Source organism: Microtus pennsylvanicus, chromosome 7 (assembly GCF_037038515.1).
Source record: "Microtus pennsylvanicus isolate mMicPen1 chromosome 7, mMicPen1.hap1, whole genome shotgun sequence".
Lineage (NCBI taxonomy): Eukaryota > Metazoa > Chordata > Mammalia > Rodentia > Cricetidae > Microtus > Microtus pennsylvanicus.
This window is the reverse complement of record NC_134585.1, coordinates 98643442-98715530: the sequence shown is the minus strand read 5'-3', so window position 1 is coordinate 98715530 and position 72089 is coordinate 98643442. Positions and strand designations below refer to the sequence as shown.

The 72089-nt window shown below is 37.0% G+C and overlaps 1 long non-coding RNA gene across 1 annotated transcript; it reads left to right on the top strand.

Moving 5' to 3' along the window:
* The first annotated feature begins 49426 nt into the window (after positions 1–49426).
* LOC142854976 (uncharacterized) lies at positions 49427–70451 on the top strand. Its single transcript, XR_012911395.1, has 6 exons — positions 49427–49669; positions 55587–55698; positions 56057–56141; positions 56294–56428; positions 69179–69269; positions 69916–70451. It is a non-coding gene; the product is annotated as an uncharacterized LOC142854976 (long non-coding RNA).
* The last annotated feature ends 1638 nt before the right edge of the window (positions 70452–72089 follow it).

Sequence of the window (72089 nt, the reverse complement as noted above, 5' to 3'; positions counted from 1 at the left end):
CTCCTTTCCTGAAGCTGATAAATCTGTAAGCGTTGATGAAGTAGAAAGTAAAACTGCAGCCACGGCCTTGCATTTCCTCCCTGCTGCTGAGAGGCTATGGCAGTTCCAAACGGTTCCACGGGAAATAATAATGATGACTAATCATTTCCATCTAAGCTTTAAGTATCTAGGAAGCATTCTTTGGATATAATTTTTCACACTCATGAAAATATGTCACGTAAGGCTTTTGTGAGTTAGTAAGAATTGTAACAGGCCAAAGAAAGGGTTATTGAATTTGATTTCAGTCTTTCATTTGCTTCTCAACGTGCCAAGCATGGTACAAGGCACAGACCAAAAGAAATCTGAAAAGCGATTCTTACTTTAAGTCTGTGGCACGTGGAAACATACGTAAACACCGATAAAGGAAAAGCCCATTTGCAAATTGTGAAATTTCGGTAGGATAAATTGTATCTCAAAGGAGCAGGCAGAACTTGCTCAGGACAATGTGATGAAGGTGAAATGGCAGTGTCTCTTTGACACTCTCCAAGGTAAGAAAGGAATGATGCTTAAAGGGCAACTAGATGTAAAGAAGCGAGAAGGCATCAAAATATTTGCAGCTACATTCACGGCTTCCTCCTTCAGTTCTCCTCCTTCAAAGACTAAAATAATGGATACTCAGGAGGTAGCCGTGTACTCAAGGAAGTTGCTCTTACTTAAAATTTGCTGAAGAGATATCATTCATTTTATTTTCTTTCTTTACTTTCTAATTATTTTTTAATGTACATTGATTTTTTTTTTTGCTGCCGGGTATGTCTGTGTGCGGTGTTGAGTTCCCTAGACAAGTTGCATATAGTTGTGAGCTGTGTCATGTGGACACTGAGAATTGAATGCGGGTCTTCTGGAAGAGCAGTCAGTGCTCTTAACCACAGAGCCATCTCCCCAACCCCTCATTTTATTTTATTTTTTTTAAATAGGATAAATTGTAAAAGCAAAGGAGTTATTTTCAAGCAGCAGCTTTATGGAGTGAAGACAGATAAAGTTTCTAATACTCAGAATGCTCTTCAGAGGTGATTGTGTTGCTAAGAAACCACCATCTCTAGATAACAGCAATCTCTCCGTAGATTCTCTTTGTTGGTCATACTCTGTGAGGAAGATGAGGTGTTTTTTAGAACATCAAATGTATGATTATGATTTTGTTCTCAGAATACCAACTGTTTCTGATGTCTTCTTATTACAATGACTGCATTGAATTTCTCAAATATACAATCTTTGTTGAAGACAGAAAATATTGAAATTGTTAACCAAAAACATTTAAAAGTATTTTCATGTGAAGCCATCCTGTTAGAGGAACACATATCCTAACACTGAGATCCATGTGGTAAAGTCTCCTACCAGATTGTCTCAGTACACATGCATCCTAGAAGGGGCTTTATTTAACTCTGAAATATTTACATGGCCAAAATAAATCACAGCATATTCCCAATGTTATGCGTAGCTTTGTTGTTTTTGAATGTGAACTTGACATAAAATGCCATGGTAACAATGACACATGTCTCTACAGTTCCACAACAGTAATGGAAAATAGAAAGGAAAAAAATCAATTAAAGTGGCTTTGTATAGCTAATGCAAGGCTTTGTCTGTTTTTAAATGACTATTCTAAGTTTTCTTTGCTCCAAATGTTCTTAATAGATTGAAACATGGAGTAGAATTCAGCCCCAAATGAACTTAATTTATCTGTTCACATTACTAATCTAGGAATTTCATTTGCTATCAAATGATAATAGTACTTGCTTTAAACTTAAATAGTAGGCTCTATGAAAATGCTGCCCAGTGAGTAGAACCAGCCATGCTCCAGCCTCATTTTCACTTTAATAACTATTCAGATCATCATATATGTCTCCCTGCTTATATAGGTATTAGCTAAATATCACTTTAATCTAACCTATATATGTATAGGGTTTAATTGGGAATGAAAATATGGCTTCTGTGACAACTACAACAGAATCCACGTCTACATTTGAGATAGAAAAACTCCAGAACAAATATTTTGCAAAAGAAGTAGATAAGGACTTTCTTAGGTAGCTAATGAATAGGACCTGAGCTTGTCCTCCAAAACCCAAGTAAAAAGGTTGGATGAGGTGGCTCTTTTAATACCAGCTGTGGCAATGTGGGACCCTAGAATGTGTTGACCAGGTAATCCAACCCTAATCAGAGATTTCTAGTCTACGGGACCTCACCTTCAGAAACAGAACAAGTAACAAAAATTAAAAAAAAAATAGAATGTAGGTATCAGCTAAGAAGGAAGGCCAAAAAAGGTCATCAATCCCATCCACTGACTATCACATATACGCATGTACATCCATGAACATGCACAGGACACATGCACACAAACAAGTTGACAAAATAATAATTAGTGTTACAGTTAAATTCTGGCAACATTATAGAAGATACAGGAAGTAAAAAAATTAACCTGAATGATGAATGGGAAACATAAAGTCATTATGGGGAAATTTGCTACTTTTCACAGTACAAAGAAAGAGGAAATAATTCACAAATATTTTTTTCAAGCATTGCCCTAATGAGAGAAGCTGAAATCATTTTCTTGTTTCAGTTAGGACTTTCTTCTTATGGTTTTGATCAAATTTGATGTTCTTATATGACAGAAGACATTACTGGACAGGCGTCATGAATATTTAGTCAAAGTTAAAGTGGGAAAAGCAATTCAGTAAGTAATATGAAGATGTCATCAACATTGAATCTCACCTAGGACTCACTAGAGGTCTTTCTGTGGTGCTGACTTCCTCATGATGACTCCCTTACCGTACCTATCACACTGTGTTGTAATTATAAGCTCTCTTTCTCACTAAAAACTCCCCGAGTACACAGTGGTCCTCTCTGAATTACCCACCAACACATTTCTACTGATGGTATGTGCTCAGTAAATGTGAAGTGAAATGATAAGTAGGTGAATGAAAAGACAGAGAATATAAACAAGATGAATTTAAAGTCATATTAGATGAACTAGGAGTTGGGTAGAAAGAAGAAGAAAACAGAATTCTCCAAATGATCAATAAATTAAGGAACGAAACTTTTAGTGCTACATCATGTATCAAACTACTGACATCCTTTGGTAGAGAAGCAAAAAATGCCAATAAAACATTTTTCCGTATGCATTTTTTTAGTCACATAAGGGTATATGATCTTTATAGTCATAAAAAGATCTATAGCCTTTGCCTTTAGTAATTCATTTTCTTATGAATTGACCATTACAGCCATGTTATACTGCTTCATTATTCAGAGAAATTTAATTATGTATATTGATTTAAACAGTTGTCTTTCAAGAAACAAAGATAAGTTTGTATGTATGGATGCTGGTTCCACTAAAATGTCATCTTAGTCAATATAGAGGGGTAAAAATAGAAACAATTTTGAATAGCTAACACTTTAGGAGTAGCCATCTGCTCCTCGGGAAGATATAAGTGTGTGTTTTTTTATTTCCTTCCTCAAACTAATCCAAATGATTTCACTCCTAAAGTCTGCGATTATGATATTTCCCACCAAGTATAATTTCTGATATGTCGTAATTTATAACCAAGTAATTATAAACACCTTAAATGAACTTCTTTCAATGAGCCATCAACTGTTGTTGATAGATGCCACATGAAAGGCACCAGCAGCCATCTGGAGAAGTGTTGGGCAACCAGGCTACCATTTTCCAGACTGAGAAAGCAGTCCAAAAGAGAACGGGAAAAGGACCACAGCAGATGGCAGTCCAGCTGAGCCAGACAAGTGTGGATACACACCAGAGAGGGGCTACTTTCACCACTTGTTCAAAACCATGTGTGCACAGAGACATGCAGACATGAGGGACCCCTCTCTCGGAAGAGACAAACAGGAAGGGGCTGAGTGAGGATTCTAAGCCACTACGTTGGTTCAAACGAAATCACAGGCCAGTTTGACTGAATTCACTGTAATGTTAAGGTGTGTACATGGAAATAATAATAATTTACCTCCTCTGTAAGTATCTCCTACCAGCTGTTAGGGGAGAAAGTCTAGAAAATATGATGAAGCATAATGAGTCAATTTTCACACATTTTAGGTGAAAGAAAATAGAAGCATGAATCATCTAAATTTGAGGTATTATTTACCACATTTTTTCCTTTAAATCCAATACTATACTATTTGAAATTATGTTTGCTTTGTAACATTAGTCAAATAAAGCAACTTAACACAGAAATATTTAAAAGCTCCATATTTTCTGTTATTTAGGGTGTAATATTTAAGCTAGCATACGTAATTCCTGTTACAGAGTATAATTGTAATTTGATAGCGACCTGGGGGTTTATGTGTGTGTTTCTCTGTAAAATATAACTAATTATTTATTTGCTACTTCTCACCAGAAATCCTAAAGGCCTTAAATAAAGCAAGGAACTCTAGAAAGATGTGTTCGTTCATAGTTTTAGTCTCGAAAATACCAGCATTCCTGTCCTTAATTGTGCACTTCATGCAGACATTGGAAAGCCTAATCAGCCAGCAGGATTCTAAAGTGCAAGAGGGAAAAACGTACATAAGGAAAAGATAGACGATGTCTTGATCTTTCCTTATCTGTTATCTACTTTTCGCCCCCTGTATATTTTGCTGTGAAGTTGCTTGGCTTGCTTGCTCTAAATGATACATGTAGATAACTCCAGTGATAATTGAACCAATATAATGCTTTACCTTCTTGCTGACTGTTGCAGAATATTTAAACATGCACCTCTGCCCTTATCTCATCTACACCGGTGTAGACACACACTACAAGCAACAGATAGAAGGCTTCAGGAGGTGCTTTTTCAGAGACAGCAGCAGCAGAGCATGTAGAGATGGGGGCTCTAAGGCTGTGCAAACAATTGAAGCTGCACATTTAAATTTAGAGGGAAGAAAAAAGGCAGAAATACGTTTTCCTCACAATTTTACTATGACTGCTTTATAAAAGCAGCATTGCAAAATCTTAAAATTCTATCGGCTAACTTAATTCTAAACCAAGGATACTTGTATTTAACAATGTGTGCATCTTTCTCTACATTCCAGTATAGAATTTAGTCTAAATAGATTGTTAGTTTTCACAACCACCCCATAACTTAGGCGTTATTGTTTTCCTTTGCTTCTTGACTAAGAGGGAACAACAACAACAAAAACAAGAGACCATAACCATTGTGAACTCTGGATCTTTAAAAAAAAATGTAATTCGATGGGTGAGATTGATTAAAAGTTTATCAGCATGCTATACTTCATCTTTCAAACAGTTTGTTTAAAATGCTGTGCTGCTGGTAATTTAAACAATGAAAGCACAATTAAAAGATGTTGACTCTCATTTTGGTAATGGTAGCATTGATATTTAGTCTCTTCTGCATGAATTTGAATTTGGCATCACAGTTATATTCCTATAAGAGCAATAAGAGATTTGAGTAAACTTCAGTGAAGTTAACATTGTAATAGATATCTTGACACACATGAAAGAAGTAGTCGACTTACCCAAAAGAAACTGTGAAAGAATGGGCCCCTTTATGAAACCCACCTTATGTGAATCTCAACGACAGGGAGCCACTTGTGTGCCATAGCTAATTCTGTATGGAATCATCAGAAGCCTGGCATACTCTACCTCTCAACTTTTTGACTATCTCCCATTGTCAGCTGTCATTCATGGAAAAAAGTCAGGGCAGACTATTATACCTGATTCATTGCCTTGGATACACAATTTATCTGTGACCAGTATGAAAATGACATGAAATAATAGGTGTGTTTAGAGCTTCTGTGTGTGTGTGTGTGTGTATGAGTGTGTGTGCTTATGCCTTCTCTCCCCTCCTCCTGTCTCTCTCTCCCCTTGTTTCTTTTATTTATGTAGAAATATTCTTTAGGATTAGACAGAAGAGAATTTTCTAATGTGTTTGGTGTGTAACAAATAGTCCGATTTCCCTAACCTACAGGTGCAATAAACAATGCACCTGTTCTCTACAATGATTAACAAATAAATGACTTTATGATACTTGGCTTCCCTGTAAGGTGGTATATAAATGCTAAACATTTGCTATTTATACTAATTGTAAGGCATAGGAGCACTTACACATATGTCTAACATCTGCCAGTTTTATGTAAATATACTTTGAAAAGATATGAAATATATATTCACGTTTTAGAAGATTTCTCAAATAACCATAATTGCATATTTGCCAAGAGTAATTCAAGTTCAAAAATGATCTCAAATTTTTAATTTAAAACATGTTTTCAAACTTACCCTATATTGGCATTTACATTAAATGACCAATTACTTATTTTTTCAAAGAAAAAAAGAAAATAGCATTTATCTGTTTTTAATAACACAAAATATATGGTTTTTTAATAACACAAAATTTATATGGTTGTGCATACATCTGTATGTGTTCTTTTAAATTTTTATTTCCATATTGGTACTAAACATGATATACATTGTCCTAATGAGTGTTTTAGCACATAGAATAGCACTGTAAAGTATGGTATTCTACCATAACGTAAATCTCTAGAATCTATTAATCTTAGGTAAATTAACTATATAGGTGTGGGTTAGCAAGTCCTCATTTCTTTGGTCCCCTGGTCAGTAGTAGCTGCCAGTCTGGTCCCCGTGTTTTTGAGATTGACTATTATATAGATCCCACAGGAATACAATTGTTCCTGGGATCAATTCCCAACACCCCATAAACCTGCATAGGTGACTCAAACCTGTAATTCCAGTGCTTGGGAGGTGCAGGAAGATGTTCAAGGTCATCCTCAGCTACTTAGAAATGAAATCATGAAAAACTGACCCAGGCAGCCTTCTGTCCTCAAGGTAATCCATAATGCCATTCATGTAGTTTAGAGTTTTCTTTTGCAGGTTAAATTATATTCCGTTGAAAAATAATTATATTTCATTTGTTTATTCATCTGTGGATGACAGGCAGCGGCTTGCTGCCATATCTCCATATTGTGACTAATGAAGGAATGAACATGGATGTGCAGTAACATCTATTCATGATCTCTATTTGAGCTCTTTTAGATAAATATCTAGACTTGAGATGGCTGAATCATAACAGCTCTGCTGCTCAATTTCTTGAGTGTCCTTCATGTGGCTACAACCCTTTGCCATTCTTCCAAAATGTGCAAAGTTCCAGTTTCTCCTTTCCCATGTTTTGGTTGTTTTAAGAAAAGATATCTTAACTGAAGTGAGGTGATATTTCACTTTATTTGCATTTCTCTGATGCTTAATGGCACTGAACATTATTTTTTTCATATACCCATGCCATTTGCTTGTATTTGTCAAAAACAAAACAGAACAAACAACAAAAACACAGCTAGTCATGTCCAAAGCCACGTTGTTTTAAAAATGGATTGTTAATTTTTTTCTGTACAATTGTGGTAGTTCTTCCTATCAACCAGTCATCTATCTATATATCAATCAATCAATCTATCCATCCATCGATCTATCTATCTATCTATCTATCTATCTATCTATCTATCTATCTATCTATCTATCTATCTATTCATCTATCTGTCATTTTAATTAGTTTCATAGCAGAGATGTATTTTGCTAGTACTTTCTACTTATTTTATACATTTTTTTCTGATTATTGTCTCTAAAGACTTCACACACACACACACACACACACACACCTGTTTGAACTAATAAACTTTTAGTGTCTTGCATTTACAAATGCACTTCTGTCAGAGTATCTGGAAAAAAAATGAGGAAAGAAATGTTTATAGACAGAACACCAAAATACATACATAGGAGTACTCTTAGTTAAGATAAAGGAACAAGCCTCATGAAATGAAATAGCTTCTTTTATGAATTTGGATCTTTTAGATGGTATGAAATTCTCACTTTTCTTCATCAGGTTCAGCATCCTCCCCAGCACAAACTCAGCACTGTATATAATCACTAGCTTGTTTGTAGTAATCACGCTTCTTTTTGTTTTACTATAACTCAAATATTTTCCAGACCTGTGTTCACCAATTCCCCAACTTGTAGACATACATAAAAATTAGTAATGCAGCAACATTACACGGAGAAAATATGTACATCATGACAATTTCAAGTGTAAATTCACCAAATGTGTAATAATTACGAACGTTTTTTAAAAACATTTTTAAATGCATTTTTATTTATTACATCATTTAGAAATTATTACAAATATACAACGTTTTATGGGGATAATGTGCCCATCTTAGAAAAAAAATTAAGATGATAGCCACATATTTATTTTACTAAAAATTTCCGAAGAATGCCTTGAAAAGTAAGATTTTAATTTAGATGCTCTAACACCATTTTTGGCTTTAAGAATTAAGGTTTTTTTTTTTCATTGAGGCAGCACCTCATCAGGTATCCCAGGTTATCTTTGAGGCCCTAGCCCTTTAGGAATCCATCCCCTGATTTGAGATATGCATACTGTACCCAGCTAAGTGTATAATTTTGGCATGTTATATCAACTCTTTACCCAAAAGGGATAGCAAGTTCTGATTTATTTAAGACTGAAAATAAGCTGTAAGAAACTGATAGCTCAGTGTTCCAGGATATGGAGCATTGTGGGCTATGCTCTTTTTTCAATTTCAAGATTGATTGACAGGTTTCCTGCCATGAGTTATTTGTGCTTTCAAGTAGTCACGGAGGTAAATGTGCATCTCAGATGGGCTCGCTAGCTATCAGCACTTGCAGGTCTATTTTCCTAATGCCTACTGTAGGAACTGTGAGTCCAAACTTAGCTCAGGCCTTTGTGCGGGCTCTAATAAGTGAGAGGAAAGAATGATAATTCCTCTTACATATAAAGCCGCACAAGGAGGCAGAGAAATACATGACATTTGATCAGAAAACTGACAGAAATGAAAAATACACATTGGACTTTCTGGAAAACACACATTCCAGAAGGAAAACTACTAACTAGAAAGACCCTATTTTTATGATGCCCTTGGTAGGCTTAAGGATTTTACTCACAACACACATTGCTTTTCAGTGCTGCTTCTTAGAATCTGCCTTCTCTGGGGTCTCATATTCCTTCTTTTCCTCTTCAGCTCTTTTCCTCTATCCTTGAGATGAGCTATCATTCCCAGCATAAGTCTTCAAGCCCTTCCACTGGTCTAAACGCCCCATCTTCTTGGTCACACAAACCAACATTTGAATGCCCCAAACCAACCCAAATTACATATGTGCTTGAGTGGTTTAATTTATGCATGGTTTAATAATACATTTTATAATTTTTAAATATGGAAATATTAGTGGGTTACCCTAAGTCTTTTATGTTTCTTCTGGATATAGAGCACATCTCCTTGGATCTGTGAGTCAAACCATTGTGTAAGGGGCCCCAAATCAATCCCTATCACTGGGTCCTTGAGCACACCACTGTTTCTTAGATTTGGTGCAAGTTTATTCTTCAATGTAATTGTTCCTGCGTCATTTGCCAATGTGATGCTAGTCTTTAACTATGCCTATGTTTTGCCTATGCTGATGATTGTTGCAGCTCTGCTTTCAATTCCTTCTAAGACAATGCATGCCTTGTCACCCAGACACACTTAACGTCCCATTTCCTTCCCCAAAAGGTAATCAGAAATGTAATGAATGTTCACTCTGCCAAGAACTTTTATATTTATTGAGGTTACTCATAAGTGACAAAATACACAGCCTGAGCTTCCATAACTAGAAATCAGAGGGATGAAGGCTGACTTAGAAATAAACACAATAGGGGGCTGGAGAGATGGCTCAGTGGTTAAGAGCGTTGCATGCTCTTCCAAAGGACCCAATTTCGATTCCCAGCAACCACATGGTAGCTCACAACCATCTGTAATGAGGTCTGGTGTCCTCTTCTGGCCTTCAGGCATATATGCAAACAGAATATTGTATCCATAATAAATAAATGTTTTTCAAAAAAAGAAATAAAGACAATATAGAACATCCTAAGGAATGTATACAAAGAACAGCTTTGAGGACAGATACTCCACTGTGGTTGACACCTCCCCGGGGACAGGACCATTTCAGCTGATTCTGGAAGCAGAATAACTCAGACACAGGTCATTTAAGAGCCAAGAAAGAGCAAATGTGATGACATCATAGAGTGAACAAGAATGTGGATCATCAGATGATTGGATCTGTGATTCCATTCATAGGTCTTGTATTCTAGAGAGCAGAGTACTCTGCCACAAACCTGGTTTTAAATGATGCAATATTTCTATCTTTATTGTTCCCATGCTATGCATACATAGAAACACCATGAGTGTAGCACAATTAATAAAAACCCAGAGATAGATATTAGGATTCAACCTGCAGGTCAGAAAAACAAAACAGTCAGCTAGTGGTTCTTACCTCGACCTCAGTCTGAAATGGCAATCCTGCCTCCAAAAATCCTCATAATGAGACTGTCCTGAGAGCTATCTCCTCCTGTCTTATATCCCTCTCTAGTGCTGGGATTAAAAGCATGCACCACGATCTCCCAGTTTCTTCCCAAAATAGTGTGGTTACTGAAATTAAAGGTGTGTGTCATTACTGCCTTGTATGTAAGGCTGACCACTGTGGCTGTTATACTCTCTGATCTTCTGGCAAGCTTTATTTATTAAAATACAAATGAAATAGCACTAATATTTGTGATATATAAAAAAGGCTGTAACTAGTATAAGAAAAACTAGATACAATATGTACAATGACTATATACAATATATACAGGCAATAAATACATCAACAATGTCTAATCCATTTGAATTGGACAAATTCAAAGAAAATACTCCTTATCTATCCTGTCTCCGTGAGTCCAAAGTCTTCTACCTAATTTAATTACTATCATAACTTGCTTTCAGATCAGGCAAACAAGGAAAACTATAAGTATTTAGTCTTCAAATCCCTCAGAGACCCAAGAAGGAAATAATATTAACTGAGTAAGCAGGAAGTGTGAGCGAATGATTTCTGAAAAAAAATGACAGAAACACCTGACTACCTGGACAATCACCAAAAGTTCCTTTGCATCATTGGAGCATCTATCTTTGGCCTATAGGCCTAGCAAGCTGAAAGATTTTTCTGTGAAGCAGGATATTCTGAAGGGCTGTCCCTCTTTGTCTTGACAATGTTTAGCAGTCATTTTTTTGTGTCCTGTTTGTCCAATTAGGACAGCAAACTGTCAGCCTTCAAGGCAAGGGCATTTTCTTGCCCAGTGCCTTACTTTTGCTATGTGGACTTTCTTTGATGCCCATTATCTTCTCTGAAGTAGAATGATGCTGCCATGAGCAGACATGCTTCATTGTTATAAAAAGAGCCTATGTTATTAAAACATTTTAAATGCCATATTCTGTAGAACTCTGAAGTGTTTAAAGATGACATGTATATCTAAAATATATCTTGGTTTGACCTTGAAGACATACCTAATGCTATTGCAAGTTCAATTATAATAAGTGACTAATTACTAACCTGTATTTTCTTATTATCCTAAACAGTTGGTAATAATAACTTTTAGAATTTTGCATTGTTAAATGAGTTGTATAGTAGAAAATGTATGTACAATATATTCTAACAAAATTAATCTTAAATTTGTATCAACATATAAAATTTGCATATAACATACAAAAGTCAATCAAATACAAAACATTTAAAACTACTAGTTGCTTTTTAAAAGTAGATTCAATAATCTACCCTTTTATCTTATCACCATAAAGGGATTTTTTTGTTTCTGTTTTTCTCTAATGATCACGTAAAGATTAAAGTCAGATTTCTGAGAAACCTCAGTATCCATATTGGAAATATAAGGCAATCCATACTTAAAATTATACCAAAGGGTTAGGAGATGGCTCAAACATCTTGCTGCACAAGAATAAGGGCCCACAAGAACCCATTGTCCCCCCAACAACCACATAAAAATCTTTGTGTGTCATATGCAACTGTAATCCCAGTACTGGCAAACAGCAGGGATAGAGGATCCCTGGAGTTTTCTGGTCAACCAGTCTACTTCAGTTGGTGAGATATCTTATGTCAAAAAGAATTGGGAAGCAACGGAGAAAGATATCTGACTTCCCACTCTAGAACCAGCATGCGCATACACACATGAACTTGTACAGTATTCCCATATACAAAGTGCATCCAAACACTCCTGAACTCTTGAATTTTCAGGTTTGAGAAACTTCCCAAGTTCACTGAGAAATACAGTGCGATCCCGACCTGATGAAGCTGAGAAATTCATGCACTAGAGATAGCCACTTTACCTTCTGGATCTCTTTCCACAAAACAAACAAGCACAACAAAATTAGATTTGTTTTTTTTTTAAGGCCATTCTGAGAGATATTTGTCATTTAAAGATGTTTACAGACAAGCCATGACACCGGGCATTTTTTCTTGGTGGTCATCTAGACCCATTCCATCAAAGCAACTTTCTCCGGATAGCCAAAGACAAAACTGACTTCAAATAGTAGTTTCAAAAAGGCATTCACACTTCTCCAACATCAGAGCTTTGGGGGAAGTAAGTAGTGATATTTCAAATGGGAAACCTATCGATATGAGTCTAATAGGAAAGATAGCTCTCCTACTCCTGGCAACTTCCTAGATGTTTCTTCTGTAAGCCACATGGCAGCAGTATTAAACCTCTCAGCCTTGAGGAGTGTAGCGACCAAACGGAAAATCCTCAATCAGTTGTCCTTCTTTTTAAGCAACCCTTGTCCCTACTTCCATTAAGCTAAATATCCTAAAATTGACTTAATTGCAATACCTAAAGGCAAGCTTGCCGTCTGTGAAAATGCTTTGGAAAAGCCAAAGAAAAGATGGAGTGCTCTAATATTAGCAGGGCTACTGGAAGATGAGTGACACATCAAAGAAATTGGAGCTGCTTTTTCCATGATAATTTAAGGGACACGGAGTCCTCTGAAACCAAACCAATGCTCTCATAAGCACTCTGCTCTTAGACTCAACAAAGCACTTGGAACAGACACTTCATATTATTTATTAGCTAACATGAACAATTAAACTGTGTAATATAGCTAATTTTTTTTCTCAAGAGAAAACATCTCAACTCCCTGTAGAACTGTAAAAAAATGTACAATAACTAGAAAGACCGCTAGAATATTCATATATCATGAATATCATCACCAGGTAAAAAATACCAGCAAACAAGCATTAGAAAATGCTTATACATTGATGTTTGTTGTTTGTACTGTGCTTTTTACTTGCAAAGTGCTACAGAAATTTGATGAAAATCGATAAAGAATGAAGAAGAAGGAAATCAAACACCACCCTGATTCTGTCCTCCTTTTCTTCTTTTCTTCCTAATGGGTATTAAAAATTGAAAGTGGGTAGATTTTTACCTCAAAGATTTCTGTCCTTTGAACTTGATTTCACACATATCATAGGGCCCCTGTCTGTCTTCTTATCATGCAAGGAACTCAATTGCCTTGGCTGGTGGGCTAAAATTTAGGTCTTTCATTTTTTTTCCTCAGTTGAACTGATATACATCTGACAGAGCAGAGATGGGAACATTTTCATCATATTCTGGGAGCCGTGTCAGCCTTTGTGATGACCTAGCAGTGTCTGTTCCCCATGTCTGCTCTAGAAGAGATGCATTTTCCCCCTTTTGCATTGTCACAGAGGATGTGTCATCAAAATACCATTTGCCTCTAAACTTTTCAGATTTCCAGGCCCATCTGTAAGGTTCCAGCTGCCATTAGCAGATAGGAGGTACAGTAAATGCCTGCAGTAGGTCTTCTGGGAGCAGAGAGGAACCAGAAATACATGCACTGTGCAGAAGAACAGCTGGCTACATTTCTGGGCAATTGTTGCAATGGGTGAATGCAAGTCCAGTGTCATAAGATCTCCCAAATTACAAAGAGAAGCTTGAAACATAAGGACTCGTGTATATCTATAAATCCTGATGCTTAAATACTGGCTTAATTTTTTAAAAAATTACGCCAGCCAGTCAATATTGTATTGGAGGCCAAATACAGCTTGCCTATAGCCGGTTTGCTATCATCACATCTCTGTCCAATTTATCCATGTTTAATTGATGACTCATGTTCGAGCACCAATACAAGTGCATGTAACTTAGATCAGGCTGGAGAGATGGCCTGAAGGGTGAAATTGCTTGCTATGAAAGCAGGAGGACCAGAGTTCTAATCCCACCATTCATGTAAAAATCTGGGTGGATTTATAAATCCCAGCATCTCCAGGGAAAAAGACAGGAGGACACCAGGGCTTGGTGACCACAAGCCTACCTCCAGCTTTAGTGAGAAATCCGGGACACACACAAACACACACACACACACACACCTAGATCAGCACATATTCTTTAGCATTGACATTTTGACAGTTTTACTCTTTTATCATGCTTTACCCTTCCCACCTCTGTTGTGATCAGGCACATTCTTTTAAATCCCAACTTCATTTAAATATTCAGATTAAAGCCGACTGCTGAGGAAATCCTGCAAAGGACAGTCACTGAATGTAATGATAACTCAGTTCTGGCTCTTAGGATGTTTGCTTACCAAGATAAAAAGAAACCTCAGAGGCACTAGACATGCCATTACCATAATCTAATGTTTTCCAAATCTAAAGCCTCTCAGAGGTCATGCTGTGCTACAATTGAAGTTTGTCATTGGAAATTGGGTTCTGTTTATTACTAAGACGTTTGAGGATGGACAAGATGGCTTGGCGAGTAAAAACAGTGACATCAAGCCTGACAAGCTGAGTTTGACCCCTGAAACCCACGTGATGGGAGAAAAGTGAACGCTACGGCAAGTTGTCCTTCGAACTCCCATGTGTGCCATAACACATACATGACCATATACATATACACATGAACACAAAATAAATAAAATTGTAATAAGATAAAAAAAAATCACAAGTACTTTTTCCTTAGATTACATAGTTTAAATTTTTGATGTTTAAAGAGTATGCTTTTTCTTTTAGAGCAGTTGATTCCTCAATGTCTATCTACATAAATGTTTCACAGGAGCCATGAATACTCAACTTGGTGCTAACTTCTCTGTGACATTTTCCATTATTTTTTTTATCGTGTTCCCTAAGTTTCATACAGCAGCATGTGTGATACAAGATCAGTATTTATATGTGCGGAGGATGGGATGTGACTGAGGTGAAGAAGCAGCATGTGGTTGTAGAGTCACAAAGCCTCTGGGGAAAATTGAAAAGAACTAATAATAGACTATGGTTTTCTTTAAAAGCAAATATAGAGCATGGATAAATGACACATTGGAAATGGGAAATGAAAACGCAAGTGACGATACTTAAGACTGAGAATTCAACAGTGAACAAGGGATTTGGGGACGAAGTGAAAGAACCGTGTTATAAAGCTTAATGTGCGACACTCTGAATTTTAAGTTCCAAGAAGACAGAGAGCAATCCAGCAAGAACTTGGAAACACAGCTACAGATGGAGGTGTCGGAGAGAGAGGCTTAGGAATTGGCTCCATCAGTAAAGTACTTGTCAAACCGGCATGAGAGTAGATCCCATCTAATCTGTGTGTTCTCTCAGTACTGGGAAAGCGGAGATGAGCTGGGCCCTGAGACTTTCAGGCCACTTAGCAGAGTCAGCTCCAGGGCAATGAGAAGCTCTGCGTCACAGAACATGATGGTTGACTATTAAGGAACAATACTTAGGGGTTGTCTTTTGGCCTCCATATGCATACACATTTATGCATTCATGTGAAGATGTATCTGCATAAACACAAGTATACATACATGTGGGTATACATACACACACACACATACACACACACACACACACACACACACGAAGGGTAGGAGACAGTATGTGCTGTGAACAAAGTCTGCTGGATCAATGAGATTAACATGACAAAAGACCAGTACAGAGAAGAGAAACATAGATTATGTGGACAGGCTTTCTTCACATCAAAGATGTAGATGGTACCTAGAACATGAACCTTGTTTTATGCACTTTGACTCTTGTCATTTTCTCGCTGTGACTTGTATAATAGCAAGCACTTCTTATATGTTTCTAGGTTGGAGATGTAAGAATGTCACCCACTACAGAACGTAGGGTATAAGAATTGGAAGGGACCCTGGAAGAGCATCAACAAGGAATATTTTTAACAGACAGGAAGAGAAGAGAGCAAGGGGCCATAAATCAAATGGGAAGAGTGTATTTAGTACATGGAGAATGGTCCTACAGACCGAAATGCTCCAGCAAGTTCAGTGGAGAGAAGAGCTTAAAATCAGCCGTTGAGTTTGACAACAGGAGAAGGCTTGAAAGCGTGGCTCATGTTTGAAATTAATCACTGGAACTAATCACTGGGACTTCGGAATACATCCTTTGATGAGTTGTAAGTCAATCTGTGTAAGGCAGGTTTCCAAACCCACAATTTAGCAACATAACTGGTAATATAGATCTAGTCCCAGAGACTAACAGGCAATTAATTGTGCTGAGTTTCATTACAGGTTTCCTAATTGAAAGTGCTTCCTGCTGAGAGGGCAAGCTTGGTATACATTAAAGGATAAAAATGAAACCAGATATTTCAACCATGATTTTTTTAACAATTAAAAACTGCAGATGTAAACATACCTGGCAATGCATTGACCCACTTAAATATTTCAAACATTTCAGTTAACATCCTTGTGCTAAAAGAAATACAAAAATGCAAATATGGGAAAAGGCTAGCAATTCTTTAACAAAATTAAAATATCTATCATTGCTTCAAATGTCTAAATCTTTCTCTGACATGCAAAGAGCCATTAAAAAAAAACCTCAGTCTAGTGAGGATCAGCACATTGTTAATAGAAAGCACAAATGTCATAAGCATATTATGCATTCCTGTAACTCAAATATCTTTTATTATTTTTTATAATTGGGTGAAATTTTTGATGATTAAATATTCAGGTGTCTTCAATAATGTATGATCTATCACTGCAGTAATATCTCTCATCAGGACTGCTTTGTTAGACACCAAAATCTAAAAAGTAACTGAATTTCACTTGAATCTGTTTTATTGTTAAAAAGTTGAAGTAGCAAAGCCTGTAGTCTCTTCAGATAAATCAACACGCGTATTGTTTAAGCCTCAGATCCATAGCAACATTTTACGTTTTTATTTGAATAATGACTTATAAAGTACATCATAGATTCTTTCTTCAACCCACAAGAGAAGTTGACACCTCTGAATTACTGAGCAATCATTGATCAACAACTGGCATGGCCTCTTAAAGCCCATAATAGCTAACGGGAAATGTGGTACTGGGCTATAGAGTTAGGGATTTAAAAATGTCAAGCTACACTAATAATTCATGCATCCTGGGACCATAAAGCCAGAGGCATGTCAATAATAATGGTCAGCTCTTTGGAAAACAGGTAAAATTAACATCTTGTGTTTTAAGTTGGAGAGAATATCACAGAACTTTGGTAAATCATTTCCTCCAGCCAATGGGGCTGCTGATTTGTGTTTTATGTATTGCTGTTACTTATTATGCCTCCCAGACATATGCCTTCCACATACAAGGCTACACATGCTGTCGGCTGACAAAGGGCCTGACACGGCATAATAGCAAAATGTGTAGGCAATAAAAAGGAATGCGGAAAATAAATATCAATCCCTGAACAAGTCGAGTGTGCCAGGGGATACAGGCGATTTCACACACACAAAGCCCAGAAGAAGGGGGATAGGAGACTGAAGGGCATCTTACAGGAGGAGACACACGTTCATCACAATAAAACTTGCTTGGATATTTTTTCTTTTTAATTTTCTGAGGATAAGATGGCCTATTTTAGAAATCGCACTTAGAAGTGAGACTGCAATTCTGTGCTTGTAAAGCTATTAGCTCTCAAGAAATGAACCTATTCTCTCTCATATTGCCATCAGATTTGAAAGAAGTTTCAAGAAAACAGCGCTGTTAGAACTGCAAGGGACTTCGAAACACAAGACACAAGAAGGAAATTTTAGGGCAAGATGTGTTTACTCTGAACGTGTTTTATGAACTCCACTCTGACATCGAACTCATCAATAGGCTCCTGGCTCTTAAATGTAACGCTCAAATCAAATGCCCAGGGGCTTTGAATGGCATCTGTCCACCAATTACAAGGCATAGAGGTGAATTAGGAGGAGTTGATAAAATCCTTGATATGATTTGTGGCACTTTAACAAAGAGCATTTTGTATAAGGTGACAAAATCACAACAAAACATAAGGAGTGCCTTGTTACAAAGGGACTGGGCATACATTATTTAAGAGTTCTACTCTGGGCTGGCAAGTGCAGAATACATACTGGTTAACTGCTATTCAAAAGAAAATGACACGTTTTCAGAGAATTGGCCATAATGAGAAGAACAAATATCACATGTGAATGATAATTAAGAGGTAATATAACTTAAGCTTTTTAAAAATAGAATGAAATATAAAAACAGATGCTGATAGGAATAGAAAGAAATAAAAAACAGATCACTTCAAGCAATTCACAGCTATACTGCCCAACCACTAATAAAATGGATCAATGTTAAATCCATTTTAAGTTCTTTTAGAGAAAGAAAGAAAGAAAGAAAGAAAGAAAGGAAGGAAGGAAGGAAGGAAGGAAGAAAAAGAACAAAGGAACAAAAGAACGAAGGAATGAAGGAAGATCTATCAGTTGCATCAAATATGGTTTAGCTCAGTTCAAGTTACAGCCTGGTTTAGGAAAATTGGATTTTACTGCTCTTCTATTGATTTTTAGCAAATTTAAAACTGTCGCTATCTGCTGATTCTGCTTATCCGCAAATTCAAAATGTCCAAACAATTTACATAGCACTGAAAAATGACTGTTTTAATGCGTCTCTGAAGCAGCACCCTTTTGTGGCTTCTATAGCGAGCTTGCTACCGAAAGAACACTTTGAAGTCATTCTTCTTCCCAGCCTACAAAGGAGGCTCATATTTTTTTTTTAATCAGCAGTAACATATTGACTGAGAAATAAAACCATTTCTCATTTCCTTTCTGATTTTTAATGATCAGTATCTGAATTGTTCTCTGTGTGTAGTTTTTAATAAAACTAAGCAATGCTGAACAGTTCAGTACCCTAAGGGTTCTTTGCAAAGGAGCACAAGATCGTGACATCAGCTCATGAAAAGATATGGTTTTTAGTTCTTAGGGTAGTGGTGAAAATTCTACTTGGTAATATATATGTAAAATTCAATTTTTTAGCCCTAAAACCACACATATAAAACACACATAAAATTCCAGCCACCCAAATTTGTGAATTTCCATCCCATCAATTATGCTTTATTTTCTTATGATTTAGGAAATGATTTGTTCTGAAGGTGATCTTGAGAGTGTTTAAGTACATTGATAAACAATCAATGGGTGTAAGTCTATTGGTGTAAGCTTGGGGGGGAGTAAATTTATTTTTTACTTAAGTTCTATTGAATATGACTCTTCTCCTAACATAGACACCACTAAGCGAAGCTCTAAGTGACACTGGCTAAACACCACTAAAAATGTGGTAGTCCCATGCTGTGAAAGCCACCCCATGCTGGTGAAGACGCAAAGTATATTCTTCATACAAATCCACCATGATCTCAGCTCTTCACATTACCATTCTTGAAACCAGAAAACGATTTTACTATAATCCTGGAATCTGCTTTTAGAATTATCAATTAAGCAAATATTTTAAAGTCATGCAAAATAAATTTAAATTTTCTTTATTATAGATTTCTAAAGACTTATTTTCCTTTATTTTACATGTATAAATGTTTTCCCTCCATGTGTGTCTAGATCCTCAGGAACTAGAGTTATTGATGGTTGTGAGCAACCTGACTTGGCTGCTGGAGACTGAAATCAGAACAATAAGTACTCTTACCTGATGAACATTTCCTCAAGAATAAATACTTATTGTTTATTATTTTTAATATGAAATCTAGAGCATGAGGCAGAGAAGGTGATTGCCTTAGTTACCATTTTAAGAAACAAACTTGAAGAGGAAAGGTTTACTAGACCCTTCCTTGGTTTTCGTTATCTCTGTGTGAAAGATAAATGCAGTGTAAGATGTATAATTTGAGTGCATGAATGTGTATTTATGGGTGTATATGTGTGTATGTATGATGTTTGTGTATGCACGTGTGTGTGTGTACAAGTGTCATGTTGCAGGTACGGATGTCAGAAGATAATTTTGGGTTTCATCTCCGATTCCACCTTTTTGGACACAGCATTTCATAACTCTCCTTATATCATGTCTAACTGATCCCTAAGCTTCTGGGATCCTCCTCCCTTCCCATCTCTACCTGTGAGCACTAGGAATTCAGATGAATGCCACCACTTCCAGCCTTGTGACAGTAGCTTTAACCACTGAGCCATTATCCCCAGAAGCATTTCCTTTATTCATTTACTTAGCATTCTTCTGGACTGCCTGCAGTGTTTGGAACACTGTTCTTGAATGTATCTGGTACTGAACAAACTTCATACACATTAACTAAAAGCAATTTATTTCTAAAAGAAATTGTCATACCTATATCTATTTAACTTAGTGAAATAAAAGCCTTAGCTGTAATCATGAGCAAAACCATCACATAGATTTCATTTCCTTCCACATACCTTTGGTGTCTGGTTGAGCATGAGCAGCCATGCCTGCTTCCAAGTTATTCCTGTTCTAAGATTGTCCTTCCACTCTGTAATCACCGGCTTGATAGCAATAGAGTAGAGCATACTGTTAGTATGAAGGCCAAGAGCCTTTGGCAATCCTAAGGCTCGGCTTTGAAATATATCCTACAGGAAGCATTCACTCCTATAGGTTTCCAAACATTCATGCGCAAGTTCTCCAAAGACAGCACTGTTTGTAAAGAAGCATTTAAAGGACTTGTTGAAAATATCTTCACAGGAAAACTTAAGTTTATAACGTATTTGATGGACTATAAATGAGCTGTTTTACGTACGATTGGTAATTTTCTTAGGGTATTCACGTTTTAGAGATTTGTTCTTTTAGTTCCCAGCTTACACTTACAAAAAAAGACATGCTCAAAATTTTGCTGAACATGAAGTCATACACTTCAATCAATTGTTATAATTATCAAATATAACCGAATTTGTCATCATGGGATAAATGATGGAATGTTCTCTAGTAGGGTCAATCTGGTTGTGTTTCTGTCATATGAGACAGGAACACATGACCTAATATATGACCCTTCTTTTTCCTACTAGAGACTGATTTTATATCTGTACCTTTGATTATATAGATACTGAACAAGTGTAAAAATCTAAACAAATATAAATGAGTAAACTAAATTAACTTAGATCTCCAAGACATTTGTGCATTTTCAATGTAATTAAATTAAATACATGCAAGTACTTGTGTGTGTATACATACATATTAATGATTCCTCAAAATCTTGTAATTTGCTTAAAACCGGACTTGCTGAACATAGCGGACAATGAGGACTACTGAGAACTCAAGATCAATGGCAGTGGGTTTTTGATCCTACTGCACATACTGGCTTTGGGGGAGCCTAGGCAGTTTGGATGCTCACCTTACTAGACCTGGATGGAGGTGGGCGGTCCTTGGACTTCCCACAGGTCAGGGAACCCTGATTGCTCTTTGAGCTGATGAGGGATGGGGACTTAATCGGGGGAGGAGGAGGGAAATGGGAGGCGGTGGCGGGGAAGAGGCAGATATATTTAATAAATAAATAAATTAAATAAAAAAAAATAAAAATATAAAAAAATAATTTTAAATTGTTTCTTATTATTTCTTTAGAAATCACATCTGATAGCAACAATAGTGATTTAAATTATTTGTAATAATATTATTATCTTCTTTTGGTGATTTTATAATTTATTTCCTAATTTCAATCATGCTACTTACTTCATATTTTAATATCACCTGTCAATATGACCTCTCACCAATATTCCAGCATTGCCTTTTGGTAGATTTCTCCAATTAGGATTTGTTGCCTGAAACAAGACAAACACTTTAAGGCTCTTGATCATTTCGCTAAACTGGTCGTTCTGAGGGTTCATCAGTTGAACCGCACTCTGTATGTGAGAGGGTGGACCCTACAAAACCCTTGTTGGCTGGAGATTCTAAAGCCAACAAAATGTTGCTGAGTTAGAAGCCAACAAGCCACACCAGGTGTTCTTTACATACATAAGACCTATCAGGTGCAAGGAAATAAGCCAATATACACTAGAGGTCGAGCTTCCAACAGATGGCAGGAGGCTGCAGATGACCTGTTTGGGCCATAGTTTCTCACTAATAAATGTATACATAGACTTCCAGCGAGTTCAGTGATAAAGAATCCTGAGGATTTTACATAGAATATCATCAGATTTTCCTTCCAAAACAACTCAAGCGCCTTGGAGTATAAAACAAAATTACCCAAATCATAAACCAGAACAGAAAGTTTTATTCAGTATCCTTAAAATTTGGGATTCACATGAAAACATAACTCTAAGTTTATATTAGAAACAATATCCCTACTAGGTGAGTGAAGACAACATAAATCTTATTTTTCATATTGTAGAAACAATTTCAAATGTGACAGTGATGATTATCTTTGCAAAATGATATTCAAACCAAACACCAGTTTTCTGAGAAATTCCTGAATAATTTGGAAGGAGATCCACACAACTGTGATTGTATTTAAAAATATGCACCCTTATTTCATTTTGTCTAAATTTACGAACAGAAGCCAGTTTTGAACAGACAACATTATTAATAATCAGACTGGAAGTTAAACGTATTGTCAACTGTAATTAATGTATTTGCTTATAAAATTGGGCTATTAATATCTATGAATTAAAGAAGTGGTGGTACACTCCTGGAATGAGATTTCATGATGTTTACTATCTCACCTCTGTGAAAAAGTATCTAGACTAAATTCACCATATGCCAAAGTAAGTTAATTTAGACTGGTCGTTACGATAGGAATAGGGAAAACATGGGACCTGCTAGCTGCTTTGAATGGGTAGTAATGCCATTCGCTGATGATGACTAGGAAAAGATAGCAAAGTTATGTGGCATATTTAGAAAATACGACTGATTAGGATTTTGTAATCATTGATTACTGGAAGAATTGTAACTCATCATGTCATTTATACTAACCTAAATTTTCAAAAGTGCTTGATAGAAAACACATGGGGATATTCTGAACACAACTGTGAACATACGGTTTTATTCTGAGTGAGCTCCTCTTTATGTGTGTGTTACCTTGAAATCTATCCTCTGGGCAAACAGATAGTATTCACATTAACAGATTGACTATTTCAGCAAATTTATTAGTGTTCAGAATTCATTTCTGTATGAGTTTTGAAAATGTCTGAGAAGCGAAGAATTCTCAGACAACACATAACTAAACTGTACTTTGCCATGTATTTTTCCTATTTGGAAAACAATAGAACGACAGTGAGTATATGTATCTTGTGTTTAATAATTTTAGACATTTACTATGTTCATAAGAATTTGATGCTTACACTAAGAGCTTTATAAATAGTCAACACGCAATGACCAATGTAATAAGTTAATGTTATAATCACAATCAAGAAAAATCTTCAGTATGTGAGGTTATAAGTAAATAATTTATATCTTATGAGTTAAAAAAAATGGTTCAGCTATGTGCTTCCCATGTCCTCTAAGAATGATAAATTCCCACTGTGTATTCTTCTGAAACACAAGCCATAAGGTAGAGTCAAGGAATACACACACTAAAACAGAAAGTTTGTTCCAAACTTGCTGTGGCTGTCCAGGCAAAATTTCAATGGACTTCAGTGAGTTTCTGAGAATAGATTTGGTGGTGAACAATTACCCATAACTCATTTCAAGGAAAGAGTTTCCATTAAGTAATCTGAGACAAATGGTTACAGATTGGGTATTTTTCTGTAATCATGATCCCATTTCACACTAACGTGAAGGACACAAAAGCTCAAAAGGTTCTTAAGATCCCTGAACTCAGTCTCCAACAGACGAGAACAGCCTGTGTAATTGCAGGTTACACTGAGACTATCTAGAACAGCCCGTGTAAATGCAGGTTACACTGAGACTATCTCCAAAACGGAGGGGATTTATGTACGTATCAATGAGATAATGTCCTCCCAAAATATACAAAGATTATGAATGAAGCCAAAGGACAGAGGGTTCAGCTGCAGGCTGTGGGCTGCTATCTTTGCAAAGATGACATCCAACTTTTGAACTTTGTGACTTGACAAAGCTTTTGAAAGAAACACAATGGCCTAAACCTAACACGAAGAGAAAAACTTTTTTTTAATAAGGCAGAGTTTGCTGTTTTTAGTTGTCCAGAGATCTATATTAGTTCTAAAACTTAAGAGCACCAGAGCAATTAGACTAGCGTTCACTTTATAGTAGGGACCTGAATGGTGGCTGTAGAGGTGCTTCCCTTGAAAGTCTGTTTAAGCTTATTGGCCCTCTGCAAAGAAGTATACAAAGAGAAAATGGGGATACATCTTTGTCTAAGACACTGAGGCTGCATGTAACAGTGTCTATACAGGAAGAGATGTGAAATTTTGAGTGTGTGACAGGAGTCTGATGAATCAATCTGTCTCTTGTTGCCCTCACTGTCTTTGCATCTTTCTCCCTCTATTCCTTGCCCTCTAATCACTATCAAAGCTACAGTCTCAGTGTGGAACAAGTTACTGTAGCAAGTTTGTGCTCAAGACTCACTAAAATACCTAGATTAGAAGAAAACCCTAAAATTGATTTTAAAATAATAAACAAAACCATATTTAAGATAAAATAGCAAAGGTCATAGGAATGTCACTGATCTCTTTTCACTGAGCCAATAATAATTACCTTACTTTGATAAAAATTCTCAAAATTTCAGCTTTCTGAGCTAACCGTATACTCCTGTAATCCTACCACTTGGGACATAAAGGCAGGAGGAAAAACTATCCAAGGCTATCAGTAGCTTCGTAGTGAGTGTAAAACAAGTCTGGGCTATATGAATAAATAATAATGATGATGATGAACAATAAACAGCATATTTATTAATGATAACAATGCCAACAAAAAAAGAAAGGAATTCAGCCAGATGTCTTGAGCTCCAGTTTTCAGTGAAGACACTCAAGCCTTTGAGAACAGTGCCGCTCACCAGTTGCCTTTACTTATGCCCGAAGTACAAATACTTTTGTCGCATCATCAGAGATACTGGAAACAACCTATTTCATTAAAAGACTAAGAAATACAAGATGGAACTATCTTCTGCTAAAATTGGTTCTCAAGGAAATATCAAAAAAGAGAATATATTAACTTACAGTACTTTTAGAATTACCTTTTTATTCATTCGTCCTTCCTTCTTTTCTTTCTCTTTCTTTTCTTTTTTCTTTTTGTGTACAGAGAAGACATGTTAATTGTTTTAGAGTTTTCCATATGTCTTTTAATTGGCATATATTCATGTACAGAGTCCTATGCTTCCCAAGGACATTATTTTAGTCATCATTTTTGAAAACTTATTTTACAAATCAACTAGAGTTTCCCCTCCCTCCTCTCTTCCATTCAACTGTTTAGTAAAGTCTTTATCAATTTGATAATTTAGGAGAAAATGTTTATTTTGATAACATCCTTTTAACTCTTAAAGCACAATTGAACAACCCATAGACATTAAACAACTAATTAAAACATTTTCATTTTTTTTTATTTTCAATTATAGATCTGTGTAGAATTTTGGACGAAAAATAAATCAATTTATTATGGAAATGTCCAGAAGCATCTATATTTATTAATTTGCATTTAATGACAAATATATTTCTCCTGATCTTTGGGAATACACTCAGAAATTTTAATGGCTTCTTGGCCCATAATTTTTTTTAATTTTCGTTAAAGATTGGTTCTCCAAAATGTCTATTTTTAGAAACTATTTTACTGTAAATAGGAACCAAAAATGGCATAATTAATTCACAACATTGTTATTTCCTTTTGTACATGCAGACTATTATTTACATATAATACTCGTTTTAGTGCATTTTGCTGTTCTTGGTTTTAATTTAGGTAGACTTTGTGTTTAAATGACATTCCTGGGAAATCTGAGTAATTTTATTTTAAATAGTTATCATACTTTGTTCTGTAAAATGGTACCAGTAATAGAATTGAGGGAAAAAAAGAGTCCAAGAAATATAAATTTAACTACCAAACTGTATTAAAATACAGCAAAAAAATCTCATGGTCATCATTTCACAGGCTTACTAGACAATGTAAAATTCTTAACATGTACACTCAAACACTTGGAAATGCTTCCATGTAGCTAGAAGTACATTTTTTACGAAGTCATCTTTTATATCTCACATCTCTGTTTCTTGGTGTCCAGTAACAGAAAGATATATACACATAGTTGTAGCAGAAATATTAAGTCCCAGGTGCTGTAATCTTGTTTTTGGTATCACTTAACTTCATGACTAAGGAAATAGAAACTAATATAACTATTTTGCTCCTGGGACAACTGAGTCTTCGGTAGGTTAGTTAACGTGCCCATTGTTTAATTGCTGATAAGTGTTTTTCAAAGTCAGTTCACCAAATATTCAAAACAGTTTTTCACTTCACCACTGTGTTTCCATAACTTGAAATATAGATTAGGAATATTAAAATGAGCAGAATAAATTCCCAGTTAAGATGATACATATGTACATACATGCCTACATACATGTATACATACATGTACACATGTTGCATATCTACTTGTTACAATGGAATATTTCACCATTGAATACTCGTGGCTAAGTCTAACAAGAGATTCCTGCTTGGGCACATACAGAGTTTTCACGAGGTGAGAAGAAATTCTTAGAATCTGAACCCATATTTTACATCTTCAGAGGATGCGGAGCTTTTTCAGTTTCCCATCAGACTGAAATATCTGGACATTTACTTTCAGCCAGGATGATGATAGCCCTTTAGGGATAATCATTCTCATTTTGCACCAGCACCTCATAGCTATAAAAATAATTCTTCAACCACCGAAGAGACAAGCAGAGTGAACTGCAGCAAATCAGTAGAACAAAGGCAAAATGTGTGGGTGTTGCTTCAGCTGTGCCCCTAATACCTGGAGTTGTGCCTGCTCTGTAAGAGACATTCAATATATTATCTCATACGAACAAACTAACTTGTGAATTTGGGGAAGGCATAATTTTTTTTCGTATTGTTGAAATTTAACCCTTACTCTCTCTAGCTGGCAACACCCACATCCAATCCTTTACTCCCAGGCCGTTCTGATCTTCACTCATGTAAACCTCCTGTAATTTGCCTGCTTCTACACTTCTATAGATAGTGACCTCTGAATATCGTAGCCCCTCAACTCAGTGAAAGGAAACAAGGTCACACAATCCAGTCCCCTCTGTCAAATACAGCTGCCTGAAGCTAACTCCTATATTCAGAGACCTCCCCAAACCAACCTATATGTGGAAATACAAAAGAACAATTATTTAAGAAAATAAATATCTTCTAATCTTCCTTGAAATTGTGACTCTAAAAATCTGCATATAAAAATAATACGACTCACAAATTATTTTTGAGTAAATAGTTAAGTGAGAGCCGCTTTTCTAAAGCACCCACCCCTGCTCCCAGGTTACTCCACTAGACACTTCTATGAACTAACACTCTTACCGCACCTCTGCACAAGTGATTCTAGTGACCATCTTCACTTATTTACATCTGTAGCATTTACTTGATAATATTAAATTGACAGTTTTTTGAGTCACAGGGAATAGATACAAATGAATTTAAAAGTCTTGGAAGCGCTATATTAGGTGAAATAATATCCAGATATAGAGATTGACAGCAGTGTAGCAGGTGCTGAGGGGCTACAAGCAGGAGGGTGGCCTAAGCAGATCTGAGTGTTGCCAAGATCATGATGCCAGGCATAACAGGGTGGTGACCCACTACTTACGCCAGCTCACTAGTTAGAAGGCTGTTTTCAGAGCTCAAGCAAGAGAGAATGAGGAACCTTTCTATCACAACGGTAATGAGGGTAGAAAGAAAAAGTACACAGCATGTATTTCCTTTCATTCAGCTTCTGCAGATGATCATATTAGACTGATATATTCAAATTGCAAGATGTAGTTCCAGAATTGATAGAGCCCACAGGCATCAAACATTCTTAACTCATCTTGCTCAATCTTTAAAAAGTATTAATAAACATGGACATGTGTTTAGTCCTGAGCTGGTAATACAAACATATGCAGGGTGAATAACGTACTAATCTTGATCTCAGGTCTACTTTAGCAAGAGAATCAAAATGATGCGGTGATGATAAGAATATTGTGATATTTAACAGACAATCCATAATGTTGTAATTAAAAACTACCAGTACATTACCAAAACAAGCGCATTTAATGTTTCAGTAGTATTTACATCAGAATACAATGAATAAAGAATTCAGAAAGGGCATTTCTGGCATTGTCTTTTATAAGTTGTGGAGTGGTTTTGTATATGTATTTACTTACAGCCCATTGTCTATGAAATGGAAGGATGGGTTACACTGTGGGTCACTACAGAAAACTTCTAGCTCTTCTACCAGCAAAATTAGATCCATAGAAAACAAAGGACTACACAGAACATTATTTACAAAAAAACTTCAATGTTGCAAATCAAGTGTCTATGCAAATCGTCTTTCCATACTACCCTGTTGAAGCCTCCAACTTAATGAGATGTCTAGCAGGGAAGAATCTTGTTAGCAAGAATCTTTGAAAGTGGCAACACATCGGTGCGATATTATTGTCAAATTCGTCTTAAGGAACAACGTGAAAACAGAGGAAGGACAATGTGAATCAGGTTGGCAAGGCAAGGCTTAGAGCACTGTGTTTCCACAAACATATTCTGTAATTTGCAGTTACTTCTCAGTGAGGACTAAACTCCAGTTTCATGTTAATTTTTCTATAAATGTCAATCCCATGTGACCCTTCTTATGCCATTCATCTACCCTGTGAATCATCCTAACTCTAGATTATGTATACATAGGTGTACAAACACAATTATATGGGCTTAAAGTTATTTAAAAATTAGCTAATCCAGCAGAAAGCTTTAAAAAACCACATTTTCCTACTAGTAATCAGAATGAGCTCTGAATCCAAAGTGAAGTATTATATACCGTCTTCCTGGTTGCTTTATCCATAGGAGAATGATGTTTGAGTGGCTGTAGATGCAGCTATCAAGATCTGTCTTCCTTGAATTGGTTACATCGGCTTCCACATCCGTGCCGTCATCCTTCCTGTTAGAATCTGTGTTTTGAAGGAACAGCCTATGTTTACCCACCTGGGATCTTAAGAAATCCTTGGCACAATGAAGGTCTCAATAATTAAATGTATGATAAATACCTACATGGCTTACTGAATTGTTTGCTGTGTTACTATTTTGTGTCAAGTCAGAGTGTCTTTGTGATTTATGTTTGTTACTCAATTTTTCAAACATAAGACTCAGTTTGAGACTGTGTTTTAATGTTGGATGTTAAGTAAATGACAAAACTGAGATATAATATAGCTTTAGTTTTTTCCTTCTTAATAAATGAGCAAATAGATTCTTAATTAATAAGTTATTTTTAATGGATAATGCGTATTACATAATGTGATCTTTTCAAACAGATAGAAAAGATTTAGCAAATGTGGGTTTTAAATTTTGTACTAGTAAATAAAAAGTGACCTAGAGTCAAAATATGTGATGGCAAGGATAGAAGAAATCTATTGCTGTGGCTTCCAGAAGTGAGATGATTATGCATTAACCTTTTCCTAGGACTCCTCCATGTGTATCAATGCATTTTCTTCTGATGCTCTCCAAAGGACAATTACATGCATACATAATACCCTCAAAATAATAATAACAAGGATGCGCCAGTCCTCAGAGAGTACAGCTCAACAAGGACAAGTGCACTAAAGAAAGGAAAAGTCACATCAGATCCAAGGGGGAACAAGCACAAAAGAAACAGGTAATTCAATTAACTTAGATGTCAAAACTTAAACCGTGAGAAACATAATCGAGTTTTAATCTATACATAAGACAATGGCCCTGGATCATTTGCACAGTTTCAGCGCAATCTCTGTACCTTGCTCTGATATTGCTCCTCCTGCGATGTCTGCCTCCGATGAAGGGACCGCTGTGGCTCATCACCAACAGCTCTCCAAAGTTGCCTTGCTGTTGGGATGGGAATAAATCCATCCACCCTCTCTCCACTGGCCCTCTTGTGAGCAAGAGTGTACATTGGCAAGCTGAATTTACAGCTGCAGTCAGTTGGTGAGCCTAAAATAAAACAAACCCCAAATCCAGAGGGCAAAAGATCAATCAGATTGTAATTAGTGCACAGAGAAAACTGAATAATCAAATGAGACAGATTAGCAGCATGCGCTAACCAACTGAACTCGGCTCACATAGGAAGGCAAGTATTGAATGACAGTTTTCAGGGTTTTTTAATTTTAAAATTGTATTTACTTAGCTCTCCTCACTCTCAAGTGCCTATGGATTTGTGTGTGGAGATCAGAAAATAACATGTGGGAGTTGTTTCTCTCTACGATGTGGGTCCCTGGGAACTCATTCGGTACATCAGTCTTTGAAGCTATCACCTTTACTTGCTAAGACATCAAAGTGGCCCAGATTTCTTAGTGTTAAGATAATAAGCTGTCCGACTTTGACAAACTTCAGTAAGGATCCCCAGTACGTACTTAATGGACTATTTCCAGTATGTGTGTAAATAAAATGTGTGATGCCACTCCAAAATATGACTAGTAGAAAAATAAAATATTCGATATGTTTAATCTTTACTGGTAGAAAAACTACAACCCATCTAATATGCAAGGTATTTTGCCATAGCCGTGAGAAAATGAACCGATTTTCACATGAATTCAATGATTAAACCCAATGACTGGCAGCAAAGCGGGTTTGGTTTTCGCCTAAAATAAAAGAAATTCTGTATTAATATTCCTTACTTCTCTTACTGCTGTGAACAAATACCTGACAAAGACTAACTCAAGAAAGATTTCTTTTGATTTACAGTTCAAAAAATGATAGAGTATGTCATGGTGGGGAAGGCATGAAGGTCCCAAATGTCCTGTACAATCATGAAGCAAAGAATGAGCAGAAAGAGGGGCCTGGCTATGAAACCTCAAGTGCCCTCCCCCCCGACCCATTTCCTTGAACGAGGATCTTAAAAATGGCCTCTTAAAAATCCCACAACTTTCTCACACCACTATCTGAGAACATTTGTTCAAAACTGTGACCAAATGAAGACACTTTATATTGAAACCCAAACAAATAAGATTGCTTTAGAACATAGCACCTTTGTGGACCGTCACAAGCTGGGTCTTAATGACAGAGGCATGGTCCTCCGGGGTCTTTTAGCCAAACGTGAAAAGAACCTGACTTAGGATCTACCCCATACAAGTATTTACCAGTTCCTGATAGAGTATACTGGACCCAGTTTTATAAAATAGAATGATGACTATCAATGTGTTTGTTTTCTTAATGAATCAACAAATGAACTACCAGTATAAAGTATAAGCAAATTACATAGTAGAATTTTAGATGCTATAACAAGCATGAAACCACGAGTAGATCTGACGTCCTCCTGCACACCCCTGAATACCTGCAAGTGAATCCTCAGTTCTTCTAGGCACAAGTTTATAGAGGAAAGTTACATTTAATCATGTATAGATGAAAAAGAATTATTACTCACAAGCAACAGGAGCCACCTATAGTGCCCATGACAGAAGCTGAAAGGAGATGAGTTGCCTTGAATTTTAAGCAATTGTTGCATGCTGGTGTCTGGACAATAATATAAAGCTGGCAAAGTTTGTATTCAAGATGACCGTCAACCTGTGTGTGTTTTTTTTTAATTATTTTGACCTGATGACCCTGTTCCCAGGCATCCAGAACCTTTGAGATATGCTGACTATTATATATAAAAAAAAGAACAACTCTGATGTGTAAAAAGCTTAAGCTTTTCCTCCACTCAAGCCAGGTAACCAGTGTGGATAAGAGAAAATTTCCCTGCACTTAGACTCCTCGGTGTAAATTTAGAATAATAGTAACTCTCCTGTTAGAGGAGTCACACAGAATACATGAAAGCGTGCTCGGCAATATATAGCATTCAACAGATAATTGATGCTGCTCAAAATGGCCTTCAAATTGGGGACCCTCTAAAACCGACCCTGCCCTGAAGTATCTAACTCATACCGCTTGATTTCTTTAATCCAAGCCCTTGCAATTATTGAGAACTGAACAGAGTCTGATATTTATTAATATCTATATATTATGTTATTTTATTATATTATTTATATTATATCAATATTCAATATTTATTGACTTTCAGATTTATTGACATCCCTGATATACATAAAACCGCCTTATTGTTTTGGTTTTTTTTATTAATTTATTTATTTATTAAAGATTTCTGTCTCTTCCCTGCCACCGCCTCCCATTTCCCTCCCCTTCCCCCAATTAAGTCTCCCCTCAGCCCGAAAAGCAATCAGGGTTCCCTGTCCTGTGGGAAGTCCAAGGAACCCCCACCTCCATCCAGTTCTAGTAAGTTGAGCATCCAAACTGCCTAGGCTCCCACAAAGCCAGTGCGTGCAGTAGGATCAGAAACCCATTGCCATTGTTCTTGAGTTCTCAGTAGTCCTCATTGTCCGCTATGTTCAGAGAGTCCGGTTTTATCCCAGGTTTAAACTTTCTAAGAAGGGGGCTGCCTTTCTCTTAGCAGTCAGGTCTTTCAAACTTCTACTAGAGTAGTCAGTTTAGCTCTCCTAACGGTGTGTTAGGGCTTTTCTAACACACACCTTCAAACTGTTCTATGTTTTTCCCATAAACCAACTCTGTAGACCTAAGAACCAGATGCTCAGAATTTCCATAATCATCCCACATCTGCTGCCAACTTTCTATATTAGTTACTTTTCTCCTTGCTGGGACAAAAGCAGCTTAAAGAGGAAAGGGTTCATTTGGGATCACAGTTTGAAGGTTCTTGCAACATGGGAGAGAAGTCACAATGCATTAGCATTCAGGAAGCTGAAAAAGAGAGAGAGAGAGAGAGAGAGAGAGAGAGGAGAGAGAGAGAGAGGGAGGAAGAAAGAAAAAAAGAAGAAAGAAAGAAAAAAAGAAAGAGAAAAAGAAAAAGGCTAGTGTTCATCTTACTGCCTTATGTTCAGTCAGGGGTCAGAAGAGTTATCCCAGGAAGAAAGTATAGTTGTTTCAATCTTAAATTTTCAATACATAAAGGATGTTAATGCAATCTCTCTAAATGTGCTAGTGTGGAAATTTAATTAAAAGGAACCAAGACACAAAAATAGCTTTGTATCAAATACACAGAAAGTTGGACTTAAGTACTAGATGACTTATGTTTCCATAGTGATTGTTAAAATTATATTTATAAAAGAAACCAAGTGTAACCATTTTAACAATTCGAGAAAGGCATACGCTAAGAGGTAAAATTAAAATTAGGGAAAATGAGACCATTTATAATGGGCCATTATGAGTCTGAATGACGATGATTATTGGTTCTGCTTAATAAAACTGTCATCTAACACAAAATAGATATTAAGCTAAATTGCATTGCATTATCATTCTATCAGGCTACGAAATTCAATGCAAAGCTTTAAAATATAAATCCACAAGAAACAGACCAGCATCAACCTTCTCTGCCTCTAAACAGCTTTAATTAATGAAGGAAACTGTGAAGAATGAAAACGGCATGTTATAGGATGCGGCTTTTCATTAGCGCAAACGACCAAGTGTTTTTTATTTATGTTGTTAATAGCAATGTGGCTTTACAAGGATATTTACCAAGCCAGTACTGACCTTTCTCAACTTTCCACCTACTCTCTCGCTTTTACTCGATTATTGCAAGTCTCTGTGCTCCAGGTGATCTCCAACATACCTGCTGCGAATCAAGCCCCACGATGGAGAAATTTCTGGCTTAATTATCTCTCCAAATAGGTGGTTGGGAAATCAAAATCATCCATTATTTGATCTCATTTGAGAAATGGAGATGTGTAGGTAGTTCCCGAAATATACAAATTCAGAAACTCTGTGCTTAGACCTGTGGGTCTGTATTCTGTTGCTCATCTGAAGTGGTTTTTCTTTTGTTTTGATTTTTGTGCTATTCACTAGTTTCAGAAGAAGCTATATTTGAATTGCTGATAATTTGTTATGATGATTTACTAGTGATAATGTATGGTGTGTTTAGCCTTTGCTTTATTTATACTCAGCCCATTACAATAAACATTTATTGAGACTACAATATGTGAAGTCTGGAGTCTTGATAGTAGGGGCGTGAGAAGGAAATAATATTCTATTATGCATCTTGTATTCTGATGAAAGGAGTGTCTTTTTTTGGAGCTAGTATGTCAATAATGTAGCATTATTTCTGGAAAATAATAGAACCCTTCTTTTATTATTTCTTCCTTATTACTTTTTATTTATTAACTTTTTGAGACAGTATCTCATGTAGCCCATACTAAACTTGGACTTACTGTATACCTAAGGATAACGCCGAAGTTCTTATTCTCCTGCCTTCAGCACTTGAGAGCTGAGATTATAGACAACAAACATCATACTTGGTTTATGCAATATGCAGGATGAAATTCTCGGTCTCCTAAATGCTAAAAATTCAGTATATCAACTAAGCTACCTCCCCAGGTCCATTAAATGAAAATTTCTATCATCAAATAAGTTGATATAGTCATTGAAGTAAAATCATAATAGAAACCATAGAGAGTACATCGTACAAAAGTGTAGAGAAAACAAGTGAAATAGAAATTTGAAGTATATAAGATTCAGCAAAGAGGAAGATGAAATATCAGAAAAATATTAAAGGAAGTTTTGAACATATGGCAAAAAAATAAATCCAAAATCTCTGACACATCTCACAAGAATAGTGGTGAAAATAGTAGTGTTGAAAGGAGAGGAAAACGTTGAGATAATGATGGGACAAAATTTATTCAGGTGGAATTGAGTCCTCATATTTAGAAAGTTTCATAAAGAAAACAAATTATATTTAGCTGGTCATTTTGTTGTGAAAAGGCAGAATATGAAGGATGAAGAGAGGCTTCTGGAGTCAAACAGAGATAAAAGCCTATCCGAAAGGAAACAATTAAGCTGAAAGCAGAGCTCATCACCATTGGAAGAGCTCAGACCAGAGGGGAAAGTAAATTCAGACCACAGTTAAGTGAGGGCTGGGGAAAGAGAGAGGCGGAGCAGGATGCCAGATGTCCCCTTTTGTCTCTGTATGTGCGAATTCTCATATTTATACACAATGCCACATGTGATGCTTTCAAGAGAAAGAATCAGAAAGTTTAACTGTGTTTAATGATAAAATTCCCTGCCATCATTTCAAAGCAGACTCCTATTTCATTAAAAGAAAGAGAGAGAAGAAGAAGAAAATCATGCTTTCAAGGAGAAAGGAGATGATGCGCAAAACAATCAGGATATTATATTGTTAAATCTGTCCTAAATTTTATGTCAGAATAAAAATCACCCCAGGAATGTTACTCACTGCAATTAAATAAAAACAACTATAGCTGGAGGCTGGAGAGAGGGCTGTAAGGGAAAGAGAACTTACTTGCATAGTTAGCATGGGGACCTGAATTCAGATCCTAGGATGTTGTAAAGAGCTAGGAGCGGTCACAGGTACCTGTGTAAGAAATATCAAATACGAATCTTTTCCATCAGATACTATAAACCTTGTGTTTACAATAAAGAATTCAAATATTTTATCTCCCCCAGCTTGTAAACATTTTCAGGCAAATGTTTTCATCTCCCATCCCCCCACATACCTAGTAAAACTTTTATTTGCAAAAAGACCCCTGCTGCTTTCCAGAATATTATGGCCTAGATCTGTGACCATTTTCCCCTGGGAACAAAGAGCCCTCTCTCCTCTTTTGTTTCCTGTGAGCCAATTCTTTTCAGACTAGCCAACTGAGTAAGATTGAGAGGTTGGTAGGACTCCAGCCAATGGCAGAAAGACAGCCACAGTGAGCAAGAGTAAAAAAAAAAAAACAAATGCACTTCCTGTCTCTGTGTGGCTCAGTGTCCCTCAGCACATTTTCTTGATCAAGAGTTAAGTTTGAGTCATTATTTCTATCCCTCATTACCTTGGCACTGTGAGGAGTACAGGAAAGCTCTTCAGGGTGAGTTCACTGGTCACCAGGCTAGCTTCCAGATACAGTGAAAGACCCTGTCTCCCAGGAGTTTGAAAGACTTAGAGTTAAAGCAGAGTGTCAGACGTCTTCTTTGGCTTTTGCAACTCCAAGTACCGGTACCCATGCCTATGCCCATACACATACATATATCCGTGCACATATACCACACCTACAAACCGACACTCTCTCACAATAGAGAGCTAAAACTATAACTAAATTACAGATTATGTAATTTTTTAATAGATCATCAAAGTAGAATTTTATTTTACGGCTTAAACTAATTTGGAAAGCTATCAAGAGGCACTTGAATTAACATTAAAGATGTAATCAAAATCAGTTCATTTCTCCTCTATATCATCAATTTAATAGCAATTTAAATACTCTTGTTATCAAAACAGATCCTATCTCACCCTGAAAGACTTACTAGTTTTTCTTGTTTAGGATTGTTTTTGTGTTGTTTTCATCTCCCTCAGATTTCGGTATCTGCTTTTGAACACGTAATTACTAAATCATTTGTTTTTCAAAAAGAATTAAAGTCCTTATTGCACAACGTTCATTGTCAAAGATGGAGATTTTTCTGAGGAATGGATATTAGCATGTTTTCTAACAGTGTTGACAACAAGACGTAGCCATATGTGGCAGAACAAAAGCAACCTGTTTATTATGTATGTCAGATTTCTTTTGAGGTTGGATTGGTGAGCTACAGATCAATACTTCCCATTTATATTGCGGTATAGAGCTATACTTTAAAACTTCATATAGATTTTTCCGTTTTTGTTTTTCTGTGTAGTAATACTAGTCTTCCTCCAGAAGAAAAAAACCAAAACAACTTTTGAGCAGTCCAATATGGAGGTAAATGCATTGTTTATACCTCTCTGTAGATGTCTGGGTTACTTTGTAAGATTATTTTGAAACATCAACAAGTACATAAAAGCTTTCCTGTTTAATGAGGGATACATGTATATGAACTGAGAATCACCTCAATTAAAACATTTGAATCAGTCTCCTTTCATTGCCTGATAAAGGTTAATATTCAGGAGGATGCCTATATGTTTTTCTCAACGTCCAAATCAGGAGCAGAAGGAGAGAGAGCACGAGCAAGGAACTCAGGACCACAAGGGGTGCACCCACACACTGAGACAATGGGGATGTTCTATCGGGAACTCACCAAGGCCAGCTGGCCTGGGTCTGAAAAAGCCTGGGATAAAACAGGACTCGCTGAACATAGCAGACAATGAGGACTACTGAGAACCCAAGAACAATGGCAATGGGTTTCTGATCCTACTGCACGTACTGGCTTTGTGGGAGCCTAGACAGTTTGGATGCCCACCTTACTAGACCTGGATGGAGGTGGGGGTTCCTTGGATTTCCCACAGGGCAGGGAACCCTGATTGCTCTTTGGGCTGAGGAGGGAGGGAGACTTGATTGGGGGAGGGGGAGGGAAATGGGAGATGGTGGCTGGGAAGAGACAGAAATCTTTAATAAATAAATAAATTTTTAAAAAAAACCATTTGAATCAAAAAGTATTGCTTCTAGGGTTAGGGAGATGGCTGAGTACATAAAATGCTTCCTGTGGAAGTAAGAGGACCAGAAATTGAGTGTCCAGAGCCAATGTAAAAGCCAAGTGGATGGGACAGTCCACCTTAATTCCATCTCCCAAAGCCTGAGACAGGATCCCTAGAACAAGATAGCTGGGTGGCAGCATTTTCAGTGAGCTTTGTGTTCGACTAAGAGACCTTATCTTAATTAATAAGGAGGAAAATATATCAAAGAATTTCCCAGCTTCAACATAGAACCTCTACATGTACTTACAAATACATGTGCTTACAAATACATGTACTTACAAACACATGGGAACACACATAAATACATATCACACACACACAGCACACACATAAAAAATTGAAAAATTTTTGCCAGCACAAGTAATAACACTATGTTGTCATAACTACTGGGTAATTACACATTACAGGCTGTGTCTACATCCCCAAGAAAATGGTTTCGAGTGATCAAAGACAATAAAAAATAAATTCAAAACCAAGTCATTTTTCTATAGATAAAACTTTGAATTATACGAATGTATGTTTCCCTTATAAAATAAATCACTTGATTTGTTATAGGTATTTTTGATAATTACCAAAGAGATGACATTAATTTCCTCATTTCACCTAGACTTACATTATGACTACATTTTCCTTTCATTAAGAAAAGTATCCCTCCACCCTTCTTTTTTTTTCTCCAGGACCCATCTTGCCTATATTCTCAAGCAGTTCTTAAGTTATGTCAGGATGTCAAAATCACGAGCATTGATCATACAAGTTGTTCAAAAATCAAAATGAAAGAATCTTCCTTTAAGAGGGCTGCATAATAATATAGGTATTGGGATCACATCTAAATATTTTTGCAGTAATCTAGATATCCAATATCCTAATATAACTAAGATTGTCTATGCTAAAGTAAAACTCCTTAAGAAACAGAGAGTCATTTGGGAAATCCTGATGCTCTCCATATATATGGAGAGCAGATGACTAGAAGGAGAATTTGTTAAGAGATCTTTAGTGTTGCAATAGGGAAATAGCTCAGGAGTAACAAAAAACCATTTAATTGAACTTAAGTCCACTCAATAGGAGGGTATTTATGTTTGGGACTATAAACCTAGCCAACTACCTGTTGCTGGAGAGGTAGGTCATAGACTCTAGAGAAGAATCGATTACAGCTGCTTTCTTAAATCTCTAAAATCTTTCTAAATATCAATCCTCCTATTCATAATTAAGAGTATGTCTCTCCTTTTATCAAAGAAGCTTGTTTTGTAACAGATATAGAGCCATTATAAGAATCCACAGCTGATCAAAACACGGGAATACAACTAGCTGTGGGGTGCCTATCTTCAATTGCTCCAACTACAGAATACCAGATAAGGCATGTAAATATCATGTAAGAAAGGGCAGAAAGATTGTACCAGGATGTGGCTAGTAAGATTGCCCCTTCCATGTGTGACAGGGAACCTACACCCATGAAATCTAAACATGATCTCAAAAACAACATCGATTGGCATGCAACATAGATGCAGGAAATCTCCCAAGACCCCACCTTAGAACTGGATGAAGAGCTGCAGGCAATTCATGGTTGCTGGGAAACTAGGTGATGAGATTCAGTCTTCTCAAGGGAGGAAGCCCCTGACAAGTCATCTAATCCCAAACAGTCATCTCTAAACACATATATGTATGAGTGACACTAAATCAACTCAGCAAGGTGGGTTTCTCTCTCCTCTCCCTCCCTCCTTTCCTCCCCTCCTTCCTCCCTTTCCTTCCCTCCCTCCCTCCTCCCCCACTCTGTGTGTGTGTATGTGTGTGTGTGTGTGTGTGTGTGTGAGAGAGAGAGAGAGAGAGAGAGAGAGAGAGAGAGAGAGAGAGAGAGAGAGAGAGAGAGAGAGAGAGAGGGAGAGTATTCTTGTGTATAATAACTAAAAGAGGTCATGAAATTGAGGAGGATTTGGGGAGATGGAGACATGGGAGCATTTGGAGGAAGTGGGAGAAATGATGTGGATACAGTACAGATGTATGAAAATTTTAAACCAATTTTAATTAAAGACACGCTTGGTTTTGAGGATAATTGGTGTGCCTATTAGCATATCAAAACAGATCCTGGCAGCCAGATTCTCCCAGCATCCCTTAGTTTTTACCAGTCATTGGGTCCTCGTAGCTGGCATATCCTGGCCCCGACCCTGATCTCACCAGTCCAGATATTCACCTGGGTTTCCTACTCTCCAGCTCCTCTGGCACCTACATAACTCAGCCATTTTAGCTACACCAATCTCCTGGCCAGTCTCCAACTTGTCTGGGTTGGCTGCTCTTCTCTTGTTCTTCTCTTCCTCTTCCCTCCTCTTCTCCTCACATGGCCTGGCTCAGTGTGGGCATGTTTACTCTGGACTCTCCCAGATGTCCCTGTGTCTGCCTGTTTTCTCCTTTATATCTATTATAAACACCTCAAACTTTAAGAAGCAGTCATGTATTCCTTTTATTTCTTTTTTTTTTCATTCAAAAAAGAAAAATAATTGTGGAGAAATATTGGAAACACCTTAAAAAAGGCGCGATGATTAAGGAAAAGTTGACAGAGGGAACCCATAATGACACAAACAGTTCTTCTCGAGACTATTGGTTCATTTTTAATCAATCAATCAAGTAATTAATTAACTGCTAAATCTGGTGTGGGGCACATGCCTTAAATCTCAGCACTCTGAAGTCAGAGGCAGGCATATTTCTCTGAGTTTGAGGCCAGCCTGGGCTACAAAGCAAGTTTCAGGACAGACAGGGCTGTTAAACAGAGAAACTTTATCCTGAAAGAATATAAACAAATGAAATCCTTCAAAATAAGTGAATAAATAAACATTTTTTTTCTTAACTCACAAAAATCTGGGCAATTTAAATTTACAAAGATAACGTTTGGAATATATCTTAAAAAAGCAGTTATCTTCAGATTTGAAAGCAACACTGTGCACTGTGGTCATTTTTTTGTTACCTCTTAGATTTGTGCAGTTTGAGTTATTAGACAGAAATTAACAGTCTAGTATGTTCATATTTAAAAAATATTGGCTATGACAGTCAGCGGTAGATCACCAATATTTTTTGTTAGAAATTGATAGTATAACTACAGGATCCAGAAGACTAGTCCTAATGCAATAGTAAGAAATAGGCTACAATGCACTGGTAAGACAAACTCTAGAGGAACACATTTATTCTTAGCACCTGCTTAGATTCTACCACAGCCTAGGCATTTTATATTTGGTATAATATTTATTGCACTGAATAATCAAAGAATAAACACCATGGATTTACATTAAAATCAAGGAAGAGGATTTTCTAATCATATGAATGTTCAATTTCCAGTTCTTTTTTTCCTTTTCTTTTTTTAATTTTATGTGTATGGGTGTTTTGCCTGCATGCGTATCTGTGTACAATGTGCATGTCAGATGCCCAAAGAAGCCAGAAGGCTGCTCTGGATCACATGTAATTGGAGTTACAGACAGTCATAAATTGCATGTAGGTATTTGGGATCAAATCTGGGTCCTTTGGAAGAACAACCCGTGCTCTTAACAACCCTCATTTCTCTGGCCTGTAATTTTATTTTTAAAAGGTATGTACTTATTTACTCTGGTTATCTTAAGTATGGCCTTTATTGAAATTAGGATTTTTGAAAATACAGATCTATTAAGTCTGTTTTAATTATAAATTTAATTATAAATTATAAAATTGACAAACTCTCAATTCTTTAAAAACATGTTTTCTTACACAGTCAAACTAAGCAGTATGTCATTGTTTACAGCTAACTTTCAGTTTCATGTGAAATACTGAATTTGGTTAGTTAAAACCTTATAGTGTCCTCATTAAGATGGAAGTTCCTTCTAATAATTTTAAAGAAATGTTTCACCTATTTATCTAACTTTAAATTTAGTGTATTTTAAGCAGCTATCTTTCTTATATACAAAAAATGCTGAACTGAAAGCAAGATAGAATACGTTGACTCGGATCAGATGTACAGGGTGTTCACCACTCAACCCTAAGAAACATTCACAAAACAAATTTTACAGATAAAAGATAAACATATTTATTACAATTTTTCTCAGAAGGTAGTTTCATGGATTTTTCCAAAAAACAATTTTATAGTGAAAATTTGTCTCTTCATGAACAGAGGTGTTTTGAAAATACACATGCTTGATGCATTGGATTGTGCCTTTCCCATTCATGTATCAAAGCATGAATGTCCAATGTGATGATGTTTGGAGAAGAGTTTTTTTTTTTAATGAGATCATTACACCTAGCTGTGCTTATGAAGGCAGGGCCATCATGATGAGATTGGAGACCTTAAATAAGAAAGCCTACACATTCTTTTCAGTCATGTTCCTTTAAAGAAGTGCCCACATGTAGTGAGGAAAGAGACTTATTAGGAAAAGAAAAAAATCTCAGATTGACACCCAACATGCCTGAACCTTAATTTTGGGGCCTCATCCTGTAGAACTTACAGGAAATCAACTTGTGCTATTTAAACCACAGACGTTTGATACTTTTTATTCTGGACTGATAACAACATGAAAAGATATTGATAAGGGATGGGATGATTTTCTAACACATACCTTAAAACGAAGAAGATTTAAAATTTGATGATGCATAGGAGACTGAAAGAATTTTGACAAGTCCATCATAAATGTTATATGTGATTCTAGTGAGGCCTCGGGTGGAATGGACACATTTTTAGGAGGATAAGGAACATTATTGCTGAGTGGTAAAGAGTTTGGCAGATCTATGTTGTGGTGTTTTGTCACTGGGAGACCTTGGGTGGATGCAACTGGATAGTTCACTGTGGAAGTCTGTAAGCAATGTGTTAAAGAATCAATGTGGTTCCTTCCACCTGATTATTGGAAAGTGTGAGAGGATGCAGGTGAAATGAAGGAAGGTTGGTGAAGGAAAAAGGAACCACAATATGAAGATTCGGTAAATTCTCAAGTTATTTATATTACTGCAGAGAAGATGAAAATAGAGACGAAGAAGAGAGACAGAAAAATATAGGAAAATGGGGAGAGAGAGAGGGAGGAAGGGAGAGAAGAATGACTGAAGGAAAGAAAGAAGAAAAAGGAAGAAATGAAGGAAGGGGGAAGAAAGAAAAAGAAAGAAAGGAAGAAGAAAGAAAAGAAAGAAAAAAGGAAAGAAGTAAGAGAGAGAGGGAGGGTGGAAGGAAGGAAAGAAGAGAAGTAAATGGATATAATTTTGGTGAAAATAATGCTGTATGGTGAGGTATTTGGTAAAATTTTTGGCTTATGTGAAGAGACAACTGACTTTCTAAGCTGAAGGGAATAAAATAGGACAAAATGAGTGGATGCTGTCAGTCACCTTGGATTCGAGATGACAGAACTTCTCGGCTGTGGGCATCCATGACGTTTTAGGGAAAAGTGCTCTCAGCTTCTCTTGCGTTCAGAGATCTTAAGAGTCAAACTCAGTGTTACTGTCTGCATCACCTCCACTGGTTGTTGTTGGAACTAGACCTTCTTGCAGCCTGCAGTGTGACACAGATGTCAACCCCACAGAGGTCACAGGATAGGGTGGAGTATGTATTGCGGAGGGGTTTGCAGAGAGTGCCGTGGAAGAACTGTGTCCCCATTTGTTCCTTACAATGCAATGTATTTCGATATAGGTCTTTTTTTTTTTTTTAGGATATTTTAGTTTTAGATGAGATCAGGAAGGCAGTGCCCCCATGTTTACCAGGAGAACTACACGTGCTTCCTCTCTGTACCTGTTACTAATTTTTCATCATTGTTGCCACCTTCTTCCTAGACCCTCCTCTTCCTCTTGCTCTGGCTCTTCCAGAAAACAGGCATCTACAGTCTCACAAGTCAGCCCTCACCAGAACCCAACCATGCTAACACTCAGATTTTGAATGTATAACCTCTAGCATTTAGGGAATGTTAATTCTGTTGTTTGGGTCACCTAGACTGTGATATTTTGTTTTGTTTAACACAGCTACCTTTGTAAAGACCCAGAGAAACCACAGGATTTTGTAGTTGGCAAGCCTTGTAAGTCTAATTGCTTAATTGTCTGCCCATAAAAACCCTTGGGGTATTTCTATATAATCAATGAAGAAAATTTAAAGACCAAATGATTATCAGGAGTGTCTATAGCTTATTGAATTTTGTATGTATATTATTATATATTATAGGTAGGTAATTCACTGTTACTACTAATAATGGGGTTTTATAAACCCATTGAAGGCAAAGAAAAATTTCAACCAAGTATAATTTGACTGCTTTCATAAAGCTTTGGAGTTATTTTATAATCATTACACTATTAGTATCAATGCATGCCTTATTTAATTAAATGTTAATTTCATCCTTAACTCTAGTGTTCCAGTTTTGAAGTCACCAAATACAGCTTCATATAAATTCGATAGCGTGTTTGATAAATTGTTAGAGTGATATTTGATGATAAAGATTGTTTTAAAGTAAACACTGTCCACCCTACCTGATAAAAGATTGAGAGGAACATGAGTATGTTAACAGTTAAGGCATAAAAGGATATGTTACATTTGATTTCACAGAGCCAGTGCGGCAGCCAGAGCAGCAGCAGGCAAGTTGGATTGTATGGTCACTGAGGACCAAACCCAATTGAGATCAACTTCAGATTGAAGGTAGTGACTGCAGAGAACATTGACAAAGGCCTCTTCCATGATAACAAAATTCAAATGAAATAGAGAAAACTGTAGAAATGCTGAATCGATTCCCCGAGTTACTCCCTGAAGTTGATATCCTTCAATTACCAACAGCTCGTCTGTGCTTCAAATATACACCACGTCTCCTTCTCAGCGTTCACTACTTTATTTTGAAATACATTGTTATCTATATTTATCCTGTAGCTGATTAAATGGTTTAGTTGAGAAACACTCTCCCTCAACACCTGCTGGTTATTCTCATACCTCTAGTCCCAGAACAGACAGACTGAGCTTTGGAATTCTCTGCTTTGCCATATTGTCTATAATTCGTTTCCCGTTTTCATTATAATAGTATACAAAATACATTTCTAGCAATGCTCTTTTCAGTGTTTGAACTTCCTGTTAATGTATTTGTCTTCTGAATTAGACTGGGAGATTACTGAGAGTAGAGATTCATCAATGTCTTGTTTGACACATACATGGCTACTTTAGCACATAATAGGGCTACTTTAGCACTCTTTAACATGTGTTAAACATGAAAATAATTTCATCCTATTTGCAACTGAGGTGTGTGCCTGAGTTGGTACAAGAGACAGGAAGAGGAAGTAAAATATAAAGTTGTGAAATAGGGAGAAACTCATTGCAGGGGTAATCTAATTCCAGAAGAAAACTTTGTGGGGTGATGATATTCATCAGTACACAAGTATAGGATAATAGACTAGGAAGACATTGCTGCATTAATATGTTTATTTAACATTTAGGCATCAAGCAGATTTGGGTGAACAGATAGGGAACGTAAGCACAGGGAGCCAAGAATGAGATGGAGGTGATAGACATACAGTAGTAGTAACGCCTTTAACTAAAACACTTCTGACTGCTTAACAGTGTCATCCGTATGTCAGCAAACCTAATGCATCAGCAAGTGAAGCAACTGCAATTGCTCCTATTTTATAAACTTAGTAACTGATGCTCAGATCTTTACAAGGGTTACTCTATGCCGTGTGATTCCCAAAGAAGGTAGGATTCAGCCTTATACAGTACAATTGTAAATGCATATTTAGGAACAACCCAATAAGGAGACTGGACTTCTCATCTTTGCCATTGAAATTCGGTGTGACTTTGGTTTTGCTAGTCAGCACTTCTGTGTCATTGAACTCCTCATATGCATATTGAGGACTTCATCGGCACTGACCTCAAAACTGTATTTGATGTAGAGTAACACTCAAAATCATTATTTTAATTAAACCACGGGGGAAAAGGTTTCTTGGGTAAGTGTGGGGAGACCAAACAGGGCATGCATATGCTTCTGTGGTTAAAGAACTAGCTGCCTGTGCACAAGGGTGAGGAGCTGGGTTCATCTTCCCAGAATCCACACAAAGACTGAGAGTGAGCAGGAACTGTAATTTCCCAGAGCAGGCTGACTAGCAAGACTAGCTGGATCAGCAAGTTTGGATATTGGCCGAGTGACCTTGTCTTGATGAATAAAGTGGGAAAGCAGAGATCAAGAACGATTATGGAAATCAGTCTCTGCCATACACATGCACGCTCACCTACATGATGGATATCTACATACACACAAATATGCTTCCACACAGGCGAGCATGCACACACAGCTATACACATACTTGCAACGGGAAAAGAACAATAGAAAAAATAGGAAAATCTGTGATTTTTTTAAGTGGCATGGGAAGTTTGCTATCAAGTGTGAACATTTCCAGGGAGTAAAGTGAAGCTTCGAGAATGGAGTTATGGCTAAATCTTTACAGCTTGTCCAAGACAGGAAGCAGCAGCTTTTTACCATATGGTGATATTTTATTTATTTTTTAATAAAAAAAAAACTTGCCTGAAGATCAGAGGGTAAAACTAAGCCACTAGAGACCAACCAGGCAGTGGTGTCACACACCTTTAATCCCAGGATTTGGGAGACAGAGGCAGATAGATCTCTGTGACTTCAGGGCCAACCTGGGCTACACAAGATCAACACAGAAGCAGATCCAGGTGGAGGTGGCTCACACTTTTAATCCCAGTACTAGGGAGTTACAGGCCTTTAATCCCAGCAATAATGGGGAATATAAAACGAGAGGAGACAGAGGCTCAGGGCTCAGTTGTAGTAGCCCAGCCTTGGTAGAAGTAAGAAGTCTCTAGTTGCTTGGCTGTTTTGTTTTTCTAATCTTCAGCTTGAACCCCAATATCCATCTGTGGGTTTTTGTTATTTGTGCTACATCACCACGTTTCTAGAAGCCATTAAACTATGCTAAAACCATACAATGTAAGTGAAGACGTGAAATGCAAAACCTGGTAGGTCATCAAGATTAGGGTTCCTCATAAGCAATGGAAGTGAAGAGACTCTGCTTAGATGTTAGGAGGTAAATCTTGGAGTAAGTAGTTTCCTAAGCAAATGCAAAAATCTTTTTCTCCCAGGATGTCAGAGGAAGGATTTAAAGCCACAAACAGTTTCTGAAAGCTTGTAATCCACTATTTCTCCTCCTGCACATTTGTGTAATTTCTGTTGGCTCTAAACACTCTGTCTATGCATGGTTCACAGGAAGATTCCCTGTCTGTGTCACTTTCTCAGGAATCCTGGACTAGAGTAGAGATGAAGGGATTTCCCTCAAATGTCTTCCTAAATGTTGAACACTCTCCATTCTGCACAGGTTCCAGGTTTTCTAGTTTGGTTTTGTTGTTGTTATTGTTATTAAGGCAGTCTCTCACCTATCCCAGGCTGGCCTTGAACTCACTCTGAAACTGAGGTTGAACTGTTTCTTGATCCTCCTGTCTCCATACACTTAGGGCTGGGATTACAGACGGAATGTTGTTTAAATAAATAGATAAGAAAAGGCCTACACATGTGTGCCTTGAATGTTTTCTTTCTGGTCCTATGGCATGTTCATCTAAATATTCTAATCTAGTTATGTATAGATGCAAAATGCTATATTTTGTGTTAAAATGAGTACTTTTTTATGCATAGATTTCCCATTAGCGGTAGGTCTATTAAGTATCAAAATCTCATGCATGGGACCTGGCTAAATGATTCGTTTGGGTGGATTTGATTGTTGAGGTAAATATAGTACATGAAAATTAATCTTAAACTAAACTCAAAATTCAAGTTTCCACAGCCTACACTTTACTCTAGCTCAAAAGTTAACTTTGGGTGTTCTTCAGATTGTCTGGGGGAACGTTTAAAAATACCATCTCCTGAATCCCACCCAAGGCAATTAAATTGGAATCTCTGTAGGCGGAGGCTGAGTATTTCTCAGAATCTCCCCAGTGATTCCAGGGAACACATAGACTGAAAGCCTGTATGTGGGGATGTGACAGCACCGGGGATGGTGGAATGGTCACCAAAGCTAGTGCATTCCTTCCCAACCTCAGCATTATGAAAAACATTGTAGGAGAAACAGATTAATAGCACAAAGTCCTCGCTCTCTGGGTGTTGAGACTGCAGTAGGGGAGAAAGACTGGGTGAAACAATGTCTTAAAAGATAGAGAATAAGGGAGGATGAGATGATTCAATAGGTTAAGGCACTTGCCTCCAAGCCGGAGGACCTGAGTTCCATGCCCAAAACCCACATGGTGGAAAGAGAGAGCCGACTCACTCAAGTTGGCTTCTTCTCATCATATATACGCTATGTCACATCACGTACAACAATAAATAAAAATAAATAATCAAATATATGTTAGAAATAAAAATGGATGTAGAATACAAAGAAAGTGGACTAAGCAAGCATATTTGGCTAAATGATTGAAATGTTAAAAATAGTTGAGAATACTTACTAAAAGTCACTGAGGGTTATGGAACAAAAATCAGTTTTTCAAAATGAATATAAGTAGGTTTAGAGAAAAACTCACTGTTAGTTTCAAGTTAAATTAAAGATTAATGGCAAAATAAATGGGAATTCAGAGGAGGGAATAGACACCAAAATAGAGCAAAATCCAGAGCAGTTATTAATGCAAAAACCCTATGGTGATACGTCTATAGATTAAGAACTGCTTTAGTATATTTTTAGCAACTTGAAGTGAAATTCTTAAAGTGACTAATAGCATGGTGATGTTTTCCTTTTGTAAGAAATGCTGACTGGCTCATGACTTAAGAGCATGCTGCAGGCTGTTGGGGAAGTACAGGGTCCTTCTGCCCATGGTTACCCCATGGCCAATGACAATGAGGAGATGGCTTGTGAAAAGAAGAATTCACAACATCGCAGAAGAAGTCAGTCTTGGTGGGGCCAGCTTCAAAATTTTAAAATAAACTACTTTTAAAATCTCATTAGAATCCCAATAGAAATGTTTCATTCTCTTCTGAAAGAATGTTGGAGTGTGCCCACGACCCTGCCACTACTCTCCCGCTTCCAGGATCCTCACCTCTTCTGGGATAGTACCCTCTCATAGGTCCACACTATGTCCCAAATCTCCAGCCTGCAGAGCAAGCCTCTGGCATATGAACATTAGGGGAGAGGTAAGCCAAACCAAAACAGGGGACTGTTCTCAGAGGGAAAGACTTCCCAGGGAACGTGTGTGGTGAGAAGCATTTGGATGTGTGGACTTTTGAGATGCGGACGTCTAGATATCAAGTATATGTCAGCATGGTGTGAGGTAATGCTTTGGGAAATGCCTGGCTGAGATACAAGAGGAGGTTTGCAAGAAAGGAGCTTTATCTCCAGCATGATAAGAAAAGGGGGAAAAGCTGATCCTTGGGAAAGGTGTATGTTCCCGAACAAAGCAGAAAGATGGAGTTAGGAAGACATGTCAAGGAAGTTGATCAATAACATCAAGGCTCAAAGGGAGGTTTATAATTGATGCTGAGAGCAACTCCTGAGTTTGATATTCAAAAAGGGCTCTTAACAGAAACATTTAGAGAGAGGAAACCAAACTGAAAGCACGGGAGGGGTGAACAGAGACAGAGGACAAGGCTAATATTAAAAAAAAAAAATGAGTCTCCAAAAAATGAGCAGTTCTGGGTGAGCATGAACAGTCCTGAGCCATCACTCGTTGCACAAATTTGCTTGCTGTGAAGCCCAAGAGACCGGAGTTCAATTCCTGGAACCCACATGATGAAAGGGAAGAACCATCTCTTGAAAGTTGTTGTCTTACTTCTGTAAAGAATCCTAAACACACAAATAAATAAATAAATGTAACCAGAAGAAGCCTAAAAGGTAACTAGAAATTAATTTCAGAAAAACAGCATCACTGTGTCTTTTCTAGCCAGGGAAAGGAAATGAATGGCCTCTTTGCAAAGGTGCTTCTTGGGAAAAGAACTGGGTGTTTGGTTTGGGTTGTATTTGCCTAATTAATTAATCTTACATAAAAGAAGAAGCTAGATGGGTGCTGAAAAATTACCTTCTCTGCCTTAGGATCCCTTAAGTGTTCCTAACAAATACAGGTTACCTCAGCATAGAGCGTCAATCCAGCCAGGAGTGACAGGCCATTCACTGTAAAAGAAACCAGGACTAATGCCTTATGTGAGTACTGTAAAGAAGGCACCAAAGAAGAAACAAAATTAACTATTTGCTACATATCCAAAAGAAAATTTCATAAACATACTACAAACTAAAAGACAAAATGAAAAAAAAAAAATGAAGGATTCAAATATCAACGATCAGTCAGTATGTTTACCAAATCAATGACTACAATTACGGCCTTAAATAACTGAAACACCAGAGAAAACAAAGGAAATTTCACCAGCAGACACAGTGGAAGTGACAACCTTTGGTTTTAAAACTTTCAAGCCCCAGGAAGAAAGCTCCAATCCATTGTGTTGTAATTTTTCTAGGTGTTCAATACACTCTTTTCACATCTGCCCTGGACTCAGAAAAACTTCAGAGGAGGCCATAAGCTACGTCTAGATAGATGTATTTTCATCATCCCCACATGAATTTGTTTGTTTAGTAATTTTGATATACTTTTATTGCCCTTTCCCCCAACTCTTCCCTTCATCAACTGAGGTTTTTGTTTTGTTTTGTATTGTTTTTTCAAGTGACTTAGATACCTAGTTTCTATTCCAATTTTCTAAAAACGTCTGTGAGTTTTCCTATTTTTCATTTTCAGTTTCACTTTGTGTACGTGAAGATGGCATTTGGAATTACTGCTCTGATTTCAATACTGTCCTAGTCCCCAAATCCCAGGCTGGGATTGGTTCCAGACTATGCGTTTGTAGCACCACAAGGTGCTTGCTTAGCTTCCCACACAGTGACCTCCTTAGACTGGCATGCTTTGTCAGGTTTTGGAATAATTGCATCATTGATTTCAATCCTGCCTCTAAAGAACTTCCCACTACTTTGCACGTAGACTCTGTGCCATGGTTAAAGGCTGAAAGGGCACAAACTTGCAGGGGATTCACTATGTTTCACGATTAACAATATTATAGTCTTAAATTCATAAATTATGGGATGGAATTCTTACCAAGTTGATTTTTCTAAGTAAGGCACTGTGTATGTAGACAGTAGTCCAAATTTCCTTAATGTTCTGTGTTAATTCTGTAATTTAATTAGTATGTTTTATTGCAAATGGATAAAACTGTTGAGGTTATAAAGTTGTTCATTAAGGAAGCAATTCTCTTGCCATTTATTTTGCTCTGCACTAAACTGAGATGCCAGGTGGCCACAGGAAAGCATGGTAATATTAATTAAATAGTGATTTTATACCTGGAAATGTTTAAGAGGTTTAAAAAACTTCAATTAGCATGTTGCATTACATTGTAGTTGGAAGAAATAATGTTTTAAGTGCTTTACTCTTGTAATGTGTCTTTGGTATATATGACGGAAAGTGATTATTTTGTAATACGCAGTCCTGTTTCATTTTCTGCTCTTATTTACTTTCTCTGTGTGTCTATGCATGCATGTGTGTGCATGTGTGTGTGTGTGCGTGCGTGTGTGTGGAGGTACATGTATGCGGTTCTATGTGTGCACCACAGAACATGAGGACTTCAGAAGGAAACTGTGAGAGTCAGATATCCCCTTTGACCATTGCGTTCCAGGAGGCAAACTCAGGTCTTTATGCTGAGTGGCAAGCTCCTACTTTTACCGGCGGAACCAGCACACTGGTCCAGTAATTCCATTTCTAGATGTCCAGTTTTAATAATCTAATATCACTAATAGGTTCTGGAAACTTCAAAAAACGTTTGCAGTTTCTGATTTTAGAGATTTAAATTCTATTGGTTTTATTTTTCTGGGTGCCTTTATTTTCTCACATTTCTGAATATATACATCAATTCACTTGTATACATACATGACCTGAATCTATCATCTTCACTGGAGGATTTACTTGCCTGAAATAGGGTAGTTCCCTCTCAATATAAGGCAGTCCCCCCTTTCTCAATATAATCTATAAATCTAAATGCTGCATGAATTCCACTAGAAATATGCAGTTACTCTCAACAATATATCATGAAACCCTCTCTCCCGCTTTTGGGTATCTTTACCCTTTAATATATTTTCATTAATGTATTAAATATGGACTTCCTCTTGGTAGTTTTTAAAGTATTATACTGAATAAATATGTTTAAGTAGCATTCACAATCGGCTTAGCTTCAAACCTCAAGAACAGGATATGTCCTGAAGCAATCTTTGTAAATTTACAGTTTAACTACTGTTTGAGAAAAGTCCATAATAATATGGATAGTAATATTCAAATAAATATAACTATTATGATAATGTTGAGTATATACACTTGATTTTTCAGATGTTAGTGGGATCAAAGATGGTAGATAGATAGATAGATAGATAGATAGATAGATAGATAGATAGATAGATAGATGATACATAGATATAGATAGGTAGATGACAGATAATTGTTTAGTCTTAGTGTGTGTATTCACGCACTTGTGTAACTCTGTGTGTGTGTGTGTGTGCATGTGTGTGTTACTATGTATGAGTGCCACAGTTCAAGGACAGCCTCTGGTGTTGACCTTCACCACAGTTCAAGCACAGCCTCTGGTGTTGACCTTCATTTTCCACCTTGAAACGGGTTCTCTTTGTTGTTCTCTGCCTGTCTGTACCAAGCTAGCTGAACCACAAGTTTCTGAGAAATTCCCCGTCTCTACCTCCTCTCACACTGCAGGGGTGCTATGAGTGCAGCCCCACACTACTGTGTATGGCTTTCCACAGGTCCTGAGGATGCTCAAGCTAGCATGGCAAACACTTTAACCCACGGAGTTATCGTTTAAACCCCCAAGAGTGACTTGAAAAAGAGAAAAATATGACTTAATTTTGATTAGCCTATTACTAGTTTTCAAAATTCATTCTATTTTGCTTTCTTATTACTGACGATAATGTGATCTGGTGAGTTGTGCCATTACACTGTGTGCTTTCGGAGGAGGAACCCAGTGTTCAGAGAATTATAATTCGATCATAAGGATTTGATCTTTATACATTAATCAGCTAGAGGGGCCGCCTGAAACAGTCTAAGTCGTCTAACCCTTTGAAATTCGGCTTTCTTTCCCACTGCTAATATGTCCGCAGTCATTACCGCTTTTTAAAAAAAATCAATATGGATAATTGAGTTATTATAAAAATTTAAGAAACAAGTTAGGCAAAAAAGTGGTCTCATATATGATTGTGAGATTCAGAGGCTGTCAGATATCCTTAGCAAAGAGCTCCAGGTTTCCTGAATCACAGTCTTCAGTGTGTTCATTGCCCTGGGTGGGTAACGAGCAGCATCCAGATCCCTTCCAGAGCCTGGACTACATTCTGAGTATTGTTCAAATGTTCAAGATGAGTATCTTCTCTAAGAGAATCACCATCGTCAAGAATGCACGCCAATCAAATTGCCACATCTACACACATACTATCTCTAACCCTCTCCACAGCTGGTGGGCCTGGGGCCACAGAGTAACTAGTAACCTGTGAAATTGGTGATTATGCCTTAACACTTGAGATGGACGTGTTATTGTTGTTGCTGTTTTGTCTCTGGGTTTAGGTTTGATACCTTAGGATTTTCTGTAGCATACCAAGGCAGATCAGAGGCGTCAGGACCTCAGAGTGACCTGTGAAAGCTGGGTAGCGTCAGGGAAGAAAGAGGTATATGTATGGTCGAGCTGAGTCATGTTAATAAGGGATCAGTAAAGATGAAAGAACTGCTGACATTGCAGAGGTACCCGAAGCTGCCATAATTACCTTGACTCCAATAGCCCTTAGCCCCAGGCATGAAACAGCATTTTCTTTGACTGTTGTAAGATATAGATCCCATACTTCTTTCAGTGAGCATATATATCCCGGCTGGCATAAATGGGCCTCTAAATTATTAAGAAACTTAGCTTAACCAAGACTTAGTCCCAGGCTTTTTACATTTTATGAAATAAGCTTATTCCAGAACTAACAGATGCCACCGGGAAATACAAATTACACATTTCAGAAGTGGTATTTTAAACCAAACTGTTCTGGGCTAGTGGAACAATCTATATGCTTCTAAAATCTTATCTCTTGTCTACATATCTAGTTTTCTGTTTCTTTGTTTCCAACTTCCTCCCCTCTAAGATTGATTACAGCATTTTCTATAATTCATTATCGTCTGCTTTTGCTCAAGGAGACAATCCCTGGAAATTTACACCAAATTAACCCAATAATGGATGCCCCCTCATAATTCACCTGTCTTCTGTACGTTCACTGATTTGTGAAACGCTTTAGAACCGAACCTCTCTTTTTAATGGACCAGACATGTGCTTTGAGCTGTCCTAACCAGGACACATATCACATGACAATAGTTTCTGGAATCACCCCAGAAACCAAAGGTGCAAGCGGGAGATTGTGTGTGTGTGTGTGTGTTTCACAACACACAATTACTGCCTTGATGGCTCTTTGTCTTTTGAAATGTAAGGGTTCCTGTTGTTCCTAACTCATAAGCCAGAGTCTAATGCATATCTTTGTGGACAAAATGTACCTTTTAGCACAAATTTCAAAACCTTGCTTCTTTTTGAAACAAATCTCCAATTAATTCTTAGTTTAAGAGACTACTAAATCAAATGTTTCCTGTCACATGTTAGCACTATGGGGTCTTCGACTGAAAGGAGCCCAGTGTAATCTTATTGAACCAGTAGGTCACAGGAATAAGAGAAAACGGGTTTGGATCACAGGAGAGAGTGGATGCTGGATGGATCTGTGAGCTATTCTCTGTTGTGGTATCAGCTGACTGATGGCTGTGATTCTCAGAAGGACTCCAACATTTTGCCTTCTAAAAGCTGGAGATTAATGCAACCATGGCGAACCGCACAGCACCACTCTGGCAAAGGAAAAGGGTCAGGGCTGGAGAGATGTGGCAGGTGTCAAAATAAAAGGTTAGGCTCTGTGCCTGGGGACCCATCTGTCAGATAAAACCGTGATAAGACAATTAATGTATTTGTTTATGTTGCTCATGACACATCATGTATTCCATAAAAATGATCAGTTTAAACACTGTCAACTGTTTTCTGGAAATTAGACTGTATGTACAAAGAAAGTGCTCAAGAGAGAAAGAAGTGAGGGTTTATTAGTTAAATGGGAGTTTGTACAGCCAGGCCAAGTGAACTTGCAGGACTGTTAGCCATTTGTACTAAAGAACTAAAGCTTTAACCTCAACATCTTCATAATGTAGAGTTTGTATTAGGTACACTTAAAGTGGATTTAATGCCGAAAGATTTCACCATGCTTTACATAAGTTTGTAATAAAATGAATCCCAGGGAATATATGGGAAGAGGAGAATTTCCATCCACAAGCTATGTATCCTGCCTTCTCTTCAAATGTTTTGTTCACAGCGTTGTCATTATTAGGGCTTTCATCTTCACTCTGTGAGTAATTCTGACTCCTCTCATTGTATTTATTATTTATTTAGCTTTCTCACGACATCTGCTTTGCAATCTGTTTAAACTAGAACATGTTTAGAGTTAATATTCATCAGTGATCTATTTCTTGCAGATAAAATAAATTATCAGATGCTTTTAAAATGCCCTGTTATTTTACAGGTCAACAAATATAAAATGACTTACGTAGAATTATGAAAGAAAGAAGGTTTTTTTTTTTTCCCAGTTCAAAATTTCAGGTAGAAATTGATTTTCTCGTTTCTTTCTACTGTGGAGTTTAAAAAGGTTCCCGGTTATTGTTTCAATGCATTATTCTTGCGATCATTTTGAAGAGAAGAAACTGGCTCATCAACAGCATAATATGCTATGAAGAAGGAAGAGGCAAGGCCTTTAACTTCTGGGGAAAAATCCCTTTCGCAAGCTGCATAGTGATGCTGTTAGCTTTCTTTGTGACAACAGAAAGAAGCGTTCGAAAACAGAACTCTGGTGTTCAATCGATTTATTTTTCATTTTGTTGGGACAGGATTTTCCCCACTCTCACTACTTCCCATCTATTAGAAGGGTTGTTTTAGTTAAACATTAAGTCAATGATTTTTTTCTTCAGCAGGAAAACTTCTCTGCCCAAAGCATGTCACAGTCTTATATTTTCTACCATCTCTCACTGAAGCATGGATTCAACGGAGCAACAAGGATATTAGGATAGAAACCGGGAAGTAAAGGTCAGACTCAAGACACAGACTTTATTATATGGTTCTTCCAGCAGTCTGATGCATGACTTACAAATCATGTTTGCAGTCCAACTACAACTAACTACTATTTAAAATTAAATTCACTTCTGCCTGCATTTCCTGACTCGGAGGTTTATGCTGTTGCTTTAATTTTATTTGAATCTCAGTCTTCTGAATTAGCTCTATTTCCTATCTCTTTATCTTCATTTGCCTGGATGCAGCTGAAAATACACTAGGCAAAATAAAATTCTCAGTCACCATCCTGGACGACTCTTCCAAATTTCTAAGATGTGTAACATTACCAAGCCGTGATCGGCTTAGCTAACTGGCCACTTTCTCTGTACCGCAGAAGAAAAGTAATAATCTCAACAGAAAGTCGGGATCTCTCTTACCCGATTTTTCACAGATCCATTAAACGATACATCAGACAAAAGGTAAGACGATTTCTAACTTCTTCACAGTAGGGACTGTCCATTGGAAATGAGCAGTTTCACAGGACACGTTCTATTTTTACGTGGGGAGAAAATAAATGAAACGGTTCCTTTTATTTTAAAATGATTTAATTTCTGCTTTCACTTTTCTGCAGAACTGCGAAAGAGTAATTTTGCTGGATATCCACCTTATTCCAACTCAGCCATTTGCAGACTGTGAGAATTCTGGTGGGGTTGTTGACCCCTCTTTGCTCTGGGACAGTGCAAACCTGCCTCTGTTTTAACCACAGGTAAGTTTTTCATGAGTTGTTCCCTGACAGACCAACTAGAGATGCTAAATCACCAAACCACTTCTCTTGTTTTTTAAGCTTAATAAATACACAATTATTTGGGAAAAATAATGACGCATTGGCCACTCCTTCAATCCATGATAATGGTAAACAGTGCCTATCTGAATTTTGATTATTTTAACAAACAATTAAAATCCTCAGCATATACTGTGTTATGTAAAGAAAGTATCCATAACCAGTTTTGTTTCTTATTATTAAAAAAAGGTTGTTATTTCTTTCAGAAAATCTGCTTGAAATTGATTAGAGTGTGTCCCACCTGTGTTATGTTCCTTTTGTTAGCTTCACATTTTTCTGGATCTCATTTGTCTTAAGCATCACTTTTCTGGCCAAACATTTGTATTTGTTTCTCTTGTAGTCTATAGTTTTATGGGCTTATATTTTTTAATTCGTCAAACATTTCTTCAATATTAGATAGCTAATATTTTACCTCCATTTCCAGATGACAAAACTCTGGTATACTGAGGATAAATCATTCTTAAACTACGAACCTATCTTATTTTAGTTATAGGGATGCTTTGCATCTACTTCCTGCTCAGATGCTGAGGAACAGGAATGACAGTCTGAGAGTTGTGTGACAGGAAAGAAAAATAAATAGGTGAGTATTCGGAGAAAATTAGAACAGGGGAAACGAGGAGATTTGTTGGACGGCAAGCCTAATGATTTAAGATTAAGCGTGACAGCAAAAGATGGGTAGGGTACAACTCTAAGTGGCTCAGTTTTGTTCCGTGTTGCTGCGCTAAAATACCCTGCCCAGAGTTTCTTAAAGGGGAAAGACTGCCTTACAGCTCAGGGTTGAAGGCTCAGTCCATCATGGAGGGGGAGTCAGACAGCAGGAACCTGAAGGAGCTGAACACAACCCTCTGCATTTGGAAGAGAGCAGTGTGTACCTGTGCACCAGGGCTCAGCCCCTTTCCTCCAAGATCCCTAAGAATGGCCCACCCACAGAGGGGAAGGCTTTATCTTTTAATTAACTTAATCAAGATAATCCCCCACAGGTTGATCCAGAGGCCAGACTCCCAGGTGTGTCAAGATTTTTTTTGTCAAGTAGACAACATGAACCACTGCACTATGGACAAAAGTCTTATGATAATGATGGAGAGGGAGAAAGGAAGTCATGAGAAATAATGCATAAATGGGTTTCTGGGCCTTTAGCGTAATTTGATTAATTCTGAAATAACGTTTCCAGTATGGAATTCATTTTCAAGATAGAATAAAGAGGAACCTCTGTCTCTGAAGATGTTGTTCATGTTGTAACACTTCATCATGGGAGTGGTTTAGTGAGGAAGACATTATATAGTGACTCGGAAGACGGACTTTGTAGAGAACTAGGAGCCCAATTCCCTGCTTCATCTTTCCTGTTATGTGTGTAATCTTGACAAGAGTCAGAGCTACCTTCTACAGCAGCAGGATAGCTGACCATGTGCATCCCCCTAACATCATGTCCAGTAACAACCCAGTAGCGGATCACACACAGCCAAGATGATGTAGAGCCTCAAACTGGACAATCCTAGATTAGGCAAATCAGGGCTTTAGTCCTCCTGCATTATTTCAGCAGCAAACTGCTGGAGGCCAACAATATCCCTAACCCCTACAAGTCTTCCTTCTTTGTTTTCACTGGAGAAGAAACAAATAGAATGAATGTACTAATCTCTGCATAAGATTCTGCAGACCTTTCAAAAGAAGGCATATTTCAGGTTTCCTGTATGTAGCAAGCATAGATATCATAACTCTTGTAATTTGATTCAGCATGTTCTACAGGACAGTGAACATTTTGCAATTCTAATGCACATGAAAGCATTTCAATTACTTCATCACCATTCCAGAGGAAGATTTGTAAAAGTTCTTTTACTGGCTTAATAGGTGAGATGTTTTCCTTTAAGTAGTATTAGAAGGTTCCAAAAACAACATGCAATTTCTAATAGCTGTCTATTAAATTCATATATATTGTCTATTAAACTAATATATATATATACACAACCAGAATACATAAATATTCTATATATATGTGTATGTATGTATAAGTAGAAATTAAAGAATAAATCATGGGGAAATGCTGTTTACTGGTTTGTTCTCTATGACTTGCTCAGCTTGCTTTCTTAAGCAGCCCCAAACCAACCTATTCTGGTGGGACTGCTCACCACGATGGGAACTATCACATTAATCATTCATCAAGAAAAAGTCCCTTTCCCCCCCACGCACACATACACACACACACACACACACAGAGAGAGAGAGAGAGAGAGAGAGAGAGAGAGAGAGAGAGAGAGAGAGAGACAGACAGAGAGAGAGACAGAGAGAGAGACAGAGACAAAGAGATATGTTCCTACAGCAATCTGAGGGACACAGTTCCTCAAATTGAGGTCCTCTTTTCCTGGAAAAGACTAGTCTGTGGAAAGCTAAAAGAAGTTAGCCATCGAAGCACTCACATATGCACAAGCACAAACACAAACACACACACACACACACACCCTTTTAGGTATTTTAAGTGCTCTTCGGAATTAGAGTAAATCTATGGTTTCAGTTCATCATACTCCTTGACAAGTTAGTATGAGGTCTGGTGCTGGTTGTGTGCCCTGCTGTTCAGGAAGCTCTAATAGAATATACTAAGCCAGAGGCCACTATGTCTATCATGATGACAGGCAGTGTGTTCAATGTAAACCATTAAAGGTAGGCTCTGCAGGATATCAGGAATTTAAGTAAAGATTAAACCATCAGTAAATCACCCTACTGACTTGCCTAGCTAAAACCTCTTTCATCTAGGTAGTCTTCAACAGGGATTATTTGTTCTTTGGATCCTCCTTTCTATTTCGGCTCTAGGAATGTAATTTTTGCAATATGTTAAAATAACTTTTAAATAACATAGATTTTGTAGGAAAATTATTTGCAAACCGTGAAGGCCATTTTGCTGTCAAAACTATTTTTAAACGTTGTTTATGGAATTGTATAGTCTTGAGACCACTGAGGTGAAATTGTTGTTTACTGCTTAACAAACTTCGTATGATTGTTTGCACCGGTGAAAAGAACCCCTCTGTCTCTCTGTGTGTGCACTTCTGCCATATGCTGCTGTATACCCCCATCCTCCACCCCTCAAAGCCTCTTCAGTCTTCACTTAAGCAATTGCCACACTTTGTCCAGGGTCACTTTAGCCAGCATGACTAAGGGAGCTGTTTTTCAAGGCTGCATTATCTGCTGTGTGAAGGACACCATTTCAAAGAAGCTTGAACTACTTTCAAGGAAGCAGAAGGGAGCAAACAGGAATGAAATGTCAAGTCAGCTAACAGCTCTGGACCAAATACTAGTTACATGACAGTGGCTATAGTATACTAAGTTGGCCTTCCCAGTAATAGATAGCCACACATCACCCAAAGACTCATAAGAATAGGTAGTACAATTGTTTTAAACCAGGAAATAGCATATAGCTCATGGAACAAATCCTAGACATCAGCTATTTTTAAAAAATGCAGAATCTGGGGTAACACAGACATATATATTTACATACATGTTATCTAAGACTATTTTCACATTGCACAAAAGTGGCAGAGTTGAATAATCAAGACTCAGTCGTGTGAAGAGCCTAAAAACATAACATCTTTTCTTTTGCAGGGAAAACTTGGTGAACTCTTGCTTTGAATCTAAGAGGTAGGGTGATTTGTTGGGCAGCGATACATTATACAGACATTTGCCCAAAGGAAGCATGTCTCATTCCTTATTAAACCAATAAATTCCTATGCTTGTGAAAAACTACATATGCATTGGCAGAGCCAATAACCCCTTCTGCAGATAAGGCTTATTGCTCAGCTTGCATTTCTATAGTACGGTTACGCAGATGGCCGGTTGTACACCAGCATCTGCTACTTGTTCACCGTAACTGTGGAGCTGGGCATACGGCTACTCTTCCAGAATTGGATTTTTGAGGCACTATATTATATACAAATATTTCCCTTTCTGAAATAAGAAGTGAAGAGATGTCGGCATTGTTCAGGCCTTCCCCCTACTTGAAACTATCAGAAACCTATATCCACTTGATTCACCATCCTAATAAGTCTAGTATGCTAGATAAGGATGAAGAAATGAAAACTTCAAAGCATTTAAGACAATTTTTCACTTCCTAGAACTCCATGGAGCAGGGGTTCTAAAGCCTTAGAATACTCACATTTATCTATAAATTAGAAAGAAATAAAGTTGAGTCTTCTCTAATGGATTGAATGGCCATTGGGTATCATGTGGAGCAGGCTGGGCCATCGGGTAACAGTTTTATTCAAAAAGTTTTGGCACAAAATGATTTAGCTGATAAGACATTGGATAGTTGGCTCCAAACTCGAAGTGACTTTGATAAACTTTGCCCTAATTTTGTTAGTTGGCCAGAAGCGAACCATTTACAGTAACCATACTTTTCTCTTCCTAGATAAAAATATATGACTGCAGACAGATGAAGCAGGAATCTTGAACACTGACCTTTCTAATTCCTATTTCTCCCAAGTCAGAGGGCTGCAGTAACTGGCGATCGCCCTAGGCATGTGTCATTTTAGTTCCCAGAAATGCTTGTGCACCAACATAGTGCCTTAGGTGATGCAATAAGTATATAATCAAGGTGAGCCTTTGCCACGCAGGCAGCTGAAAAGCACATTTACTGCATTTTTTTAGGCAATTAGCAGAAAATTAGAGAAGAGAATTTTAGTTACACTGTGAATCCATAAACAATGGCGGCCATCAATACGGGTCAATGAGGGCAACTTTTAAGTGTGCACACTTGAGCACAGTCCCCATTTCTCCAGTGATTGTTTCCCTTAGACTGCAGTGAAGCCTATCAATTCACAGATGATAGATACTAACCTACACAATTCTGAGAGCGATCTATCCTTAGAGAAACAAGTCTATACCAGACTTAATATCCAGAGTTTAAGACCCTGTTATAGAAATTCTGGAAATCTAAATGCAGCAAATGTGTTCTGGAGAATAAAAAAAAAACAACCAACCAACAAACAAACAACAAGAAAAAATAAAACAACAAAAATCTTAGTTTAGTTTCCAAATGGAATGCATTAAGATCTCTTCTTCCCAGAGTAATTTTGTTGAAAGTAGAGTTCTCGAACACAGATGTAAAAATGGAAGCTGGTTTGTGGTACTTGGGATCTGCCTATTCATCTGCCAATGCCCTTTTAAGAGGAACTTCTGTTGGAAACGAATCAGATTTTCTTGTTATGGACCATCTCAGATTCTGTAACTTCTGGATCAGGACAAGTAGCATAATAGTCTTCGTGATTTAAGTACCTGCTTTCTTGCTTTACTGAATGCCATGTAAGGAAAGAAAAACATTTTTCTTGCTCACCAAAATATTCCCAGGGCTTGTTAAGATGGTAAGAAGAGCCCAGGTCCTTAACAGATACTTGCTGAAGAAATAGATTTCTCCGGGGAAAACAACTGATTGAATTTTTCCAGTATCATAAATGGGCATGGACATGATGAGCCCTCTGCAAGATAAGCTTGTATGTAGCAGATAGTGATTTCACAACATTGAGGAAGACAGTGTTGGGCAAAGCCCATTATGAATATTATAGCCAGAAAACATGAGGAAAACATAGGTTTTGGTACAGGGCCAAGGACTGGCAAGGAAAATTCAATTCAGATCATCTCCCTGTTAGGACATACTTAGCTTTGCGAAGGGAAATCGAACCCATTTTGGTTTTCTATACCACACTATAATTACTATGGTTATTCTTCTAGGCTATTAAATTTTCTTTTTAGGTAAGTTTTGGGATTTGTATTCATGCACAAGAGAGCTGGCGTTTAGATAACCTCCTTAACAGGACAGTAATCTTCCCAGGTACTAGAGTCCAAAATGGAGCAAATAAAAATAGCCAACTTAAAATAGAACCCAGTTCTCAATGGTTATGTTGAAAATGTAAGTAAAATGCACTGTTGGGGGCTGGTGCACTCTAGAAGTGAGGAAAGATAACCAAAGCAAAGGCAAGACTGCAACGCACTGGGAGGAAACGTGAGAGCAAACTGCCATGTATGCTCTGTGGCAATGAGGACACAACTGTGCCATTTCACAATGTCAGAACTTATTGAATAACAATAAACTCACAGGGCCTGAGAGTTTCAATTAAGGTAATTTGCTAGATAATCCCACTCCTTGGGTCATCTGTCTAAGGCAAATGAAGGTTCTGTGGCTTTAACCTTAATTATTAATATTAAATCTTATATCATGCATCACACAACACACAGTGAGTGTGGCAATCTATCTTTAGAAATGCGTGTGGCTTACAGAATGAATATCAGCTAAAGAAGCTGCATCAGCATCCCGAAGGTCCTAGAAGTAGAGTGATGGAAATGTGAATAGAGTCCTTATTGTTAAGATAACCAAGAATTCAGGTCAGGGTAACAGATGATAGATTGGTATGAGGGCCTGACATCATAGTGCTAGATACCCATCGTTTTGTGGGGTTCGTGTGAAGGAAAAACAGCTTGTCCTTGATCTAATGAGTCTTATGAGTTCTTGAATCTAGTCTCCCTGTAATGATGTTAAAATGCCCATGAGCCTACAAAGTCTCAACTCCACCCCTGCCCCTGCAAAGTTTAATAGGTGACATCCTTTCTACTACAAGGAATGGGTCATTTATCAGTTGGAACAAGACAGGTGGTGCCCAGAAAATCCTGTGGGTAATGGGTACACCCAGAGGTCACAGTCATCTGCCTCGAAAACAGAGCAATAAGCGTTTTGTACAACAGAGTATCCTAGGTCGAGGCACAGCCTGAGCACTGCTTGCTTTCTACAATACGAAATAACTAAGAGTAGGGCAAAGCCTGATCTCAACTGAAAGGGGTAAGAGCCAACCTGACGGGGAACAATCACTTAACCTCTCTCTACCTGGATCTCATTAGTAAAATTAGGATGAAATAATTTATAAGGTTGCTATTAACGTTAAAATTTTTATGAGCAGCGAGGCCTTAGGAACATGATGTCTTCAGCAGAAAACACCGCCGTTTTTCAATATTCCTTTTACATATAATGGAAACAAGTTAAAATAATAGGTCTGATGCTCACAAAGCCATTAAATATTTACTGGTCACTCTCTTGATGACCATTTTGATTCATTGTGTAGTATATATAAATCATCGATATTTCCAAATTACAAACAGCCCAGGAAGGAATTTTGCAGCTCCTGCTGTGGCCTTGGACTAAAATATGAATTACCTTTCTCTTCTTTGTGGGAGTGTTTATTAGCTTGCCATTTGTTTTGAGCACTAAAGATCTAAGCAAGATACTACGTATGTATGATAAGTGCAATATATTGCATATGTATGATAGGTTTATTATGATAATTTTCCTTGAATTGCAGATTGTGTCACATAAATCATCTTTCCTTTTTTGGAAGTCTCCTGTTTATTTTTAAAATATCAGTATCCAGTAGCAACCAAATTCAAACAGAAATAGATGTTCTCTGTGTCACATGATATACCATTAATGAAACTAAAATATGTTATTTCTTTCGAGGCAAATATAATTAAAGATAAAGGGAAGTGTGGGTAAAGTGATACTTATTTATAAATACCTTAAGTCTATTTTATGATTCTCTACATTCTTCTTTGTTTACTTAATCATTTGTCCCTAGCACGAATTTTTCTTCTTCCTAAAGTGTCATTGTTTATTTCTCTGTCTACCGGGGAGCAGCTTTCATAGTTTGCAGTTTCTCCAAATACTCTTAAACAGTTGTCTGTACTAGGTGTTATACAGCCAAGAATCTCCATTGATAAGTGTTTCAAAGTTCATTCCAACACTCCCTTCCCAAACTCCTTCTCAAACTCCACCACTGAGCCTTGCCCTGGTAAGATCATTACTTATCATTCCCATCCCTTCTTTCTTGTGTAAATGAACATTCCCTGGCCTCCTGCCTTGAGATGCAAGACAACTCCTTCTGGGATTTTTTTTTCTAAACTCTTTTTATCCATCTAGTTTTTGAAACCATGTCTGCTTTTGAAATTCAGAAAATGGGGCAGTCAGGTAATAAGTAAATCTGTCAGGGTCCCCAAATTGATACATGATGGATGTGTCAGGGTCTGTTTGGAAGCAGCTAATGATGATTCTGTTATGTCTTACTGCATGGGTACATTCGAAACGCAGATGGCATGCGGAATCTGGCTGGATGTAGCATTAAAATAAATTGAACACCATCCTTTAGTTCTCTAAGTTTGCCAATTATATTAGGTCTCTGGTTACAAAATATACAAGTAATTTGCAGGGTTGAGAGTGGGTTTATTTACAGGTGCTAGCAGCTAAATCAAATAAAAATATTCAAATGACATCTATTGATGTTGGCAATCCTAGGCACTGAGTATACCTACCACTGCATTCACCAGATGTTGAAAATTACCTCTGCCCTACTGAATACAATCTCTAGACAATATCAGTATTCAAATTTATTCAATTTAAGATAAAGTGTCTAGTATGCATAAACTACCTTAATTTGCTGCATGAAATGGGTAAACTAGTTCTGATTTTAGTTGCTGAGACTGAATCCATACTGATTTCCATGGTAGTTGGACTAAATTGCGTTCTAACACCCTTTTTTCATCTCTGTCATTTTATTTGTGTTTTTATTTTTGCTTGTATATATGTATGTGTGAATACATGCCACATTCTGCAGGTGCTTTGGGAGGCCAGAAGAGGGTGTCAGATCACCTGGAGCTTGAGCTACATATGGGATGTGAGCTGCCCAACTTTGTAATCCACCAGACGAACAGCTGGGAAGAACGCGTCATTTTCCGTCCCGGGAAGTAGTAGCTTACAAATATTGTCCTTCGTAGAAGCAAAGAGAAGTGTACTTGTTTCAACTGTTCGTAATTATGCACTATGTATTGATTTGTCTGGCTTCTTTCACAAAATATGTGTCTTAGGTTATTATCCATATTGGTGATAATAAGAGTTTGCTTACTTTCAGAACTTGCAGTATTAAACTGCATTATTAAATTTCTGCAATTGACTTGCTCCTTCTATTATCTATGAAAACTTGTTGCTCCCCAGCTGCCCAACTTTTGGTTAAAATGAGTACTGTTTTTTCAGTAGCTGACACATCTGTGTATACATGCATATGAGTATTTGTATTCATTTCTAATGAATGCAGTTGTTCATGTGCTCCTTTAGTAAGCCTGTTGAGCTTTTCTCCAAGTTTCCCTCTCTCATTTGTGTTCTGTTAACACTGAGTTGGGATCAACTGCACTTCAGCCTCGCACAGTACTGGAGTTGTCTCCTGTCTCTTTACTCTACTCGGAGAGGTTAGCAGAGACCTCAATCTGTTTCTGACTTACATTAAGTTGATGAACAAAGTAATCAGGGGAATTTTTCACAGCCAGTGGCCCTTTGGACATGCTCATTTGTCAACAGTCTATTAAAGTCCTTTCCCAAGCTTTCACTAAACTGTATCATTTTCATATAGATTTGAAAATGTTCTTATATATCCTAGATGAATTTGGGTACTATCGATTTATGTATATGCATGTGTCATTTACTAATATGTTTTGATTTTAATTCTATCTATGATGTTTTTAGTTACCGAATAATCTTTCATTTTCTATTTTATTTATTTATTATTGCCAATTTCTGTGATGTGTGTGTGTGTGTGTGTGTGTGTGTGTGTGTGTGTGTGTGTGTGTGTGTGTTGTGCTCTTGTGCAAGCCAGGCCACATGTGCGTGGGTCAGAGGACAATATTCAGGAGTGGATTCTTTGTGCATCACAGACATTGAACTTATGTTGTCAAGCTTGTGAAGCAAGCACATTCACTGAGCCATTTTCACAGCCAAACATTTTTCGAATTAGTACAGAAAAGCTTGATAACGGAACTGTAATGCTGTTTCACTTACCACTTTCTCCTTAGTGTAATGTTAATGATATGTACTGATTAATAAATCATTGACTCTTTCCAAAATAGTTAATTTCCTTATTGATTTTTATTGCTTTACAGCCTTGTTCTGTTCTACTGGAATTTTAATTGTGTGTGTGTGTGTGTGTGTGTGTGTGTGTGTGTGTGTATCCAATGGAACCACTTCCCTGCGTTCCAATAGCCTGTGGCCCTCCATAGTCATATGACTACATGAATGAAGGATATAATTGAGTTCACATTAGTTCCTTCAGTATATTACATTATCAAAACTATACTGTTTTAATGATCATAAATTGACAATAACTGATAAAGACATTCTTCTATAAGACTCTTGACTATTATTTAAAAGCATTTAAAATTTGTCTGTAGGGGGCACAGTACAAGTGAGAAAATAGGACTTGTAGCAGACAGTGCACTCCTTTAATCAGGTGGGGCCTGGGAATCAAATCCATGTTACAGCCATAGTAACAAGTGCCTCTAACTATCGAGTCATTTCGCTGATCTTATGCTCTTGACTATTCTTAAACCTCTGCAACTATGTACAATATTTTAATTATCTGATCAATTTTCAAATGAAGATCTCATCTGTTTTCTGAATACTTAAAGGCTTTATGATTTGTTTTTGAGCTTTTAATTTGTTTACGTGACAAGTTTTCTTATTCTTTTTGATGTTAATATTGACTATTTGTATTCTTTTATTGTTGAAACCCCATTAAAACTGATCCATTTTCATGTACTGCTCTATTTAGTTTGCTAATATTTTTGTCAGCATACTTTCATCTGTATTCATGAAAGTGGTTCATTGTGATTTTAATTTTTGTAATATTTTGCCAGATTTTACATAAATTGTTTCCTTTCATTATTTTCATCATTTTTTGTGGGATTTTTGTAGAAACTCTGTTATTTGTCTATAAGTACTTTAAAAAGTTACTTGATGGATTCAGTTGAAATTGTGTTTCCTTATGAAAATTTTTCAAATTTTATTTATTTAAAACAGGTATTATATTATTCAAATACTTATGTATTTTTGTAGGCCTTATAATTTTTATAGTTCATTTTACCTTATTTATTAAAGACATTTTTATAAGGTCATTTAATATTTTTATTTTTAGTTATCAGTAGGACTAATAATGATGTTTACAATGTTTCTTAAACTGGTAAGTATATTTAATTTAATTTATTTGATTAACTCTGTAAGTAGTTAGTAATTTTATTATCCAAAATCAGAAAAGAACTTTGTGTATGGTTGAATGTATATATAATATGTATGCTTTGTATTTCACTTATTTATGCTCTTTATTCTTTATGTCAATCTCTTTTGTATAATGTGCTGTTACCTTTGCTGGGAGAATTCTTGAGAAAAAAAGCTTAGATGTTGAGTATCAACCCCTTTATTCTCTAACATGAGACCATAAGACTCTCTAGAGAACATGGCTTTATCTTCATTCTATTTTTTATATATTCTATTGGTGCTTCATATAGGCCATCTAACCTTCATTGACTTTTTTTTTCTCATGTTATTGAAGATTAAATGGCTTAATTTTCAGAAGTTGGAGATTTCTAGTTATTTATCCTATTATTTTTAAATGTAAATCAATAGCAGTTAGAAGCCTAGTCCTAGCATTTGGAACTTCTTAAGACTCATTTTTGGTATGGGTTCATTGTTTATCTAAATATAATGTGTATTTAGTCAGGTTTGCATGCCAATGTATGCCAGTGAGTCATTGGTTGTGTTTTTTAGATCCTGAATTTTTTTTTCCAATTTTTGCCTTGTTTGTTTATTCTATCACTCCTCAATAGTAATTAGTTGAATTTTCTGCAATACCCTTGGAATTATTTGTCTGGATTTTTTTTTTACATTTTATCTACTATTTATCTATACTTTTCTACCCATACATTATCTCTAATTATTTATCTGTTATCTATCTGTCATTTGTCTATATTCTATTTGCCATTGATTTGTACCTTTATCATTCTAGCATAGATATTACAGACTATTTGATAAAGACAATCTTTTAACTATATATATCCTGTTGTTGATTTTTATTAATGTGCAATAGTGTTGCCTACAGAAATTTTCTGTTTTAAGAACCTAACTCTATTTTAAAATAATTTAATAATTTCTTTTTGAAATGTGTGTATATGGAATTTCCCTTCATGTTTTCATATAGTCACACATGTAACACACACATGCACACACACACACACACTAAACACAAATGAATGTTAAAAGGAAAAAGTACCAATAAAGAAAATGGTGACATCGCCTTGGGCTCCTGGGAGCCACTCTAGATTCAAGTCTCTTGCCAACCCTAAAGTGGCTCCCTTAACTAAAAATTGTGCTTCCGTGCTCCCCTATCCATCCTTCCTTTATCCCAATCATCCTGTTTCCCCAAGTTCCCCCCATCCTCCCCTTCTCACTTTTCTCTCCCCATCTCCCCTTACCCCCATCCCACCCCACCCCCAAGATCCCAATGTTCTCCCCGGCAATTTTGACTACTTCCCATAGCCAAGAGGATAACTATATGTTTTTTCTTGGGTTCACCTTCTTAGAAAAATATTAACATCCTTCTTTCTTTGACAGTTTCTTTGTTGTTTTGTTATTTAAGAAGAGAGAGTGCTCTAACTGATCTAAAAGTCAATGTGCAGCTCAGGGTAGCCTTGAACTCACTATTTTCCTGTCTCAGCCTTCAGAATGGTGAATATACCAGCATGTCCAGCTCTTCTTTACTCTGTTTCCAAGACTGTTTAGGCTGAATTTTATTTTGTTACTATAACAGATTAACATATGAATCACTGTATTGACAGGTGCCGTTTTGTGGGCTTGGCTCCTTAAGTACCTAGCAATGAGGGTCATGGTCTAAGGGAGGTGCCCTGGCAGACACTGCTGGCTTCTTGTGTAAGCGCAGCATTATTTTTCTTCTTGTGATTATATCCCCTTGTCATGCGTAATGCCGAGGATTAGCATCTTTCTTTTTTATTGGCTTGCCTTTTCTGCAGTTTATCTCTTTTAATGATCTGTTGGAGAGCTAGCATTTAAAATTATCACTCAACTGTTCTTCTCTCGTTTATAAATTATTGATCTTCAATCGTATCTTTATTAATTCATTCCTGACATTTTATACTCATTTAAAAATTATTTCTATTTTTTTACTGGAATGATTAATTAATCTATTTTCATTCTTTCTTGCTTAACATGAAGAACATTAAAGCATTATATTTTCTTCTAAGTACTGGTCTGGCAGAATCTTACTGTATTAAGTTTTTCTATGAATTTGATTATGATTTTTAACCTTGAAACGAGTTAGGGGAATTCCCTCTCTCCCCACCTTACCAAAATTCCTAAGACTGACCCACAGTTCCAGTCTTACAACAGTCTTCTTATGTGGTGGCATTTGTCTTGACTGAGTGCCACATCTCAGGTGCTTTTGTAACTGTGCATAGCCATCTTACCAAGCATTGAGTGAGGCATCTGGGAAGGTAAGGGATGTGAACACCGACTGTTAACGGAAGTCTTTGTCTTCTTCCTGATTCCTAAAATGCAGACCCGAAGGAGGAAGGATCTGGACTGCCCCACCTGGACCTCAGGTGAAAACAGCAATGTCTGGAGTGAGCAAATACAAGTCCTGGTCTCCAAGGATCTACTCTACCTGCTCTGAAAATGTATAAAATTATTATTGTAAGAGAGAAATAAACATCTATCCCTTTAAGGACCATTATTTCAAGACCCCACTTCAGCAGCTACAATGATGTAACTGATACAGTTAGTAATTAATAGTTTAGTTGTATTGCTACCAAGAAATATGAAATCTATAAAATGCATGCCCTAGTTCTACGTAGAATATGCTATTTTATCTAAGAAATTATAAAGTGTTATGAGTATTTACTACTGTTTTTATAAATTTTCTACTAGATAACTGTATGTTGTCTTAATTTATATATATATATATACATGCATGCATGCATACATACATACACACATGTTATTCAATCCACCTTATTAGTCATGTTATACTTTGCATATCATGCTCAACAGCGTGGTATAGAATACTGATGAGTTTCCATCAAAATAAAAATGTTTCATGTTCCCTTTATTCTTTGCTTCCTGTTTTTATTGATAAGATTAATAACATAGACTATGAACCAGGAATAGTCCTATCTCTCATATACAGCTGTTTCCATATCAAAACACATAATTTCATCTTAATAGTTTTCAGTTTCCATGTCAGTGTAAAAGGGGAACAATAGTACATATCCCTCAGGATTAATAGCATCGTAAAATGAATACATGTTGACTCAACTCAATCATGCTTAGCTGATGAGGGACAAGATCTTGCACTGGTGGTAAGAGGTAGTGACATCCTGGCATCTACTTAGGGTTGAGTGTCCTGGACTTTCCAAGTTTATTTTACTGGAGATACTTTGGTTACAGCTAAATGGAAAAAAAAAATGTTCCAGGGAATATTGATTTGAGGTATGCTGCTCTATCTCACTGTGTTATGCTATATACTGGGATCCACACCTCAACACAGAATGTGTAAATACTATTTAGGAGACCTTTGAACATCTTGACATGGGTACATATTCTATGTGCATATATCTATGTATTTCCAAGGAGATTTATATAGAATAGAGCTGATTTCAAATTTTATCCACATGTAGTTTGCTTTTTGCAATTTTTTATTTATTAAATCTATTCATTTGTGTGGGTGTGGAAACACATGTTTTATAACAACAGTCAAATGGATGCCGAGAATGCAAGGTGCTGGGATTGTTTTTATACTTCTACCACGTAGGTTCCAGGAGTCAAACTTGGGTCATCAGTGTTGTTTGCAAGCACCTTTACCTACTGTACCATTTAGAGCCAATCCCCCCTCACCCAACTGTGACTAAAATTCTCAAATACATTGTTCTTTTCCTCTGTTCCTGGCTGATTCAGACATTCCCTGCATGTCACCATCAAACATTTCCTAACATCAATGACTTTTTTCTCCTTAGATAATTTGTTTCTTTATATATTCTCTCCTTTTAAGTCAAATGACTTCTTGCATCGGAATAGTGGATCTTTCTTCTCTATAACAGGAAGCAGTGTTTCCTTGCATACTTTCGTGAATATTAATTGCTTCCTACTATTTATGTCTAGTTTCTACAGCCTCTTATTTTGCAACCCAAAATCTGCGGCTATTTGAATCAGCTGCTGAATCCATTCTATCACTTTGGTTGTTATTTCATACATCAAAACTGGTCTTACTTTTGCATTATTTTAATTATTTGCTTAGAGTCTTTGGAGGGGATTTTTGCTGTTGTTGCTTATTTGCTCGATTTGGGTTTTTATTTGCTTTGAGACAGAGTTTCATTGTATAGCCAAGGATAGCACTGGACTCATCATCCTATCTCCGTCTCATGATCGCTGGGATTACATCTATATCCTACGAGGTCTAGGCTCATTTTATTATTTTTCTCGTTATTTCCCAAGTGTCAGTTTAGATGGTGAGCATACCAACTTGTCTCAGGAAGCACATTTTCCAAAAGCCATTTTTAATAACTTTTCCAAAGTAAATTTGATGATGAGGCCCATTTATGAATTTCCCAACATATTTCCCAATTTCTGACAAGTTTTGCCTCTTATTCCTCTCCTTAAATTTTGGGAATATTTGTATATAGCCATTATTAACACTCTGATGCTTTCAAGTCATACAATTGCTATTTTATATGTTAT